Source organism: Patella vulgata, chromosome 8 (assembly GCF_932274485.2).
Source record: "Patella vulgata chromosome 8, xgPatVulg1.2, whole genome shotgun sequence".
NCBI classification, from domain to species: domain Eukaryota; kingdom Metazoa; phylum Mollusca; class Gastropoda; family Patellidae; genus Patella; species Patella vulgata.
The window spans coordinates 45170067-45231306 of NC_065886.2; the positions used below are offsets into that span (position 1 = coordinate 45170067).

At 37.0% G+C, this 61240-nt stretch overlaps 1 long non-coding RNA gene across 1 annotated transcript; it reads right to left on the reverse strand.

Moving 5' to 3' along the window:
* Nucleotides 1-446: 446 nt before the first annotated feature.
* LOC130014154 (uncharacterized) lies at nucleotides 447-47263 on the reverse strand. Its single transcript, XR_008789172.1, has 4 exons — nucleotides 46994-47263; nucleotides 3765-4036; nucleotides 2528-2650; nucleotides 447-1054 (listed from the first exon to the last, which is right to left on the reverse strand). It is a non-coding gene; the product is annotated as an uncharacterized LOC130014154 (long non-coding RNA).
* Between the last annotated feature and the right edge of the window lie 13977 nt (nucleotides 47264-61240).

The window sequence follows — 61240 nt, forward strand, 5'->3', positions numbered from 1 at the left end:
GAAAAAGCACCTTGACATTTAATCGAATATTCTTTATTAATTTTACCGGATCACCAAATTGATATTATCTTAAAATATATTCTGTGTAGGATAAAGCACGAGACCGAGGTTATGCTGGAGCAAGAACGACTGAAGAATATATCCCGAGAAAAATAAAAACCACCATGCCGATGTTTTTCTTTCGAGGGTTTTTTCTGAAGTCTTTCTTGCTTACATGTACGTCAAAATTTATGAGAATATCACAGAATTCCAGTAAGAAAAGCCTATTTCACGTTTTCTAATGGAAAATAAAAACCTGCCCTGGGAAAATAAACCGTTACAGGTTTAAAGAAAAACTTTCAGAAGAATAACCCCAGATTTCATTGTATATATTCAAAGCTGCCTCGACTTTCAGATCGCAATTATTTCGGACATAGAATATTCTGCGATAACTTTAATCATTTGACATCACGAACAATGGTAAATATCGCCAGAGCTGACGAAATCTCGCTTATTAACACCCGATATGTTTATTTAGCGCTCAGTGACTAGTAAAAATAAATATTTAGCATAACAATGTCACTTCCCTATTAAATTAGTGTGAGATCTCGTTTGTAGGATGAGCATCATGTTTTATTCCAGTAAAATTAATTCTACAATTAGTCTTTTAATCACAACTAACATGTCGTACAGATCATCGGATTTAGCTCCTGGGCAATCCACTGCACCAATGGAGTATTTAATCGTTCCCCGTTACATTCAAGATACACAATTCAGTATTCTGTAGAAAAATTTCCAATACTAACTTTACACCATTTATCATCAGCGGGAATTGGGTTCATAGCAAATATTTACAATGAAATGACAAATAATTCTGGTTCCGTGATCAGGAAGTCGTGTGAGCAGATTGTTGGATCTATCTGTCGTACTGCACTTGTGCATAATGACTGATGATAATCCCTATAACGGTATACAATATGACACCACACACTATTGCGGCAATACAAAAGTTTTTAGCCATCTGACCATTTGATCTGGCTTTAGAGATATTCATATTATCTGAAGCATTGGTCGACTGAAACGATAAGAAATGAAAAATATCAAAACGTGTTTAAGAAATGATTCAATACAATATGAATGCAAGAGTTCAACAAAAAAAGATTGATGTGGTCTATTTGAATACATGAGAAGTGGGATCAGGCACTGTAACAGAGCAAACAAGCCATCTCTCGTACACAAAATATATCCATGACCACGAGCAGTTATATATGTTATCTAAATCCAGCATGTATTATTTGATATACATTATGAACTTGCAAAATTAGTGGGAAGCGTTATTTGGTGTCTCAGGGACATCAAATGCGAATAAATTTGTTGTTAAGTCTGTTATGTTTTATTCGGGCTTTGATAAAGCTTTAGTACCAAGTTACTGGTATTTGCTTGCAACCTTTCACCTCTTTAGTAAATTGATCTTATTCAAATTGAGCTTAAGTATGTAAGTCACGTTCTGTTAATCCAAAGATCAATTCCAGGTACGACAGGGTCAGGTTGTGTAGTCAGTTTAATTATATTTATACCATACTTTTTTCTTTTTCTTTTTGAATGTAACAGATGTAACCATTCTTCTAAAGGTACAGATTTGGACTGACTGTTCATCAAGTTAACGAATAGAAAGTTCTGACTTGCGGTTTTAAATAATTTTGTCAATCATAATACGTACAATCAGACGTCAAAGAAGTTGTTAGATCTTTGATTCACCAGATCTACATGTAATATGGACCAACCGCTAGAAATAACATCTAGTTTCTTCAGTAAATATAGACTGTACACTGTCTTACAAATCTGATAAAACCCTAGTCGGTTATCCATAGATAAACCTAAGTATATAGTATATTGAGATGTTTATATACCCTTGTCATAAATGGTCAACAACAGTATTAGTAAATGACACTTAAGATATACATCATCCGTATAATTACAGTTTGGGAGTTCAGTTATCAAAGTTTGTTTAATACAAATAAATCTTAATGAAATGCGTTTTTATCCATGTCTTAATTCAGATATTGAAACCAGATTTTATTGCTTATTTCCTTAAGAAAATAATGGTCGTGTAATTGTAATTTGATATTTCTGTTGCTGTGTAAATCAATGGAAAGATCTTAAGAAAGAACCCGTAACTAATAATGTTCCGAACGGAATCTTTGGCAGATCTCGCGTCGATTAATTCTCTGTAAGATACTCTTCAGGTTTTTAATAATCACTCACGGAAAGTGGTGACCAGACGCTTATTATTAAATAGGAACCCCTTTATATAAACACACGGCTAAGCCAAGCTATGCCCAAGGAGAGGGGGCTGCAGCCGGTAAATCTCCCCGGTGCCCATTAAGCCCCAGGGGCCCATTGATTACTATTTTGCCCCGGCACAATTCTGTCGGTGTTCCTGGCCCTAAGATTATAATTACATCACATGTTTGGATTATGTTGCCCATGCTTAAAACTTAAATGAATATAGAACGACTGTAGCCCGAACTAAAACTAAACTACTCACCCCGATAGCATAGATAATGGCTACCAGACCAAAGGGCCAGAAACAACATAATGTAAGTATAGACAATCCCAAATAATTTGGTGGTCTTATAAAAACTACACTGCTTGATACTGGTTCCTCTACCTGAAATATAAGTTAATGCAAGTCAGTATAATAATAAATATCAAGACCATAATACTTCAAAACAATACTTAGTTTATGTACAAATTGTGTGGAGCACCCTTATATTATATAATAAGGCCCTGGTGTTTTCCTATTAAAGCCTATAAGTCTCGAAATGATTGAGTGGACTTTAAACCCCTTTAAACTAAACATGCATTATACAAGAAGGAGAGAGAGGGGAGAGAGAGAGAGAGAGAGAGAGAGAGAGAGAGAGAGAGGGCGTCCAATCGACACAAACTAGGTCATTTCTGGACTAACACATGGTTCAATTTTATTTCAATACTTCGCTTGTGCGTAGGGGTCTTTACCAGTTGGAGAAAACCGGAGGACCCGGGGAAACCCCACGAGGTTGGACAGGCAAAGAGAGAGAGAGATGGGTTTAACGGCCTCTCGACACAAACTAGGTCATTTCGGGACTAACACAAGGTTCATTATCATTTCAATAATTCGCTTGCGCGTAGGGGTCTTTAGCAGTGGAGGGAAACCGGAGAAGCCGAAGAAAACCCACGAGGTTCAATGGCTAATATCTCTGCTCAGAGTCAAGCAATTTGAGTGAAATTTTCAGCATATTTCTGCGTTCATTATCTATTCATCTAGTTCTCAGTTATTCTATAGCGAGAACTATCAGCTCTTTATCTAATCTTATCCAATCTTACCTAATGGCCCTTTAAACGATTAAAATTTATGTTCATGGATATTCATGAGTAGAAATGCAATATCGTTCGTAAAACAATATGGCGGTCAGTTTAGATAGCGATAATTTCCATTAGGATTGCTCTATATGAATAATTCGCAGACCAGTGTGTTCTTTAATACGACATTCGTTATTATTGTGTATATAAGTTTACGTTTGCTTTTAATAACAGACATTAATTTGTAGACTAAATTTATTTTATTTGTGTCTCTGTCCAGTCGAGTTTCTCCATAGCATTACTCATATTTTAAATAAAAGAATACATGTTTTGTGCTATATTAGGTGTGTAGCAGTGCTTTCCCATCTGAACGTATAGAAGAAAACAGATAAAAGTTACTTCATAGGATCACACCGAAATTAGAAACCTAAACATTTACTTACAACAACATTTGTATTACGACCAACGTTACCATACATTGGTCTGGCACCTGTTACTGGCAGCGACAAGCTGCGAACGTTATTTCTTGCAGGAACACAAATGGGTTGTTTTTTTAAAAGTGAAGTATCAGCATTGTCGGATGTTTGCTTAAAACACCCGTAATCTGTGGTAGGTACCCTAGCTGTAGATTGGTCGTAACCGCCGGTTAGTTTGTCTGTGTCGCCTTCTTGATTGTAGCCATAGTCATCGGTGTATTGGTTGGGTAAATTACTTTCTGAAAGCAAAGTGAGGTAAAAATTGAAATAAAATAAGATAAAATAAAACGATCAAAAAGTAAGTAGTCGTCTCTGCCGAAAAACAGATTGACATTTTGAATTAGCCATTGGCTATGCATTTTTTTAGGGATAATACTCGGGTGCAATCGTACTTAAAACCAAAGAGAATGCTTTTAATGATTTAGAACCGAGGGCATATTTATTTATTTAATGGAAATAATATTGTAAATTTGGAAATGTATTTTACGCATTAAAACGTAGACTGTTATCTGTTGTTTTGAACGGATATTCTAAAACAAAGTAAGTGCTGGAGAACCGAGGTCCATAAACGGATTAGAAGTATTAGATTTGATAGAAGTGACACAATACAAGTAAAAAAACGGACGTTTTTGAGAGAGAGAGAGAGAGAGAGAGAGGGGGGGTCCTATCTTGCCTTTAAAATATTGGTTTCAAATATCCAATATTTATGACACTGAGCTTTTTATAATCAGTACACGAATCGTGTATTCTATGGTTTCGGGCGTCATTTATCATGAAAAATATCCTACAAGACAATGTGAAAGTAATTACCGGTAGTAATGGCCTATTCACAAACGACAAAATAATAACATAACGCGAAGAATGGACTAAGTAGGCGTAAACGACTGTCGTTCAATTTGGACTGTTCACGTATTTGACAGAACAGAACATAATTGACTAGAAATTACAGGATTTATTTTACAAATCACTTTATATATATTCATGTTACAATACTTCTGCCTTTAGACAACCCGGGGAGTTCTTGCCATTCCCCATTCCTATCAATGCGTCAAGCTGTGCAGTTCAAGACATTCAAATATAGCACTACAGATGCCTCCTATGTTTCATCAATCCTCGAAAGAGAATGACCAGGACTGCCCGTGGGGAAGCAGCCACTATAGTACTGCCCGAAGATCCCACGCGCCAGCTCCTCTGAAGGCCAGCTAGATCAGGTCCAAGATGCTGAGCTTCCTGGACCTGTCCCAAGACCCTGTAGATCTCCATAATGGAGAGCAGCAGAAGTCCCCGAAGAAAACCAAGACCCGCACGCATCTCACCCTGAGCAAATATAGGGCATAGTGGAATGGTTCAAGGTCAACAAAGTCCTCTAAGTATAACAAACTTCAAAAACACGCACTGCTAATTGATGCTCGACCACGTCACGTTGTAATACGTCCCTAGTAGGCTTGAAGTATGACAATTCCGTTCATAGTAGGGCAAGTTCGTTCGTAGTTCGTCCATCGAGTTTTAATTACGTTGCCACCCCGTCTAATTACAGGACGAGTAACATTTTGAACAGACTCGAAGTTCTAGAAAACCCCTCCCGTTCAAGCCAGTCCATGAAGTTCTTAAACAAATCAATCGTAAACAGTTATTACTACGTTCACTCTGACCGCACATAGTTTGGCAACATTTTCTAGAAAGTAGTGCGAACTAGTTTCATGTGATCGGGAGCTTTACGGACGTGCAGTTTGGCTTGTTTTAAATTTTTGTTATTTTGAACGAAGACTGAAATTCAACTAACTACTCTATCAAATTACTAGGCCCATTTCGGGACTAACACATGGTTCAATTTTATTTTAATAAATCGCTTGAGCGAGGGGGTCTTTAGCAGTGGGAGGAAACCGGAGGACCCGGAGAAACGCTACCAGGTAGGACAGGCATCAAATAATTTAAAGAAGTGATTCAATTTTTGCCCGAGAAGCATCGCTACGCCCTACTCTTATTCTGATTTTTCAACTGTCAAATGATCTTTAATGGCGAACACGGTATATAGTCCCATACGAGCGATTAGTGGGTTCGAACCCGGAAACCCCTAGTTAGATGGTCAATGCCCTAACCAAAGAGCAACCGTACCGTCATAAACATTTTAGTAGTAATACAGACAAAATGTAAAGTTTTCCAGAAGAATATGTGTGATGAAACACATATAAAGAAACTCAATACGCCCCGGTGCCAAATTGGATGCAGAACAACATACATTTTCATGGAGCAGATTAGATTTCCATTAACCCATAAATATTGAAAGTACTTCTTTTGACAACATAAGTGTTCTATAACAAAATTAATCCCAGAGACGAGACAGTTAAACGATGCGAATGCTAGAGGAACCTTGATTAGGTTCAATTTGTTTAATTTAAAGCTTTTCTATTACAGATATGTCCATTTGTATAAACTGTTATTCTGTTCAATCACATAATATTTCCGATAGCCCTTGCTAGCTAAAGAGATGTTTTGTTGAGCAGTTTTTGATTATGTCTAGTACGCAATGCTGAGAATGACTAATGGCAAAACATTACAAAAGTACAAAAAAGTGTGTAAGCTGCGTGACCTCTTTGGCAAGAGAAGTGGTACTTACTAGGTGTTCTTAATGTCTATGCATACACTGCCTCATGCATTACATTACTTACAGAAAAAGTGTGCAACTCTTAGGGTTACAGTCAAGGTATGGTGCTAAGGATATGAACATTTAACCGGTAAATTCGGAGATATCGTTGGTAGCAACTCCAACGGAACTCTGGTCAACGGAATAGTATTAATTAAAACGAATAACTTGTGTTCACATTGGCGTGTACATTAAAGATTCCATGAAAACCTGAAGACGTTGCTTACCCACCAAACTTTTACTCCCTTCCACTGCACAAGTAAACATAATAAATACAAATAAATGCATTTTAGTCTCAAAATAATATGTCGACGAGACACGAAACCCCGCCTTGGATATGTATCTTCGGATATTAAATAAGTTTAAAAGGCCGATTCCTTACTTTACGTTGTTTTCATTTGGCTGAATGTTTTTGTTCACGATTTGGGACAAATATGAATTACGTTAGGAAATTATTAGAACAAAAATCTTCCCTAAAGTAGCAAAAAGAATGATTAACAATCTACCCTTTAATAGAAACTATTTATTATAAAAAGAAACTAAACGCATTCGCAATTTCCGTGTCATAAAATCGTATTTTCTGCAACGCTATTATCGAAATAAAAACTCGATAATAATTCAATTTAAGTCTTATTTAGTTACATCACATAGAGCTGTACTGGTTTAAAAACAGCAACCTAACACATTCTTAATGGTTCATGCAATCTGCAAAGCTTTTTGTTCGAGGCTATATATAACTCCATTTTCTTGCTTAACATAGTTTGTAAGTTGCAAACAATATGTCTTAAATTGTTTCAAAGAACGAAACAAAATAGAATTTTCAACATTGCATCTAACTGTGATTGCGATAATTTTGTCCATAATTATAGTTCCTATATTACAATACTATGAAGAAAATTGAATATAAAACTGATAATTGCACGTTTGGTCCTCTCCCAACAGTATTTCTACAGATAATTATACCATTATACCAGGAAAATATTCTATAGACGTTAGGTCACCGTCTCTAATTTGGTCCTCTCCCAACAGTATTTCTACAGATAATTATACCATTATACAGGAAAATATTCTATAGACGTTAGGTCACCGTCTCTAATATGGGATTTGCTGTACATATATATATATATATATATATATATATATATATATATATCGGTACACCACAGTAAGTTCAAGCAAAGGTTTATTATCCATTTGCAGTGCGGCAATGTGCATCATGGCAATTATATTATGGCGCCAACAGTTTCAACAATACTGACAATAATACAAAGCAGACAATGACATCAGAATAACAGACACATAAGCATCGGCTGTGGTCAGTTTGAACTACAGATGGGTTTAAAAAAAAACACAATTATTTAAACGCTGCCTAGCGATTTCAATGTGAAACCAAGTTAATATTTTGTCTAAAATTGTCAACAACATGGCCATCTCATTTTGAACAAAGGAAACGACCCCCCCCCCCCCCCCGCCACCAAATTTAGACTGCATGTTCAGATTTTAATTAAAATGAACACGGTACTGTAACTTTGGGTTCATAATAATAATTTAGACCACTTTTTGTGTTTTGGCCATGGCAGAAACATTCGTGTTTTAAGTTAGTATGAAGATGGAAGGATTCCAATTGAAGCTAGCAAACTAAAGACATAATACAACTTTTAACAAGGAAATAAAAGTAATTATTACTATATTAAACATATACCCACTCGGCTAATTATCAAATATTCAAGACCTGATCTATCTAAACAACAAGTACCATACCGATATGGACCAGGCATAGGAGACCGTGGGCTGCCCCCCTCCACCCCGATTCGGTGTCCCGTCCATTTTTGGGGCAATTAATGTATTTTCGTTTTTCGGGCACAAACATCAGAGAATGAGACCTTAATTGTAATTGTACAATTGTATATCTGTAAAATGAAAACGCTCGTGGTTTACGATTTGAATACTCAATAATACCTAAGAAAATTTGTGGAAAACTCGTATTCTGAAAATTTGGGTGACAAAAAAAATGTTCGTGCAGAGATGTCACGTTATAAAAATTCGAAGCCCATCAATCGATGCACAGCACAGAGTCTCAAGAACAACGCATACTGCCCATCGTACATGACCAAATACAACAGCAATAACAACAAGATGAGTATATCTCGGTGATGGAGGAACAGGTATATGGCTCAAAGTATATACAATTTAATTTGTATAGTAAATACGGTCGGCGAAGATCTCTAGAGTTCTAATGTCCCTACAGCCACTCTGATAAATTTTACATAATACTGACGACTATAGAACTCACAACAAAACTTGTTTCAGACCAGCTATTTTACTCAATTTTCTATTGCATTATTAAAGACTGAAGAAATCGTTTTCTTTGTTAAGACCCTGTAGCCTTCCTAAAATTATTGCATCGTAAAAGGCTGTAAGCTATATGAGCCTGTATTCTATTTACAATTAGTTGAAAAAAAAATATCCATCCATTAAAGGTTATTGACTAATAAAGAATAAGTTGATTAGAATGTCACTCTAGTTCATTACCAGTAGCTTCTCTGCGATTTCTCTAAGAGTTTTGCCTAAATTAAGATAAATGCTTCCACATTAAGTATCTGAAAGGGCATTGAGAGTAACATATGCTACTAGAAATCTATAAAGTATAATATATGGATGTAATAATAATAAATGTACCATTTATTGTTTTATGTAACATTAAATGTTCTCAATTGTTTCAAATGACTATTGCCATACAAGAGATGAACGAGAGGGGGTGAGGGGATGGGAGAGATGTTCATAACTGTCACTCAACACCCACTAAAGTCATTTAGGAATACCTCGTGGACTTTCTCCATGTCCTCTCTCAATTGGGGACAAACATATGGTACAAGTTTATTTCAAGAGATCGTGAAGTTAGAAGCGACATTTATTGGTTACAACATAAAATGATTATATTTCTTTTCTTCCCGTTCTTTCAACATTTTGTAGATTCGATAGTCTAGTTCTTGCTTAGTATAACATGTGTGACTTGGGTGATCTATTTGAAATAAATGTTCTGCGTGCAATGTTAATTATCAATGTTCTTAATGTAATGGAGCGGTTAAAAACAAAATCACCATTCTAAACACGCAACACTTCCAAGATGCTCACTAATAATATCGACTTAAATGCTCTCTGTCGATACTTAATGCCGTGTTTTCTTACAACATTGTAATCTAGGTGGCATAATAAGTGACATTTAAAAATAGCTATTAAAAAAAGTCTTAAGCTGCCAATTGCAACGAAGTATCATCCTGACAGAGGTTTAGTAGGGATTTCATGAGACATCCGCACACTGTTTTCCTCATTTCTCTGTGAGATTCCCTATTTACAGATCTGCCACATACACCACAAAGAGTTACATCGTAGATTATACCGATGTAAAAAAAACAACACGATCATTCCGGAACTTGGGACAGAATACAAGCGGACTATAGTAACTTGGACTTTCTTGCTACATCATTTCTTGATTCCTGGCACATTATATTGACTTGATATAATCTGTTACAGTATATAACATTAAGCGGGACAAACACTTTATATTGGCTTGCTAAAATGTGTTACATAATAAAATTTTAGAGATCAAATCAGATTAAACATACATTATGCAAGAATTAAATCTGACAATTGCAGGTCTTTCCTTAGGCTTGAAATGTTATATAAACTATTAATGAGACATTTATTAACATGACAAGATCAGAATCAACTCTCGATGCCATCTGATGGGTCCAATTTACATTAGATTTGAATCCGATCTGCCGTTCAACAGTCGTTAATGATTAAACGTAAAAATGAACGAGACGTTGTATATTATCGTAGCAATGACAATCGGGGCTACAGAGTTATTAAAATGAGTATTTCACGGCTCAGAGTGAAGTAATTTGACCCAAATTTTCAGCATATTCCCGTTGCATTATCTATTTGTTTAACTATTATAGCGAGAATGGCCAGCTCTTTATTAAATCTTCCATATTGGCACCTTATTTGTAAATACACATGTCCAGCTCTGACTAAGCAAGACATACATTGCAGGTTCCTAATCAGATGATTTGTGCAGAGTATAATCGTCATATTTTATGCAAATCGTCGTCTGAACCTGTTTTGTCATCTGGGGTTCCCCAAGGTTCTGTTCTTGGTCCGATTTTATTTACCCTTTATACGTCTCCATTAGGTGATATTGTGCAGAAAATATGGTCTCAGCTTTCATTTGTATGCCGATGCTACTCAATTATATATTTCATTTACACCTAATTGTCCATCCTCTTTCAATTTATCAAAATTGCAACTTGAAAACTGTATTAGTGAAATTAGAAAATGGATGTCAAAGAACTTTCTAAAATTGAATGATGATAAAACCGAATATTTGTTATTTGTAAACTTGCACATGATAACCCCCTGTTGTAATTGGTAATTGTGATATATTTTCATCTTATTCTGCTCGTAATATTGGCGTAATCTTTGATAGTTTTATGCTTATGTGAGCTCAAGTAAATAATATTTGTAAATTGTGCTATTTAAATATCCGAAATATAGGTAAAATACGTAAATGTGTAACTGTAGAGGCCACTAAGTCACTTGTTAATTCTCTGGTCACTTCTCGATTAGATAACTGTAATTCACTTTTAGTTGGTTTACCTTTAAAGCTTATAGATAAATTACAAAAAGTACAGAATACTGCGGCTAGACTTGTTACTTTAACTGAGAAATGTGACCACATAACTCCTGTTTTATATAATTTACAATGGTTACCTGTCAAATATCGAATTGATTTTAAGATTTTATTACTTACTTTTAAATGTTTAAATAATTTAGCTCCTGTCTACCTCTCAGATCTTTTAGAACTTTATACACCTGGCCGAACATTACATTACGTACATCAGATAAACTACTTTTAAAGCCCCAAACTTCCAACTAGTCTCTTATGGTCAGTGCTCTTTTAGTTACCAAGCACCTGTTTTATGGAATAATCTACCATTTAGTTTAAGATGTTGTACATCTCTATATTCTTTTAAAAAACAACCTAAAACACATTTATTTAATCAGGCTTTTAACTGACTCTGTATACAATTGTTAACATGCCCATAATCTTGTTGTTTATGTATGATTTACATTATCACTTTGTACAGTGCCCCTGAAGAATGTGTTACAGAACAGGACACGTCTACAAAGATCTTGGTTTGTTAGATAAGTGAACTCTTCAGAACGAGGAGTGGTACTACGTGTTTTAGATGTATAAGCATAAGGTTGGTTCGTGTACTACATTTATGGCGAAAAACGTAAGGTCATGGTGTGTGACACTGCATATAAACAACAGACCAGAAGGTTCGGAGGTCGGGAATAACGTCTGCTGTGCTGACAATTAATGTGTGGATAGTCGTTGATTTGCCAAATATTCGCTGCCAACTGGGCACTAGAACTAAATATAAATGTTTGTTAGCCCCAAATAATCACGTATCTAATATTTTGACTGTGCATGATGTGCATCGTTTTTGTGACATTGCAAAGATTTAAAGATGAATACCACGAATGTATATGTTGGACAAATATTTCAAATTTGGTATATATGAAAATTAGAGAAAGTACTAGAAAAATACTGGATTCCCTGAAAATCACCCATGGGTAGAACATGACAAACATATGCTGGTATCACTAATTGGCAACCTTTTTGCTCGAGGGACGTAGGGGGTGCTTGGTACGTTTTAATCGAATGGATAGCGCTTGTGAGAACACATTACTAGCACACAAATCCTCCTAAATGGCAAAACTAAGCGAAACTAAATCCATTCGCCATTACCGTGTCATAAACCGGATTCTGTTCAACGTTACTGTCGACGAAAATTAGACAATAATTCAATTTAAGTGTTATTTAGTTACATCACATAGAACTGTACTGGTTTAAAAAAGGCAACCTAACATATCCTTAAAGGTTCATGCAAAGATTTCTGTTTGGGGTTATTTATAGCCACATCTTCTTGTAAGCTGAAAATAATATCTCAGAATTTTCAATATTGAATGTAACAGTAATTGGGATAATTTTACCCAGCATTATAGGTCATATTATAATACTACAAATAGATTTTCTAGTAAAAACTGATAATTGCACGCTTGTTCATATAATAACAGTATATCTATAGAAAATTATATCAGAAACAAGTTCGAGCGTACTATGGACCAGGAACTGACCTAGTTAGAACAGAAGCGGGAAAGAGCGGTATTTTCATATTACAGCTATATTGTGGTTGATAGGAACGGTCCACGGACATCGTCCTGTCAGAAACAGTTTCTGAAGGAACTAGAACTGACCATGATGTTTGAATGGTACATAGATTTCCCCCTCATTCGGGTACATATAGTTTTAACATACAGGTATTGTTCTCTGCATATACAATTATCACTCTGTAAAGACAGAATTCGAAAAGCTTTTTTTAACGAAGGTTGAATCAGTTACTTCACCAAATTAGATGCAGAATTGGTAAAAGAAAAACCATGCCAATTTTCATGTCGATCGGACTTGAAAAAACGGCTTTTTTTCGAAGAGTGTCACCCTAAGAAGAACAAGCCAAAATAAATAGATGACACATATTAATTAATCGCATATTTATTTTTTTCAAAAGTATCGAGCAATCAAACTATACACTAAGTTTCATCGCTCTCTATCAAATAGAATCAAGATTATCTTGTCCCAAAGCATCGACCAATGAAATTGATTAGCTTAGCTTCAGCTCGAAATGTTAATCATTGAACTCAGTCAAGACATTCACCTTATGAACATCAAGTTTAAACATTCTACCTCAATTAAAACCAGAATTGTTATGTTCCAAAGTCTCGACCAATCAAACTGCTTATCGCTCCTTAGCCTAAGCAGAAAATTCTCACCATCGAACTTAATCAAGTTAATGATATAATGCATCTATATTTGGAGTTTCATCGCTCTCACTTCATTATAACCAAAGTTATCGTGCCCCAAAGTATCAACCAATCAGATTGCTTATCTCTGCTTACCGTAAGCAGACACTGTTTATCATCGATCTCCGTCAAGGCATTCACCTAATCAACGCCTACACCAAGTTTGAACATTCTACCTCAATTAGAAGGAGAGTTATTGTGTTCCAAACTCTCGGCCAATCAAATTGCTTATCGCTCTGCTTACCCTCGGCAGAAAATGTTCATTATCGAACTTGGTCAAGGTATTGATGTAATAAAGCTATGCACCAAGTGTCCTCACTCTCACTTAATTAGAACTAAAGCATCAACCAGCATCAAATTGCTTATCTCTGCTTACCCTAAGCAGAAAATGCTCATCTTCGAACTTCATCAAGGCATTGATCTAATAAACACCTACGCCAATTTTGAACATTCTTGCTCAATTAGAAATAATGTTTTTGTTTCCCAACAAGTGTGACGGACAGGCAGACGGACGGATAAACACACAATCCATTTTAATAATCCCTAACAACAAGACGATTAGCGGTTAGCGACCAGTTCCTGGTCCAAAAAATTTGGCTTTGGCCGAAGCACTTTTCATTTAAAGGGTATTGCTTGTCATCTCCGGCGAACGCCGATCATCACCAATGCAAGTGGTGGCATTACCTGGGGTGGGGTTGGGAGTGGGGGGCTCCCTTAGAAAGGTTTTGAATATTCCCGGCGAAATACGCAATTTAGAGTATGTCCTGAATACAATCAACAGAAATACTGACATCTTAGCATCGGTCACGGAAAGTGGAGCTTGGATATGTCCTGCTTCAAATATAAAGTGCATATTATGTTAATCTTTAATTAATTTTAATATAAAGAATACCTTACTTTTACTTTCGTTCTATCTATCAGATCTTGGATCTCAACAAGGTGTTACATTTAAAGCGAACCTATTTTTTCGGTCTTAGGTTAACCGATAAATTCAGACATAATAATTTGTACACCTGCCTAATTATATACTATTCAAAAAAAGTAGGGGATATTTGATTTTGGGGGCATAATACTAAAATATGCAAATGACTACGAAAAAAGTCACTATAGAACCTAACAGAAGAAACATTTCCAGTTACATGTGACGCCCAAACGCACCAATAGCTACCGCATGGAATGCAGGTGATGCTTGGGATCATCATGGGGGTCCAACCCAAGATTTGCACGACTCTGACTTTGAATGTTACAGTCATTGTGGCATTGAATTCCAGGGTGGAAACATCAGTTTAATTGTTTTAGTGACCAGAAAACAAATTTTGATATGCGTCGGCTTACCCAAAATGAAAGGTTACGTGCCCTTGGCATGCTACAGATCGGCACAACACAGGCGGTTGTGGCGCGGACGATGAATGTTTCTCAGTCTGTCATAAGCAGGCTATGGTCCAGATACCGTGATACACAATCTGTACAGGACAGACCACGCTCAGGTCGACCAAGGGCGACAACTCAAGCCCAGGATCGATTTATCCGTACCTTGGCCTTGAGAAATCGTGTCATCACAGCAAATCAGATCAGCGCTCGTCTTCAAACAGACACTGGTGTGAGAGTGAGTGGCCAGACGATTCGGAATCGACTGCATAGGGGTCACCTTCGCGCCCGACGTCCTCGCGTGATCCCTTGTTTGAGAGATCATCACATTCAGGCGAGACGTCGTTGGTGTAGGGATCGTCAACACTGGGATAATCGACGCTGGAGCAATGTGATGTTTTCAGATGAGTCAAGGTTCACTGTTGATTTTTTGGACAGACGTAGGACGGTGTGGCGTCGTCGAAACGAGCGCTTCCAAGACGTTAACGTCATCAGACATGATCGATTTGGGGGTGGTTCTGTTATGGTGTGGGGAGGCATCACTGTTGCTGGAAGAACGGCTTTACATGTTGTTGCAGGGCGTGTTACAGGCCAGTACTACCGAGACAACATCTTGGCAGTCCATGTTGTGCCGTTCGCACGACGTCATGGCCGCCGTTTCATCTTCCAGGATGACAACGCAAGATGTCACAGGGCCAGGATCGTTACAGGTTACCTCCAACAACAGAACATCACCACATTATCTTGGCCAGCACTGAGTCCCGACCTCTCCCCCATCGAGCATGTCTGGGACATGCTTGGACAGAGGTTACGTCAACGTCAACAACGTCCTGCCAATGTCCAAGAACTTGCTGCTGCGTTGCAACAGGAATGGGACAATCTGGACCAAAATGACCTTAGACGTCTCATTAGGAGTATGTCACGTCAGATCAATGCTTGTTTGGCAAACAGAGGAGGATTTACCCGTTACTGACTTGGTTGTGATGCTGTGGTAACTTTGCTGTTTGACCCCGGGTATCATTTTACCCTTATAATGTTCAGTCTGTGCCTTACTTAGTCTAACGATCATTTGGAATAAATCGATGAATGTGAACTTCATTTCATTTTGTCATTTGTTTCTTCGTCAGTTTCATTAGGTGACTTTAATAACACTTAAAAATCAAATATCCCCTACTTTTTTTTGAATAGTATATTATCAATACCAACCGCGTTGTCATATAACCGTGTTTTAGTATGGGATATTAACCTACCCGAGGTTGATATAATGGTGAACACGCGGGCGAAGTCCAAGTGTTCTCTATCATATCAATCCGAGGGAGAGTAGGTTTATATCCGACATATATAACGCCATTTCACCCTTAAATTTAATGGGCTCTTCTATTAAAAGGCAACAATGATTGGATAATTGCTCGATAGTTTCCGCCAAATAGCGAAAATTACCGAAGTAATCACATGAATGTACGTGCATGTTTTTGTTTATACGTCGCCATTTTGGAGTAATTGAATTGAAAGCAAAAACAAAATGGATAGTAATACGAAGTCAGAGGAATAATCAATCCTTTTTAGCCAACATATTGACGATGGAATAGATGTTAATGCAAATATCGATGAGGATCTATGCAAAGCCTGAAGAACATTTGGATCAAAGGCAATCTTCTCCGATAATTCTGACAGTGAACCGTGATTGAAGGTTTTCGGTATGTTCAGAGAAGGATTTGACCGACTGTTTTAAGTGGACTGTAGCCAAATATACTTTACAAAGGAAATCTTGGGCGATAAATACTTTCAAATATGGAAAAATAATCGAAATGTGGACGGAAAGAAAATTCTGAAAGATATCTTAGACATGGAGTATGGATAACCGATTTAAATATGCCGATAAGTACGCCGTCTATTTCGGTCCTGAATGCTACAAACTGTACCATAACAATTTTAATTGTCAAAAGAATACAAATTTATTTTTGTGTTCTTTGTATTATTTCGATCATTTACTTCATCAGCGGTTGATATGAACCGAATATATCATATATGATGACGTCATGACAGGTTGTTATGAGATATAACTGCTATGGACATCAAAGAAAAAAACTACCGCCAGCTGTATACATGCATATGACATTCCATTTCATCAGCTGCCTCACCTCGACCATTAAAACGATCAGCTTTACACATTGCATAACAAGTGAATCTTTTATACTGTTATTTAGTGGATCCACCACGGATGACAAATTTGTAGTTACTCCTTGAAGCGAAATTAAAAAAAAAATAAACCCAATGTATTTACAACTCAACTAAAAATAAAATGTGTTTTATGTCATATATCAATTTTCTCCGGCTACTTTTATCCCAGTATTTCTTCCAACCGATCGCAAATTTATACTACTGGAATTAAACAGTTTATTGACGCAAGTCTTGGTGAAGAATAATAACTCCTTTTTAATGATATCTCGGAAAGAACCATAATTGTCACATCTTTTTATTACATATAATCATGTGGTTGCATGCATGAACCTCATCAAGATCAAGATGCCATTTCATTTAATGAAGTTCATCTTAAATTTCTTTAAAATGTCACCTGGCAATTTGTCTTAAGTTATAAAAGCATCACGAGAAACTGAATAATAATGAAAACGAGTTGTATTCTGTGCATGAATCTGGCAGCAATTACTACAAAATAAACCCCTGAATGAACAAAGGGAAGTTATGACTCCGTCGTGGCCATTATGTTAGCGATAGCAAGTAATACAGTCTTCTTTTGAGTGACCAAGTGGTCTAAGGTGTCGCTGTAGTTAATAAGGCCTATGATATATGCAAGTCGTAGATTCGATCACTAAGTGACCTGTTTAGTGTCGAATGGGACGCTAGAGTATATATACCCACCTCCTCTAATCCCAGGTGGGTGCCACGCTAACCATCCTGGTATTGGCTGAGAATGTTCATCGGGATTTCCGACGTGGTTCCCATAGTCAATGGTGCAGGATGGAGGGCCTGTCAGGGAACTGTGTATAATAGTTCGGATGGGACGAAAAACAAAACAATTGCCAGTTGGAATTCGAAATAAGAGTAGGCCATATTGCCGCTGTCAGGGCAAAATATTCCTTATTGCACACTGTATGACGTATATATATATATAACACTATAGGGTTATTTTAGGTCTAAGAAAAGTGTTCTGTTTAATATAGAAATCTTTACCTACATGATGTGTGACAAAAACTAGAGTAATGATGTAGCTTGCATTACTCTGCTACTATCTTAGTCTAACTAACAGACACTTATGTCAGTACCCATTTCTGGAAAGTAGGGTACTATCGTCCAGTCATCTCGTGCACGGATTAGTCCAATTAAATAGAATAATGTTGACGTTAAACGGTTCCTATATGAAACACTTACCCAAAAATGGTAATTGTCCCGCACTAATAGATGACGCATTACATTTTCTAAATAGGAAAGAGCAGGTTTGATTTACCCTCAGACAATCATTCGGAGCCCGGGTGATCACCATACCCTCCTCTTGCCACGTTTAAGTCGTTCTGGTCTGAGTTAGAAAGGATATTAAACTCAGACCGTGGATAATTTAATAACTCAAAAAGTAACTATCATAGATATTGTAGTTTCGGGTATGTAACCTTTGTAGTTTGCTGTATTCGTTAGATAAACTTAGTAACAACATAAACGGTGTTCCAGAGAGTCAATTAATTGATGATTGAAATAATTGATCCAACAACGTGAAGTCCAAGCAGGTCCTAGACCATCATCTGTCCCCATAGTGTCACACTAATATACCATCTTCATTATCCCAGTCGGAGCAGATTCGTAGGACGTTAAACTCCATTCCATTACATTTTCTAATCCCAAGCATAAAGACGCTTATTTCTGGCTAGTAGAAACTCTCTATCCATCGATTTTTTTATCTGAACAAAATAAACCCTCGTTTAGCTGTCGGGAAGCGCCATCAATAATTTAATTCAAACCAGTACAGTTTCTCATATGCTGTCGTAATTTGTTATAACAATAAACAATCATGGAGGCAATGAGAAAGTCTGATGCATAATAATTCAAGATATCGCGCTCGTATCAAATTGGTACGGTGTGCCTTGGATGTTTTACCTTACAGATTGTAGCGGACGAAACATCTTGCGACAAATAATTTGGTGAGAGCAGGCCTTTATGAATTACTTAGATTTATAACATATTTATATGGACTACACTGCGTTTATGCAGTATGTCAAAGTGAAATTATTGATATACTTTATGTATGGTTATTAATTTATAAGCACAAACCAGATCCATATATTGCACGGAGTCAAAACAGAAATAAAATTTTGGCATATAACACTATTTTAGTGATAACAGATATCAGTTTAGTAAATATATCATTTATTAACATCAGGGGCCTGTTTCACGAAATTTTAACTAAGATAAAATCCAAATTTTAGTAATTTGATTGGATGATATTAGATTGATTTTAGTGCTTAGCCAATCAAAACTGAAGAATCTACAAAAATTTGGATTTTATCTTTAGTTAAGATTTCGTGAAACAGGGCCCAGGTATATAAAACAGCTTCATAAATACAACAGGAACTAAAACTACACCAGGATCATAATAAGCGATAAGATTATAAAACATGGTACGTTAAGACAACCATTCCGTCCTGCTGCCAAGGCCCGTCTCTCTCCTCATCCCTGGTCGTCTGTTTTTCAGCAAACTCCTGGTTATATAGCATCCGACAATAGGGAAAATAGATAAGACTTACGATTGTCTATTTATCATGTCATGGTATGCTTACTGACCAGTGCGTATTCCTTTGGGTCATGCGGATCTTGTACACAGATCATAATGTAGTTTGTAAATGACATATGAGATTGATTACATGTTTAATTAGATCATAGCCAGTTCGTGCCTTAACGGAAGTATATAAAAAGTTGAATATTCGATATCATCTATTATCAAAACAAGCTGGGTCAATAAGATCAAAGAATCTAAATACTAGTTCGTATTTTCTAAAATAGAAAATTAAGCCCTTTGTCACACATATACAAATTTACTGAATCTTACAAATCTTCATCAGCTAATAAACAACATTTGAAAACTCTAATTTGTATATATTAGTCTCCAACCAAATAATATGTGTTATGTGCATTTAAAGAACATTTACACCACCCAAGTTCTTATACAAATCTGAAAAAATATTTGATCAGAACCAATAATTAACTTATAAATATGTATAACATTGGCATTAAACTGCCATTTATTTTATATTGACCTTTTGTAAAACGTGTGTCATTTCTTTTGTTTTTCAATATATCTTACATCTGACCTTTAGCGAACAAGCGATTGATATTTGAGTATTAAATTAACAAAGCAAAAAAAAGATATATTCATGTGTTTTAGTGCAGCTAATCAGATAAAGTTCGTTAAAAGGTTTTGAAAAATAAAAAAAAGGAATGAAATGCTACAAAGGCAATACTCAATTATATAATGCTTTGAGAGAAAATACCAGGTTAAAACCCGGTTTTCTTTTGAATTTATTATATCTTAAAGACAGCAGGTGTCTGTCATGTATTTCGTTTGTAATTCCAAGAGAAAATTGAAATATTCATCTTTGTTTATTGACTAATCAAATGGCTGATCAAACTGTCAGTCCAGATAGTTTACAGAGTTGTTTTTTTTTTCTGATATCTTTAAGACGGAAAACCATTGCTTGTATTGAGATAATTTCTTGAGCGTGCTGCTAAGATTATGTTACTTCCAGGTGATTAACTTTTGCATTAATAGGCCATTTTTTGTAGTATGTTTATTTGAATGAAACCATGTTATCATTTAGACGGAACACCATTGCTTGAATTGAGATAAATACTTTCTGGAGCGTGTTGTTAAGAAGTACATGTAGTTGTGAATAAACTGTTATTATTATTATTATTATATGCAGCACGTCATATATTTGGCCGTAAATTTTATTTGATTAAAACCATGTTTTCGTGAAAATAATGAGTTTGGATGAAGCATGCACTGATAAAATTGATCGGTTTTTGATCACTATTATTATCTGGCAGTGCCTTACGTCAAGGACTAGCGAAACCCCAAAAATATCATAAAATGAATGTGATAAGTTATGACCATGATACTGTCATCATGCAATAATGTGCAATTGCGGCCAGCATAATGCGCTTTGACCTTAGCAACAGCACTGAGTGTAATGTACTCTTCGGCGATTCGACAATACTGCTCATCGAAACAGCTAAGACTCCACCAATTCACATACAATTGACATGGAACTTGAGATATTGGTTCCTGGGGTAATTGTGCATCGATTGACTCACGTGGCGTAATGGTCGACAGTAGGTTCGTACTTGTTGTGTGTAATCGAGTCCTGGTCAGCTTAATTTCAGTCATGAAAGATGTTCCTCCTAGGAAGGCCGGGTTATTGATATACCGGGAATAAACAGAGATTTAATTCCCAACAGTGACAGTTTCGTGATCGAATTTTCAAATACAGCCTGAGCACTTGCTTTAAAGGACATTCTGTTTTCGAAATGATCATTACACGTCGACAATCGACGGATATGGAATATATTTTCAATAGAATTATTTGTGTATTTTTTTCAATTTTATCTCGTATTCTCCGAGTTCACTGCCTTAATTTACCATACATTCATATTTCTTATAACATATAGCAGATCATGACTCATGCTGGCATTACACAATGTTTTCTCTGGGTTATATTCCTGATTGTTTTTAAAATTTGAGTTAAGTCTGAATCACTACAGGCCCGTAACTGTACAGTGCAGTGGACGCTTACGGCTAGCCCCCGGATCCATTCACTTAATTTGATATGTTCGTTTGTTTTTTATTTCTGCGTGTTATGTCTTGCCCCTATAATTGTTTTTGTGTAAATTATGTGTGGTGGTAGTCCCCCTGCACTTTCTATTAGAGATTGCAGGAAAAAACAGTATCATTTACATGACAATTGCGCTTGAACCGTTTTACCAGTACTTGACATCGGAGAAAAACCCTCATTCGTGATTAACCATTTTAAGAGAAAACGCATTTATTGCTATAAAAATTTACTTGCCTCCAAGCTAGCAACGCGTCTAAAGTACGGATGATCGCTCATAAACCAACAGCGAAAGTATCACAAAACTAGAAAATAATTCCCCTTAAGGCAAAGTAGATTAAATTACGTTAAAAATGTTATAAAGCTGCAGATATTTATCAGCAATGAAAAGTTTCATAATCTTAAAATTAAGATATTTTTTGCAGCTATTTATCAGCGAAAGAAATATTTTTAAATCTTTAGAAATCAGTATAAAGAATCAAAACACAGATTGCCATTCCAGCGATGAGAAAGATATAGCAATATAAAGAATTACACACAAACAGTAACAAAATTGATGTATGAGCTCAATTTAGCCAATCCATTTATCTTTCAGTGTAGGAAACATGTCGGTAAGTGGCACCTCAAATATGCCACACCCCCTTTTCAAACACTGATGACACTGTGACAAAACCGGTAAATTTCAAAGTTAAATATTACAGAAATTGTAAACATGTATAGGGCATAAAATGGGTAAAGAAAGATAAGCCATAAGCTGAGCTGAAATAGAGGTCACAATATCTCTGAGGGTTGTTTTGTTACGGCATACGTTTACAAAATGTGATCGGATGATAATTATATCAAAAGGTATCACACTCAAACTTCTAAGGCTATTTCCAGGATATCCATTAGTTAATAAAACCAAACTTACAATATCTCTGGGGGTTTTATTATGGCATACGTATACAAAATATGATCGAATGGTGTCTTTACAAATTATTGTTAGTATGTCAACAATTATCAGTAGTTTGATAACTGGAATTTATACGCATGCGTACTACATATTAATATGTGCATATTTCCGGTGATGAGCGTTTTTTTTTTTGCTGCAACCATGCTGTTGAGATGCCATGCTTTCTATAATAAATCTGCTACGTATTATAAATCTTATCGTCTTTGAAAATCCACCTAAATACCAAACATAATAAATTGTATCAAAAAAGTATCACACACAAACTTCTAAGGCTATTTCTTGGATATATATTAATGAATAAAAATAAACTCATTAACAATCCGAAACTCTGCCATACCGTTTTGAAGAAAATATTTATGTAACCTTTCTGGCGATCATTTAATTTGAATTTAAGATGATGTTAGGCTCCGGGTTGTTAAGACGGTCTTACTCCAAAGGGCCATAACCTGATCAGCAGTGAATTTTCTGATCAGCAGTGAATTTTCGCTAGGCCGCTACAATCCGTCAAATTAAATTCTAAAACATTTTTTTCATTTATTAGAAAAATAAAAACGTTTGAATTGTTTGTGGGTAAAAATCATTTCCTATTTAGTGTAAATGGGTATAAAAATAAGTAAAATTCACCATATAGCCCGAATCAGTAACGTTTTATGTAAACAATGCACGCGCTATTGAGCCAATGATTGACGCCGCGTGATGTGACGTCACGTGTCGAAACAGTCATCTGTTACAGAGATATTAGAAGATCTCTGTGAAACAGATTGGGTTGAAACTATTAAAAATCTGTAATAGGCTTTGGTTTCGTAGACATTCTACTAGAACGTAGACTGCGACATTGGCGACCGATGGCACGAGTCTTGCATTCTAGATTGTTAACAACTCTTTATGATAAAGTGAGGTCTGAAATTATTATGTAAGGAAATTTACCCGAAAATGAAAACGGGCGATGGACCGACAGTCACAGGAGTGACGGTAAACTGGGCTACTAATTTTTTCCGAAACTTTAAAGACAAATATAACATTTTTCTCAGATGCATCTAGCTAAATTGGTCACCCTCATCGCTATTTTGTTTTGCATTGGTGGCTTTAACGATAAAAGGAAGATTTAACCTTTAAAGTTTTGTTTTAAAAAATTCTAATTATTAAAAGCCACCCGATTATTACAAATGTATATCGATCACAAAACTCTAAGCTTCAAATAATCAAGTGTAAATGATTGGTTGAAATTCCACTCAAGAAAATATTGGATGTACAACGTCCATCATTCAGTTATATTATACTTATGAATAGTATAATATAACATATAAACCGTTAGGATGGCGATAAGTTTAAGCTATATATTATGCTTCCGAGTATTTTAGTAGTAATAAAGACAACGAATCAATCATAGATGACGTTGATATTTAACTGTTTTTAAAATATCCCGCTTTCGGAAGTTAGATATCCGTCAAATGGTCGCGTGAGCAGTTGTTTTCAAAAGATCAGATGTTCCAGTGCCGGATTTAGATGAAGAGAGGCCCTAGGCTATTTCAATTAATGGACCAGGGGAAGATGAAAGTATGTTTTAAAGATAAATTGAGTAAAGCCGAGGATGGTGACGGATTTTTAAGACTACCGTGCATGTAATAGGCTCTAAGTTTCAGTCGTCATGCAGTAAAATCGGGCACAGAGATCTGCAAAGGTATAACATTAGTGTAATTAGGCTTTGGATGGGATACATTTGAAATGAGTGTCTGATTAGAGTGAATGAAACGAGAGAATTCACAAGGGTTTTTTCCAGGAAAATACTCGTGGTTCTATTTCCCTTCAAGATTGTATTTTATCCGCAGAACTGTCAACCACTCATTAGGATGTAGTCATTTTACCTGGACAATCCGACATTAACACTGTTATGATACCCATTTAGTCTCCATGTATTTGTTAATCTATTAGTTATTAGGCCAGATTTTTTGTTCATTGGTTTCGCCGGAGAGGTTCATCAATTGAATAGCAAATTAAGCTTCCTGTCAAACTCTACACTATTATAATAGAAAGCTTGTGTTCATGACATCGGTAAAAAAAACCATACTAACAGTTAATTTCAACACACAAACTAAACAAATTTAACCGGTTCATGTAAAAGCATTTCTATTGACTGATCAGATACTATTGATGACCTCATTATTAGAATTATTGCATTAAAATCCAATTTATTTTATATTAACCTTTTGTAAAAAGTGCGGCATTTCCTTTGTCATTTGGTATATCGTGCATTTGACCTTTAGCGAACAAGCGACTGATATTTGAGTATTAATTTAACAAAGCAAAAATAAGATTTATGGCATTGGTCACATCCCGGGGAAGTGTTTTCAGTGCAGCTTACCAGATAAAGTTTGGAAAAAAAAGTAATAAAACACCACAAAGGCCATACTCACATTATATAATGCTTTGAGAGAAAATACCAGGCTAAAACCCGGTTTTCTTTTGAATTTATTATATCTTAAAGACATCAGATGTCTGTCATGTATTTCGTTTGTAATTCCAAGAGAAAATTGAAATATTCATCTTTGTTTATTGACTAATCAAATGGCTGATCAAACTGTCAGTCTAGATAGGTTACAGAGTTGTTTTTTTTCCTGTTATCTTTAAGACGGAACACCATTGCTTGAATTGAGATAAATAATTTCTGGAGCGTGCTGTTAAGATTATGTTACTCCCCGGTGATTAACTTATACATTGATAGGGAAAATGCAGCACGTCATTTTTTGTAGTAAGTTTATTTGAATGAAACCATGTTATCTTTAAAACGGAACACCATGGTTGTATTGAGATAAATAATTTCTGGAGCGTGCTGTTAAGATGATGTAACTCCCCAGTGATTAATTATAGGCAGAACGTCATTTTTTTTGCCGTAAATTTTATTTCATTAAAGTCATTTTTTTATCAAGATAAGAATGAGTTTGAATGAAGCATTCACTGATAAGATTGATGGGTTTTTGATTACGATTATTATCACAAAATAGGATCGAAAAAATACACTTACAAATGTGATAAGTTACTGACCATGTTATTACTTGACAAAGTAAAATGAAATGGGGTTTCGTCCAACTGTTCTGACCCGACTGGGCTAATTGAAGACGGTCTATACGCCATACAGTGTGCTGAGGGAAATTTTCCAGGGACAGCGGCACTATGGCCTACTCTTATATCGAATTCCAACTGACAAGGGTTCTTTTACGAGAACTCCAATGTGTACACAGGATCTCGATTTTTCGTCCATCCGAACGACTAGACAGCTGTTCTTGTCCTGCACCACAAAGGGACCCCCCCCCCCTCCCCGGAAAATCTTGAACAACCCGCGACCCTCAGGCTAACGAGAAAGCCACCGTGGCTCCTGATATTACATGACTTTCACTGTCATCATGTAAAAATGCATAATTACGGCCAGCACAATGTGCTCTGACCTTAGCAACAACACTGAGTGTAATGCATTCTCTGACAGTTCTGAACCAGGAACTGCGTCGCAAATGGTACTAATCATTGAAAAAAGCCAAGAAGCCGCCAATTCAGATACAATTGACATGGAACAAGCTATACTTGTTCCTAGGGTAACTGCGCATCGATGGATGAGCTAGGCGTCATGGTCGACAGTAGGTTCGTACATGTTGTATGTAGTCGTGTCCTGGTCAGCTTAATTTCAGTCAACAAAGATGTACCTCCAAGGCCCGGTTATTGATATACCAAGAATAAACAGAGATTTAATTCCCCACGAACAGTGACAGTTTCGTGATCGAATTTTTAAAATAGAATCTCATGAGTAATTGCTGTCAACTATCATTTAAAGATACATTATGTAAGATTTAGAGAGAGAGAAATGGGGTTTAACGTCCACTCGACACAAACTAGGTCATTTCGGGACTAACATATGGTTTAATTGTATTTCAATAATGCGCTTGCGTATAGGGGTCTTTAGCAGTGGGAGGAAACCGGAGGACACGGAGAAAACCCACGAGGTTGGACAGGCGACCCTACTCCTTGTCACGTACTGTAAGATTTAGATAAAGAGCTAGCCATTCTTGCTATAATAGTTCGCAAATATATAATGTAAAAGGAATAATTGGAAAATTGCATTCAGATTACTCTATTGCGTGCGAAGATATTAGCCTTTGAAGGTTTGACAAGACGTGTGCAATAATGTCAACCGCCGTACTGGTTGTTCGAAGCTAAGTCTCGCTCCTCCATTTTTAGCTTAAATCAAAATATGGCTGAACTGTTCTAATCTATTTAATATCGGAGAAATCCGATGCCATCGAGAGTTGATTATGGCCTGGATAAGTTAATTAACGTCTAATTAATAATTTAGAAAATATTTCAGGCCTAAAGCAAGACCTGCAATAGGCAGATTTAGCTCTTGCATAATGTATGTTTAAGAAGACAACATTCAATGTTAAGCTTAAATGGACAAATTAAACACATACTAAACAGCATAAGAAAACTTCGGTACGATTTCAAAATCAGAGAGGCACTTTAATCAAATCATTCTAGAAAACGACTTACTAAATGGATCAAAGCAATTTTTTGTGAATAGTATGTAGAGACATTAGTGGTCAATTCATCACAATTCCAAGACATTACGAGAAGGTTTAGAGTCTGTACACAGTCTATACATCAGTATCTGGTGTGTCCACGGCGAGTGTCAATAACAGCAGCGCACCGTCAGTACATGGAGTGGACCAGACGATTGATGACATCATTGACACCTGGAACTACACTCTCAGAAAAGCCTGACGCAATCCATCGACTGTGTTTAGTCTCGGTACGACGTTATTAAGTCTATCCACTGAATTTCACCCCAAAGATGTTCAATCGGGTTTAAGTCCGGACTAAGGACTGGCCAGTGCATAAAGTTGACACCGTTCTGCTGTAGAAAGTCCCGAGTAACTCTGGCGGTGTGGCCCGGACGTTGTCATGCTGGAAAACGTGTTTTCGATGACGTGCTAAATGTTGTTTGACGTAGGGTCTGAGAGCTTGATCAATGTAGCGCACTGCTGTGATGCCGCCTCCTCTTCATAGACCAAGATTTTGGAACACCACAGAACCCACTCTCTGGTTCAGACCGATTCCACCCCAAACCATTATGCTTGGACCTCTCTATGAGTCTCGTTCCATGACACATTGGTCAAAATAACACTGGCCACGTCGACGCCATAGTCTGGTCCTGCCATCTGCAGTTGATACGCAATACCGTCTCTCATCTGTGAACAGAACAGTTCTATATTGCCTGTGTCGCCAGTTCTGGTGTTGTTCACGTTCACGTCGATGGCGAGGGATAAGGATCGGTCCACGGTAAGGTCTACGGCAATGGATGTCCTCGCTGGTGAGACGTCGGCGAACTGTATCGGTACTGATGGGTCTTCCGTGTGTTCCCACTGTCTGACGTGCTGTCTCAGATGCCTGCTTAAAGGAAATCTGCACGTGCTGTCGCACAACATGGCGGTCTTGTCGCTTTGTGGTAACCCTTGGTCTACCAGTGTGGAGGCGATCAGCGTTGCTGAAGCCTGTAGATTGTCCAAACATTGACTTGGAAGTGACTGGCAACGGTTTGGGCAGTGTGGCTAGCCTTCGATATTTTCTGGATTAAAACCCGATCTGCTGCTCAACGCTCATTGATAATTAATTATATCAAAAAATGGATAATCATGACTATGTTTTTTTATCGTACCGACTTTAGTTATGCTGATCGAGACCAGGCCCAAATTCAATCACTAAATTCTCGGGTCAGAGTTGATCAATTTGACTGTAATTATCAGCAAATTCCCTTTACATTATCTAGTATTATAGTGAGAACTGTCAGCTTTTTATCTTATAATCCATAATGTATCTTTAAGAAGACAATCTTACAATGTTAGACTCATGGACAAATTATTTTCGAAATAATCGACGTATTAGTATATAGGATGTGCAATATAATTATTTATGCATTTTATTTATATTCATACTATAAAAAAACTATCTAGACTGTTTAGAGTTCACAACATAATAAACTCCGGGAATAGTTAAATTCATTCAAGTTTAGATATATATAAAGCAAAGAGGCAAATTTCCTTCAAATCTAATTAAAGATATATATTCGAGTTTTTATTTAATTTTAAAATATGTCATAAAACTGTAAATAGCTTCAAACGGAAAAAAAAACCATTGAATTATTGCAATCAAAAATAACAATAACAATGGACGAATTCATCAAGACCTAGGGCTAAAGTTATTATTTTTACTTTGGAGATGGAAAACGCGTCATGCTTTACCCTGACAACCAGAGGTACAAAACTTGTGGAAAATTCAAGATTGTCCAGTTATGTCACGATATCATGAGTGTGATATCATACGTTTATTTGCCGGAACAAATGTATTATTTACATGACAATTGTACTTAGAGAGAGCATGAACCGTTTTACCAGTGCTTGACATCGGAGAAAAATCCTCATTTATGATTAACCATTTTAAGAAGAAACGCACTTTTTGCTATAAAAATTTACTTACCTTAAAGCTAGTAACTTATCTGAAATACGGATGATCTTTCAAAAAATTATTAGCGAAAATATCACAAAAATAGAAAATAAATTCCCTTGGGCAAAGTGGATTAAATTACGTTGTTATTTCTAAGATTAAGAATATCCACAATCTAAAATGTAATAAAGCCGCAGATCTTTATCAGCAATGAAAGGCTACAGGTGTTTGCAACGTTTTATCAGTTAAAGAAATACCACTGACAAAAGTATGACAAAAAAAACCGATAGCCTACTTTTCACAGCTAAATAATTAAACAAGTTACAGCCTATGTTATTTAGCTATTCCGTCATACTTTGTGCTTAAATATCTGTGACACTACGGGGTCGTTAAATAGATGAATTATGAATTACTTTCCACGTTGTGTATACGGCCCGTGACACTGGGTGACACTTATTTAGGCAGGACGTGCACGTTGTGCATATGATCAATTAACTCTGGAACACTTTTTACGTTAACTAAATGGTTTTATATCTTTATAATATCCAAAATACAACGGTTATATACAGGAAACTACACACACAGCTATTATACAGGAACCTACACACAGCTATGACATTAAATATAAGCTAAATATTAGTTCTCTATCCCCAAGCTTGTGTTTACAAACATAGATTACCATTAACATCATTCTCTCTACCTCTCGACCCCACCATTTCGTAGGACAGGTTTACTGACGGAACCCCCACACCATCATATGGCTCTCCTACGACTTAACGGGGTAGTCTAATCCAAGTGGTGTCTTAATGATGTCCGAATGGTGTCTATTTCCCAGCCTCTCAGCCGAGGAGGCTGTGGGTATAATGTTCCCCTGGGAACTCCGAATGATATCTTCTCTAGGATCTCCTAATGATGTCTGAAGGAAAACTTAACCCCGATCTTCTTATACAAAGAAGATACGTGCAGGAGTCATGTATTGAGCCCCGGGAAATTGACCAGGTACTTTTTTATCGAATTGGTCAGCTGTACAGACGCTGTACTTATATGGGCACCCAGGAGGGCGGCTAACCATGTTTCTAACGCATGGGGTTGACATATTTGGATTATCAGACTATGATGACATTGCCCGATTTTAAACTACCAGACTCATCCTTGTTAACCTAGTTTTCGTTGTCGGAGGTACTAGCTAACGACTTCAATACATTAACCAGAGCATCTTTTACAGAACTTAGGAAATATCTACAGTTATAGACCCCATCGTATTACATATCGACTTAGACTCTTGTTTTATTTCTGGTGTCCTGTAAAATCTGGAACGCTTCCTTTAACGTAGAAAACACCAAAATTAATATCCTAATATAATCATATTTACAACGTATAGAATGATAAAAAAAAAGGGCTTCGGGTGGTTTTAAGGTCTTACTACCAAGGGGCATAACTCTAATTAAAATCAACAATAGGTTTCTGTTCTGTATTTAGCTAGACACTCTATTACAACGTAGAATTCGACATTAAAGTTTGAAATTATAATGTACGGCAATTTACCAGAAATAGTGAAAGAGTGATGGACCGACAAACAGGGGTGACGGCAATAATCGACAACATAATTATTTTTTGAGCAGGGCTAATTACTCGTTTTACTGAAACTTAAATGACGAATAATATATCATTTTTCTCCAGTAGATCCAGCTGGATTTGTCAAAACCATCGTTATTTTATTTTCTATTAAGTAGATAAATGGCTTTAACGACAGGAGAAAGATTTAATCTTTAAAGTTTTTAAATTCTAATTATTGATTATCGAAATCCACCCGATTATTACTTTAAACAAATGTATATCGATCACAAAACTCCAAGCTTCAAATAATCAAGTGTAAATGATTGGATGAAATTCCACCCGAGAAAATGTCTGTCTCTATGGCAGCTTAAGAAGCGATTAATCTTTCTTATCTCTCCCCAGCACTTAGATGTAAAGCGTCCATCATTCAATTGCCTTGGTTTCGTCTTTTAATCATTTATTTAAGAACACTATAATATATATTTTAAGTTATAACCCGTTGGGATGGTGATAAGTTTAAGCTATATATATATATATATATATCTTTATTAGCCCAGTCGGAGCAGAACAGTAGGTCGTTAAACCCCATTTCATTTCATTTATATATTATGCTTCCAAGTGTTTTAGTAGTAATAAAGCGAATTGATCAATCATAGATGACGTTCATATTACAATCTTTAATATCCCGCTTTCGGATGTTAGATATCCGTTAGATGGTTGGCCGATCAGACGTCCCAGAGTCTCTATCTATTTCACTCTCAATTCCCCACCCTTGCGACTTGATTAAGATTTAAGTCTGTTTTAAAACAATTGAGGATGATGGCTGGTGTTTAAGACAACGGTGCGTGCAATTAAAGGCTTACGACAGTGTCAAAATTATTATAACCTTTAAGCTAGTATTTTATCCGCATAACTGTCAATGTTTGGAATACGGACCTGGAAACGACCCATTAACATGTTGTCCTTAAAGGGCGTATGACTCTATTTTTTTAACCTTGAAATAGACAAAAGCGGTTCTAAAAGCACATATTAATGTAATATGAATGTATGTAGTGATTTATATTCAATTTTTGAAAAATATATTGTAATATCTAATCAATTATGTTCGGTGAAATACGCGAACAGCTCAAATTGAACGGCAGTCGTTTACGCCTGCTTAGTGCATTGTACACGTTTTTAAAATTATTATTTTGGCGTTTGTGAATTAAGCCATTACTAATTACTTCCACATTGTGTTGTAGGATATGTTTTTATTTGTTAATTACAAAATGGCACCCGAAACCATAGAGTACACGACTCGTGTATGGATTATAAAATGTTAATTGTGTCTTAAATGCCCAGTTCGGAGTAGGACATTAAACCCCATATTGGATATTAGGATCCTATAGCTTTACAGCAAGATAACATCAATATTGGTTGAAACTGATCAATATTGAATTCTATTTTGTGTTTTTAATTTCCAATATTATGGAAAATATTCAATTTTAAGCCTGGACAATCCGATATCAACACTTGTTATGATACCTTCTTGGTTTTCATATAAATCCGTGAATCTGTTGGCTATTAGACCAGACTTTTTGTGGTTATTGGTTTGTCCTGATAATGGCATGTTGATTTAAAACTGAATAGCAAATTAAGCTTCCTTTCAAACTAAACTATATATTATATAAAGATAGTGTTCATGGCGTCGGTAAAAACAAACTAGCAGTTAATTTCAATAGCCTACACAAAATAAACAATTGATTTTACCGATTCAGTAAAAGCATTTCCATTTTAAGCTTGAAAACGCATATTAAATGATCAGACAGTATGGCTGATCTCATTAAGTAGTCTAAAAGTTGATCCGATTAGCTACCATCATTGTCCATTCTTCGTTAGGATCTCCTTTTAGATAATAGTGTATAGATATGCCACCCATGCATAACTCTTGCTGATATATGCATATTATGTAAATCTAATGATTACATGTTTTGGAGAATCGTGTTTATATTTGTAATTGAGATAAAATATTGATCTAGCATTATCCCAGAGACCAAAAATAGACGCGTATTAGATCATTGAAGATAAACGAGAACAGGAAGACTCCCAATAAAAAAAATTTGTTGTTTTATTAAAATAATTTTACCAATCGGATTAAAATAAAGATCTTATTTCGTTTTTTAATAGTTGAAAGTCTCAATAAAATAAATTTGTTAAGAATTTGTTGTTGATTAAAACACAGATCCTATTTCGTTTCGGGTTTATTAATAGATCAAAGTTTCGAAAGTATAACATAAACGAAACGAATGTTAATATCTTGTTCAAGTTAGGTATAAAAGCTTCGTTATGGATTTAAGTCTCTATACTATCAAATGTAAAAATGTAATGCAGACTTGTAAAATATCCGTAAAACCAAACATCATGTATCGCTATCTCCATACGTAAATCGACATGATCAATTCAAAGGCACCATAAAAATGATTTAGTCAATAAACCCTGTACCCTAAACGACATTAGCAAACCTTTCTATCCATCAGTATTCTGTAATTTGAACCTACAATGTACCAAATCATGAGAGTTGCCTATTATCCAGTTTTAAATCTTAATGGGAAATAGCCTCTCCAATTTTCCGGTTTTAGACTTCTGCATGCAAATTACAGAAATTTGTCGAGGAATGGCGATTGGTAGACTGATTTATCTATGTATCACGTAGAAATGTACCAATCGAGCATAAGTGTTTCGACGTGGCTGTACTTTTTGTGCAATACGCCTGTATGTCCGTCACCGTTTTGGCACATAATGTTTGTTTATTAGGCAAATTCTTTGATGGAGTGCGAAGATGGAAATCAAATCAAATGAAATGAAATGGAGGGTGATGGCACGTCAGCTCCAACCGGGCTATATGGTGCCAAACACATGGTGGTTTTGACGAGACAAATTAAACCAATATCACATAAAAATATTTATATACATAAATAAAAACAAGTATCACAGACAATAATGTTATTCAAAATAAATTTAAGCCCTTTATGTATATAATTAGTTAAAAACAAAAATACGGGATATATACATGTATATATACAATTAAAATTTGTCTATTTTAAAAAGTTTAACAATTTTCCATACAGCTCCGATTAAGCAAAAAATTGATGTAGTGACTGGCAACGGTAATAGTTTGATCTTACATCTTGAGATGACTGCGCTCAATCAAAATGTGCTAAACTGTCAAAGGAACATGGCAGTGAAAACATTCTGGTTGAGCCTCTCGCTTCAAAAAGTTTAAAAAGTATGAACAATACGAGAGCGACACAAAACAACTCCATGGGCATTTTCTGCTAAGGCTAAGCAGAGATATGCAATAACTTTGGTTCTATTTAAGTGAGAGTGATTAAACTTGGTGTATAATTTCATTACATCAATACCTAGACTAAGTTTGATAATGAGTATTTTCTGCTCTTGGTAAGCAGAGCGATACACAATTTGAGTTGTCGATAATTTGGTGCTTGATAACTTTGACTCTAATTGAGTGAGAGTGGTGTATAATTTCATTACATCAATACCTGATGTGATGAGCATTTTTCGGCTTAGGATAAATAGTGACTTTGATCTGATTGGTCGAGATTTTGGAACACAATAACTCTCCTTCTAATTGAGGAAGAATGTTCAAGCCTGGTGTAGGCGTTTATTAGTTGAATGCCTTGACAGAATTAGATTATGCGCTTTTTCCACTAAGGCTAAGCAGGTATAAGCAATTTGATTGGTTGAGACTTTGGAAAGCGATAATTTTAGTTCTAATTGGGCGAAAGTGATGAGTGCAAGCTTCATTATATCAATACTTTGAATATGTTCAATGATGCGAATTTTCTTCTTTGGCTAAGTAGCGATAAGTAATTTGATTGGTCAAGACTTTTTTTTTAATTGAGGTATAATGTTTAAACTTGGTGAATGTTCAATGATTAACATTTTCCGCTAAAGCTAAAAGATAAATGTACAGTTAAATAATATGTGCCATCTATGTATTTGGGGATCTATTTATTCTGCCTTGCATAAAATAAAAGTAAAGGTAGAAACAACGGAATGCACCTGGGGATAATTCCATCCAGTTGCAATTTTAAGTTGGTTTGATTGTTGTCACACAATACCTTGCGTCATATGACGTGTGTGGCTGGTGGCGTGTGTGATTTAAATATGTTTTCGGCATATTTCCGAACTGTGCATTGACTCTTTAAGTTATTTCAAGCCCTGAACACTGGACAATCATCTAAGTCACTATAATATCCAGTATGTATCATATACTATTAAAAAAAAGTAGGGGATATTTGATTTTTAAGTGTTATTAAAGTCACCTAATGAAACTGACGAAGAAACAAATGACAAAATGAAATGAAGTTCACATTCATCGATTTATTCCAAATGATCGTTAGACTAAGTACGGCACAGACTGACCATTATAAGGGTAAAATGATACCCGGGGTCAAACAGCAAAGTTACCACAGCATCACAACCAAGTCAGTAACGGGTAAATCCTCCTCTGTTTGCCAAACAAGCATTGATCCGACGTGGCATACTCCTAATGAGACGTCTAAGGTCATTTTGGTCCAGATTGTCCCATTCCTGTTGCAACGCAGCAGCAAGTTTTTGGACATTGGCAGGACGTTGTTGACGTTGACGTAACCTCTGTCCAAGCATGTCCCAGACATGCTCGATGGGGGAGAGGTCGGGACTCAGTGCTGGCCAAGGTAATGTGGTGATGTTCTGTTGTTGGAGGTAACCTGTAACGATCCTGGCCCTGTCTGATGACGTTAACGTCTTGGAAGCGCTCGTTTCGACGACGCCACACCCTCCTACGTCTGTCCAAAAAATCAACAGTGAACCTTGACTCATCTGAAAACATCACATTGCTCCAGCGTCGATTATCCCAGTGTTGTCGATCTCTACACCAACGACGTCTTGCCTGAATGTGATGATCTCTCAAACAAGGGATCACGCGAGGACGTCGGGCGCGAAGGTGACCCCTATGCAGTCGATTCCGAATCGTCTGGCCACACACTCTCACACCAGTGTCTGTTTGAAGACGAGCGCTGATCTGATTTGCTGTGATGACACGATTTCTCAAGGCCAAGGTACGGATAAATCGATCCTGGGCTTGAGTTTTCGCCCTTGGTCGACCTGAGCGTGGTCTGTCCTGTACAGATTGTGTATCACGGTATCTGGACCATAGCCTGCTTATGACAGACTGAGAAACATTCATCGTCCGCGCCACAACCGCCTGTGTTGTGCCGATCTGTAGCATGCCAAGGGCACGTAACCTTTCATTTTGGGTAAGCCGACGCATATCAAAATTTGTTTTCTGGTCACTAAAACAATTAAACTGATGTTTCCACCCTGGAATTCAATGCCACAATGACTGTAACATTCAAAGTCAGAGTCTTGCAAATCTTGGGTTGGACCCCCATGATGATCCCAAGCATCACCTGCATTCCATGCGGTAGCTATTGGTGCGTTTGGGCGTCACATGTAACTGGAAATGTTTCTTCTGTTAGGTTCTATAGTGACTTTTTTCGTAGTCATTCGCATATTTTAGTATTATGCCCCCAAAATCAAATATCCCCTACTTTTTGTGAATAGTATATATGCTCTATATTTATGCATAGCCTGTTCCCCAATCCAAATTCAGATTTAATGAATAAAAATATTGTTAAAAAAACCCCCAAAACTGTGCATTCACAGTTCCGTACCTATTGCCACATTAACAGTACCATAACTGCTACATTAAAAGATGTCAATGATGAGCGGTTTTTTCATTGGTCTATTATGTTTACCTGTCCACTAACCAAAACTGCCGAGACATTTCGTAACACCATAATCCGAAATATCCATTTACGACACCCATGGTTATGATTTGATTATATTTATAATTATCATTTTTGTACCATGAAATTTGGATACAACGATTTTAAAAAATATATTATTTGACGGGTAGGCTACATCATCAACTACAACAATCTGATCAAAATACAGATCTATAGTCAGTTTCCCTTTAGTACGCGCCATGGCCGCCTCCACTCCATTTTGATCAGACCGTTTGACTGATTTCTACCACTTTTTTGTTCTGTTCTCGACCAATCTGGGGGTGTCCCCCAGAATCTAACGCACACCTCAGCTCGGCTGAACATGCCACTTCAATGACTAATCCCCAACAGAAAGCGGTGTATTCAAAAACCCTCCCAGAACCAAGTGCAGTGAAAACTGAAAAACATAATTTGAACGATAACGAAACGAAATGATCTAGTTTTAAAGGAGAGAGAGAGAAATGGGGTTTAACGTCCACTCGACACAAACTAGGTCAATTCATGACTAACATATGGTTCCATTTTATTTCCATAATTCGCTTGCGCGTAGGGGTCTTTAGCAGCGTTAGGAAACCGAAGGACCCGGAGAAAACCGACGAGGTTGGATAGGCGACCCTACTCCTTGACACGTACAACCGGGGAATCGAAACCACGCCAGTTGACTCAATGACAGACTTTATGATACAGCGCGCACGTGCTAACCATTCACGTGCTAACCATTTTGTACAAAACTCATCTTAGTTGCAAATGTTGAACTTTCGGAATGACTGCACAGAGTGTATGGCTCACCGGATATTTCTTCCATGCTAAGACGCAATAGACCTTTTTGTCATTATATTGCCCTCTGTAGAATTAAGATCATTTTTACAAACAGTTCTCAACATAACATTATTGAAAGTTTATTTGGCATGCACTACTCTGTAAGAGGTCTTAGACAGAGTTTTTTTAGTAACGACCCTCGACGGACTGTTCGGAAAATATAATGGCTTTACAGAATGTAGCTGCAGCTAGTCTATAAAAATCGCATTGGTTGTTCTAGGAGGCTACAGAAAAAAACACGTATTTCTCATTAGGCAACGTAAATGTTGCAATTGTCCATACCATTTTTTCTCTCTCTTAGAGTTGGAAAAATTCAACACCAGGCCATTAGTGAGAAGAACAGATTATATATCTGTGATTGACCATTCTCTACGGGAGTGATTCCATTGATTAGCATGGTTAACGACAGAAAATTCGGTAATTCTATCATAAAGGATGGTTCTTGTGGCACGTAGTAATCTAATAGGCACCTTAAATTATTCTGATATAGGAAAGTACGGAGTCATTATGTCGCTTTAAAGCAGCATACTCACATGCCTGTATAAGAGCACAAGTAAATTAATATGTCATTCGAGTCGCTATTTAACAAGAGGGCGGCCATCTTGTTATGTCAATGATGATTCTGGTAATTTGTCGTCTGGTGTTAAAGATGACAGACTGACTTCTGATAAGATTCTCAATGTCTACTGGTCGTACCGAAACCAATTACAGTTCTTACTGTCCGTTATAATGAGCGGTATGATTCCATCGATTTGCGTTTCTATTACAACTCCGGTATCACCCCAGAGGTGGTTTGTACTCAGACGGCGGAAATAATAAATGGTGTTATTGGCATTATTAGTTTTCCTTCTTTAAATTATTATATAGCGTGGCCTACTTATTTGAAGGACGTCTAAGATATTCCCTCTGAGTCCTGTTTCACTTAAATCTCCTTAAAATCGTCTTAAACAAAAAATTTATCCAAACTTAAGATAAATGAGTTTCACGAAACGATTGTAAGCAATTTAAATAAAATCCACTAAAATTTTATCTCAACTTGAAATAGTGGCGTTTTACAATTATTTTAGGATCAATTTTAACTAAAATCAATTTTAACTTAGGACAGCTTAAAATCTTAAAATCACGACATTAACAAACATTGATTAGGGCTACGTTGTTAGTTATTTTGCGACATATTGATAGATGTCTAATAATGAATATTTCCAATGGCCCGGGTCACATAAATTTAACATGCCATTTGGCGATTTTAATATCGATTTTATGACTTCAACTCAATCATTTTTACACAATGCAATGATACTTTTTGATTTTTCCCAAGTAATTAATACTCCAACGCGATTCGGAAATCATAATAACTCACTTATAGATTTAATTTTAACTAACTGTTCTAACTATATAAAAGAATCAGGCTGTCTAGATAATTTTTGTAGTGATCATTGTCCTGTGTACTGTCGACTTTCATTTCAGAATCCAAAATTAACATGCTACAGACGAGTTGTTTGGCACTTTAACAATATTAATACAGAGGAAATGCGACGGGACGCTACTGACACGGACTGGGAAAGCCTAATTAACACAGATTCGATTAATACAGCTTGTGTTAACTTCACAAGTGAGCTGACAAGGCTAGCAAAGAAACACATTCCGAATAAAACAGTAACTATTAGACCAAATGACCAACCATGGATGAATAATGCGATTCGAAAATTGAGTAGAAAAAAAAATAAAATACATAAAAAGGCAGTTCAAAGAAATTTAGAATCAGATTGGCATAAGTTCAGAACTATTAGAAATGAATATATAAACCTAATCAGAAATTGTAAAAAGGAATATTTTGACAAAATCGACAACAAAATCAACAATTGCAATAATTTTGGAAGTAAAAATTGGTGGGGCCTTGTCAACTCATTTAAGAAAAATAAACGTGCTGGCACTAGCAATGAACTGCCGCCTCTATCAGTGAACGACACCACATATTACACACCTTCCGACAAATGTAACTGCCTTAACGATTTCTTTATTGGCCAACCTAACATTGATAGCGATAATGCACAACTTCCTGCACTAGAAAGAATACCCAACTCATTAACTACTATTACCCTCAACCAGAAGGAAGTTGAAGACATAATTACTACTATTGATCCCTCGAAAGCCAATGGTCCCGATAACATCAGTGGAAAACTAATAAAACTAATATCCAGCGAAATTTCTGAACCTCTATCTAAATTATTTAACTACTCTCTTTCGACGAAAACAGTACCGAACATCTGGAAATTTGCCAATGTTACTGCCATATTAAAAAAAGGTGACCCATCAAATTGTGGAAATTATAGACCCATATCTCTACTTAGTATCCTAGTTAAAATATTCGAAAAATGCATCTACAAAAATGTCTTCAACTTCCTAAGGGAGAATTCTGTTCTAACTAACCTCCAGAGTGGCTTTTTGCATGGTGATTCATGTGTTTACCAACTTACAGATATTGCACACTACTTTTGTCAGGCCATTGATCAGGGATTCTATACGAGAGCAGTGTTCCGTGACATCAGTAAAGCTTTTGACAGGGTCTGGCATGCTGGACTCTGTCACAAGCTTGAAGCTGCGGGGATAAGGGGAGACATCCTTCAATGGTTTCACAACTATTTAGAGGGAAGACAACAATCAGTTGTTGCTGGGGGTGTCTCTTCCACCGCAAAAACCATTCCCTCGGGCGTGCCACAGGGCTCTGTTCTCGGTCCCCTCCTTTTTCTCATTTATATCAATGACGTTGTGAATGATATTTCATCAAATGTTCGACTCTTTGCTGATGATACTTCCCTCTATCTGAAAATTGACGCGTGGGCTAAAACATGGCTGGTATCCTTCAACCCACTGAAGACCGAAACACTAGCACTGACAACCAAACAAAATCCCATTTTACCTACCCTGACTCTAAATAATGTTCCCATCAAGGAAGTCCCCCATCATAAACATTTAGGCTTGACATTTCAACAAAATTGTAAATGGAACCGACACATTAATGACGTTATAGAAAAAACCAGCAAATCTGTCAATTGTTTAAGATCCCTTAAATACAGACTTAACCGGAAATCGTTACAAACTATCTATACCTCTTTCATCTTACCCCATTTTGATTATTGCGACGTCATCTGGGACAACTGCACAGACCAACTAGCTAACAAATTAGAGCACCTACAACTGAATGCACTTAGGTCCATATGTGGTGCTGTAAAGGGTACCAGCCATAGACTGTTATATAAAGAAACCGGTTTTATTACGCTAAAAGAGAGACGCAGAAGACATAAACGGCCTGTCTCCATGATTTAATCTTGACAAAGAGCGCACACTATAATCTCCGAAAAACAAGCCTACCTGAATATAAATGCAAAACAAATATCTTCTATAATTCTTTCATACCATCGTCAATAAGAGAATGTAACAAATTGAGTTGGGAGACAAAAAATTCAACATCTCTAAATATTTTCAATTCGAAACTCATGGCTCAAGATCTGATACCACCTAAAACATTCTCTTTTGGAACCCGTGTAAACCAAATCATACATTCTAAACTGCGTCTCTCTTGCAGCAATCTAAACGGACATAAATTTTTACGCCATATTTCTGATAACCCATCCTGCAGATGTGGTCATCAATTTGAAGACACTGAACATTTTTTATTGAATTGCTCCTTATATTCAGATGCCCGAAATAATACAATAAATAATTTACCTACTATTCACCGAAATACTACAACCCTATTGTATGGAATTGACAGCATAGAAAACTCATTCATTATTTTTAAAACTGTTCACTCGTTTTTTGAAATCACCAGACGATTCGAGGGACAATTGTAACCATTCATTGTAAATATATTTTCACTTGTACATTATTTGCCTATTACTAAACTGTAAATCCATTCCAGAGACAACTATAACACACTCACTGTAAAATAACTGCACTTGTACATTGTATGTTTCTTTATGTAAATACATGTATCTATATCTGACAGGGGGAAGGGTTTAATATAGGCTATGCCTGTTCCCCAATCCCTATTCAGATAGAAATCTGAATAAAAATATTGCTTATAAAAAAAAAACATGCCATCATTCACCAAAAAATAATTCTCATTCAAATTCTTGTTATTGCCTGGGAAATACGGTTACGGTCCAGCCGTTTATTTTATTGTAAGGCTATTCAAGCAATTAGATGACTCTCCAAATTAGAACCCCCAAGAACAAAAAGCCTATTTGAAATTAAATTTTAATAACATAAATGTATAATTGTTTCTTAATTAAGGCTTACTAATAACACAACGTAAATCAGAGGAGTTTTAGGAGCCAAAAGTACTTTATCATGGGAAAAAAATCATTTTAATTGAGTAATTAAAGATAGTTTGTAGATAGGCATCATCCAATAAGGAGTGCGGCACTTTGGCATTTAAAAAGTATCATCGGAAGGGTCTGTGGGGCTGATATTTCAAGGCATCGGAACATTGGCTATTTGGTGTATTAGTTTAAAAGTTGTTACACCCTAAGTGCCCGCACCGAAAATGTGCACTGCGCGAGCGCAGGCAATTTTAACTAAAACTATTAAAATTGAAATTGAAGCCACAGTCTTCATTAATCTCATAAAATTTAAAATTTCATTTAGATTTTAGTTAAAATTTACTTTAATGATTTTATTTTAAGTTTTTGTGAAATAGGGTCCTGATTAGCATTTGAGGGTTTAGTTCCTGTACTCGTTAATACCAATTCATAAAATGAAATATTTGTCATAGTTAGAAATATAATGGAACACATGATTAATGTAATACAAATGACTTCCGTATATCCATATTAGTTTCCTTTTTAAATTCTTGCTACGAAAATTGCTAAATTATTGGGAATAAAATAACGATTCAATAGCTGATTCAACTTTTCGTTAAGTTCTGTAAAGGTTTACGCGACAGGATTATCGAAATGAAAGCCCCGTCGTTCAGTTTAGCTACGGATGTGCTTGCTCTTTCTACAACTATCAAAAGAATTGTAAGACATTCATTTTCCATGAGATACATAGCACCAACTTTAACTGGACCACACTGGTGTAAAAAGTAGAAATTGAGTTGTGTCTGATCTTGTTGATCTGTAATTTTATTTCATATACGTGACAATGAACATTTTAACCGAATATGTGTAGCTAATTCAGATTTAGCTAATGCAATTGTTACAAAGTTCTGACTTGACAACCTGATGACATAGAAATCCAAAACTTGTCTACTAACCATAACCTTAGAGTCTTACAAGGTGTTTCTATTTTCAGGTAATGTATGTATTATGGTTTTATATTTTAGTATGACATCCGAAAACGGATTCTATGGTTTCTTCCACAATTCAAATACTATGTATTTACAAACGTAAACAATATAAGACAACGCCGGGTTTAGTTTTGTTAATCGATTTTTGCATGACGTTGCATAAGACAATTCATTTCTACTGGAGTTGTTTTTATTAAATCATGACATATCGTAAAATATTTTTGTTCAGGACATCTTAATGGGATTGGGAAACAAGCTTAGTCTGTTAAATTTACTACAATTTGGGGGATCATGGTGGCTAAGTGGTTAAAACGCTGGCTCGCTAGCCGGGAGGTCGGGTGTTCGGATGCCTACATTGGCCGAGAAAGTTCATCCAGATTTTCCGGCGTGGTTCTCTCTTGTCTGTGATGTAGGACGGAGGGCCCGACAAGGACAGCTGTCTAGTCGTTCGGATGGGACGGAAAACCGAGGTCTCGTGTGCTCATTGGCGTGCACGTAAAAGATCCCTTGACAGTTGGAATTCGATATAAGAGTAGGCCATAGTGCCGCTGTCCGGGCAAAATTTCCCTCATAGCACACTGTATGGCGTATGCGGGACTTCAGAAGCCCAGTTCTGAGCAAAACAGTAGGACGTTAAACCCCATTTTATTTCATTTACTACAATTTATGCCTAAAACATGATCGTAGACTGTGTAACTACAAAGAGCCTTATATATCACAATCATCTGAGCAAAATATTGAAGGGTTAACTATCTAAAAATAATTTATGTGCATATTGGTGCCGTTTTCGCGAATGTTTTCCCTATTGCGCGTCTGTTTACTACCTGACCCTTCCAGGGGATCACGGTGGCTAAGTGGGCAAGACGCTGGCTCACTAGCCTGGAGGTCAGGTGTTCGATCCCTGCATTGGCCGAGAAAGTTCATTTAGATTTTCCGGCGTGGTTCCCCCTTGTCAGTGATGCAGGACGGAAGGCCTGACAACGACAGCTGTCTAGTTTTTCTGATTGGACGAAAAACCGAGGTAACGTGTACACATTGGCGCACACGTAAAATATCCCTTGACAGTTGGAATTCGATATAAGAGTAGGCCGCAGTGTCGCTGCCCGGGCAAAATTTCCCTCACAGCATACTCTATGGCGTATGCCCGTCTTCATTAGCCAAGTCGGAGCAAAACAGTAGGACGTTAAACCCTGACCCTTCCGCACCCAGATTAAGAATATTAACCAAATCTGTCAGAAAGTATACATTTTAAGGCGAGAAATGGTTATAGCAAAATACTGCTGACCATAACATTTTAAATAATTAAAACTACTGCTGGAGACACATCCCAAACTTAGTCTGCCTGTCTACAGCTAGCTCCGCCTGTGAACAGGTCTTAAGCTAATTAACCGACATTTTAATTCCTACATCGACGATTTTAGTCGAAAACACTGAGTATGCTTTTAGAAATTTTTAGAGGTATTTTTTTCTCTTCTGTTGTCATATTAAATGAAATTAAAAATGTTTATTTAGCCGTTGTGTGAATGAAAGGTGTCGAACTAATTAGAGCCTTATTTTTACTCTGTTGTGTATACAAAGCAGTAGTCCAGTGGATAAGTCCCGCCCCAAAATGATCACTTGAGCGTTTTAAATGGACGGCATTTAGTGCAGTGATCTATTCTCGAAGTATGACGTAGATGGATCGCTGCGTGCAGTATGCTGGAGAAAGTGTTGAATTCGATTATACAGAAAGTCGTTTAATTATCATTCGGTAATGGTACGTCGTAAATGAATTCTACGTTGATGTGCGGGTTCTGTGTTAATAATTTGTTGTCACGGATTAACATTAACACTTTAAGAGTCCAATTTTACAGCAAATATTTATTACTAAGATATTGTTTACTTTTTAGAACGCCCAATGACACTTCTCATTAGAGCAGTTCTGGTGCCTGATACATTTTATATCACAGAAGCATTATTAAGAAAATAAAACTCATTTCGATATCCATGCAAGTATTTTGAACGCACCTATATCAAACAGATATGTCCCAAATGTTGCACTAATTCATGTACAATAGACATGAAATGTGGCATTCTTGTTTGATTGACCCCCCGGTTGTACGTGACAAGGAGTAGGGTCGCCTGTCCAACCTCGTGGGTTTTCTCCGGGTCCTCCGGTTTCCTCCCACTGTTAAAGACCCCTACGCGCAAGCGAATTATTGAAATAAAATTTTAAAAACCATATGTTAGTCCCGAAATGACCTAGTTTGTGTCGAGTGGACGTTAAACCCCATTTCTCTCTCTCTTTTGTTTGATTGACGGACTTCGATTTTTATATATCACCCTACAATTCCAAGATGGTTGCGATGACGTCATACTCAGTTCCTGGTCCATAGTACACGGTGGTGCTTGTTTATACTAAAAACTATTTGTGTGGGAAAAGATGGTTAGTGCTAAATGATAAGGCCAGCTCAATTTTTCATTAGTCACGAGATGTAAACAGGGCTAGCGCTATTCCCAACCCTAACCCTGGACCTAGCCCCCATGCTTACTCTAAACCTAACCTACAATCACGTGTCCTAACCTTATTTACATCTCAACGACCGTGACAAAAATTGAGCTGGCCTTAACAAATAGATTTGACCGAGAAAAGACAGTTCCAGCTTAATTAGCATATATCTCTATAATATACTGTAGTAAAAAAATCATCGTTTTTATATGCTTTGTCAAATGGCTAATTTACCTACTACGGTGTCGGAAATTGTAACTATCTGTCTTGAACTAAGCAAATCATGTCTACATCCAAGTGAGAAATAAGTTATAACAGCCTCGATATTAATTATAAATGGAACAAAAACGAACTGGATCTGAATTATATACTAATACAATCCTGCAATTTACTGGGTATTCATATCTCATTTGGATTCCATTCGCCATTACTAGGTATTGATTTTAGAGATGTTTTACTATGACAGGGAGTATGCTGCTGTTACAGCGACTGTCATTCAATAAAAAATACAAAATTCAGACCGAAGGTCACAGATTGAAAATACAACTTACAGGTATTAGGTTAATCTGGCGTATTTTTTTATTACTGGGAAAGCGAGCTGGGTATATGATTACATTTTAAAAGGGAACATGGATTGTTTACTAATGTATGTTTCATTTTAGGCTTACTGTATCGACAGTAAAACAAAATTGGTAATATTTCAACACAGGTTATTTTTTATAACATCTATAAATGTAACATTTTCAGTGACAACAGACTATCTCAGCACAGGTTATTTTTTTATAACATCTATAAATGTAACATTTTCAGTGACAACAGACTGTCATCACACAAATCAACATCTAAAATTAGATGTTTCAGTGTTACGATACAACCGACAAAGTTTAAACTAACATTAGTAAACATTAGTAAATAACGATTTTCCCAGCTTATTCTTTATGTAGGGCCTATGGAAAGAAAATCTTATGATATAGAGCGTGTCCCACAACTAATGGAAATAACACACCAGATCAACACAATCCATTACTTTACCCGTCTTCATTAGCCTGTTTGTTGCGGAAAGGAAGGAAGTTGAACTCTATTTCATTCATTCATTCAATACTTTATTTTGTCCCAATTAATTATACAAGAGCTAAATCTGCCTATTACAGGGTTTTATTTTCGCTTCAAATGATATATAGATTAATAATTCGACATTTATGCACATGGCAAGCCTATAATCAACCCCCTAGACCATCGGATGACGTAGATGTGAACAGATTAAAATAGTATCGCCATTTAATTTACAAAAGGCCGAGTCTCAATAAGTAGCGTTGCTGCGATAATAAAAAATCTAAGTCAACACTTCAAACAGTGATAACGTCGCTCAGAATAAAGTAATTAAGAATGAAATTTTCAATTAATCAATTTTTAATTATCTATTTTGGAACTATTATAGCAAGAACGACCAGTTCTTTATCTAAATCTTACATAATGCACCTTTAATAAAGGTTTCACTATTTTAAGCTCAAATATAAGTTAATTGATAGCACAACCTTGAACATGTACAAAGCAAATTATAAATCTTTAAATTATTCTACATTTTGTAAGTAATAGACTATCAAGGATATCTTCGGGTCGCTCCCGGTGTTGGCCGAGAAAGTTCCTTGGCATTTTACGGCGGGTTTGCCCTTGTCAATGGTTCAGGACGGATGGTCTGGCAAAGAATGACGTCTAGGTATTTACCGAGTTATCTTGGACACATAAAAATATCTCTCAACAGTTGGGATTTGAAATAAGAATAGGCCATAGCGTTCCTAATAACCGTTTTCATTAGCCTAATCGGCTAATTCACAGTCATCATTTTTACATAAAAGTTTTGTACTGTCGAAAGCAGCTATGTTATCTACAAAACTTGATCGATCAAAAGAACTTGAAAAAAAACAAAACCCCGCGTCACATTGGTGTTTATAATAATTAAGGCATTTAAACAAATTCTAATATTTAACTTACCTTTAGGCATATCTTTAGGTTTACTTTTCTAATTTAAAAAATATCCTTTAATACTACAAATCTCTTTACGCCATCTACATCCTTGCAGTGTGAACACCAGAGCGTATCCTGGACTGTTGTAAAGAAATGACGGCCTGGTAATACGAGGATCGAATAGGAAAGTTGCCAATACCAATAGCTTTAATTTATAACAACCACACAAATTGACTGACAGTTTTCTTTCCGTTCAGCTACTGTGATTTATTTCCTTGCTCTCGATCGTTAAAATGGACGGCCGTTTAAGTATGCAGTGTAATCCATTTTTATTTATTACGTAAGAATCACATTATCGTGACGTTTTACGACATCACAGGTACTTTTTCATGATTTGCTCCAAAATCGGAAATCGACATTCTCACTGGATCAAAAGAGTTGGTACAGCGCTGAATAACGAGAAAGGTCATAGTCTGGCTTTACTCTTGTCAGTGGTACAGAGCGGAGGATCGGGCAAGGAACATCGTCTAGTCTTTCGTATGGGACGTTAAGATGAAGTCCCATGTAGTCCCACATAAAGACCATTTGACAGTGGGAACGTATTCCGACTGTATAGAAATATTTGGACAGTTTACCTTTATTCCAGGACGAAACATTTCCATGTGGGCCGCCTGACAATTTACATTTAAATTTCATTAGAAATATACCTTTCACGTATATATGACGGCCTATAATGTGCATAATTCCGTTAAATTGCACAATTCGTACACAAATTCAAAATCCAATTTAATGGGTGCGAGGGCAATATGCCAGATACTAATGGATGAGTTTGACCTGGCTGATACCGGTCGTGCACCATGATACGGTTCCTTTCATGTCCAGTTAGGTGTATAGACTATTATTTCCACCGAACCCATCTTTTATTCCTTGTCCACCTGTCACTTCTTTCTGGATAAAAAAAATATTAAAGTTAATATCCATTACTTGCCAGACATATTTGGCACTTTATCATCGTTATCTGATCAGTTTTCAAAGAATTGTAATTAGGTTTAATCTATTGGTTGTCTTTGTAAAGGAGAGACTTGTTATTCAGAAGCTTTATATTTAAAACAACAGACCACTCTTCTTTGATTGCGTAGAAGCGAGATGGAGTAGGATTTAAGGTCTGGTTAACGCAGTACTTGGTCATGTTGAGAAAATGTACATGTGCAATACGTGGGAAGGGGAACTTGCCCGGATTTCGTTGCAATGAAACGCACAACTGACCTGACTGATAGTGTTGATGAGACGTAATGTAGCTGAAATGTGATATTTGGAATGATTGTTGGCTGAATATTATCAAAGGAAATCAACAACAGTTCCCGGAAGCCAGGACAACGTTATAGTAAAACGTTTCAGTAAAACGAAGGCACGCCCACCTCTGGCAACCAAATACGCCATGCACCATTTTCTTGTAGAACCCGGTGTGTGTGTGGAGGGGGGGGGGCACGTATCATTGAGTCAACTGGCATGGTTTTGAGATTCCCCGATTGTACGTGACAAGGAGTAGGGTCGTCTGTCCAACCACATGGCTCTCCGGATCCTTCGGTTTTCTCCCACAGCTAAACCCCCCTACTCGCAAGCGAATTATTGAAATAAAATTGAACCATGTGTTAGTCCCGAAAAAATCTAGTTTGTGTTGAGTTAAAGTTAAACCCCATTTCTTCCTCTGGCTCTGGTGCCCATGCACCTTGAATTAATGGAATGGCGCGTTTTCCACGGAACTGGGGGAGTTATAAAAGCCTTAAAACGGACCTGTTCTGCGTTCAAGCGGTCGCGAAAGCATCATTCTGAAATGCTAGTGTCGTGATTAAATTATTTCTCCAAGACGTGATGTGATGTACAATCATTCATTAGTTTAACGCAACAAGTGGCGTAGATTCGATTCCCACCTTGTACATTGCAGAGGATTTTCCGTTTCCGGAAGCGAATTATTGAAATAAAATTGAACCATGTGTTAGCCTCGAAATGACCAAGTTTATGTCTATTTGACATAAAATTGGGGGGTTGGATGGCCGAATGGTTAGCAAGTGCGCGCTGTATCATAAGGTCTGCCATAGAGTCAACTGGCGTGGTTTCAATTCCCTGGTTGTACGTGGCAAGGAGTAGGATCGACTGTCCAACCACGTGGGTTTTCTTAGGGTCCTCCGGTTTCCCCCCAACTATGTGCTAGTCCCGAAATGACCAAGTTTGTGTCGAGTGGAGTTCAACCCCATTTCTCTCTAACTCTCTCTGTGTTTTGAAAATGTACAGGTCATTTCAAAGCCGTCGCTGAGATATACATGTACACATTTAACCTACTAATTTACGAGCCGTACATATTTCGGTGAGTTTAAACAGTGCTGGTCGATCTGTGGCTTTTTTGTGAAAGGCGCGTCTTTTCTTTTAAATATCCTAACCTTTAAACATAAACAATATGGCTCTGGACATATATTGCATGTGCGTGTATATACATGTAGCTAGCTCGAAATATGGACGAGAAAGCGTTAACATTGATGCCCTGGCTTTTCGTCTTTAAAAAAAGCAACCTTACTAAGGTAATATACATACAGTTTACACCACATTGCATACCAAAAATATATGTTGTTAGCGTCCAGCACTTATTAAGATAATGAAATAGCTGAACCTGTAAATTTGAAAACAGTTCTGGAAAGTGAGATAAATCATGAGTAAGCTATACATCTTATGAAGAGATCGATGGTTATGTTATGGATACAACGAGTAGGGGACGGTCTAATGCTTACCCAATCTTGGGAATATCCGTTAATCTGATCGTAAATATAGAAACTTGTCGAACGCGTTCGTACAGATTCTATAGAGCATCCTCTAACACGCAATTGGCTCATTACTGTCGAACATAAATAACATCAAATCGAGCAAATTGGATGAAGAATCTCATAAGCCCTGGCGTATTTCAGTGATGCTCAAAAATCCGAAAAAAATATTCTTTTTAAATGAATGACATTTATATGTAATCGTGAGAAAAGAATATAAATGATACGGCAATAAGTTAGCCATACATTGTCCACGATGCATTAAAACAACTTTTACGGGTTTGATTTTGCGCTAAAAATCGGTATGGGTTATTATTCCCAAGATACTAATGAATAAATTTATACAATTCTTTACTAAAACTGTATGAAACATTCCCTCGTAGATTTTATATTATTTTAACGTTTATAATCTATTATTGTCATCACTATAAACAGCTATCGATATTGAGTTTAAAGATACCACAATCAATATTAGCTATTACTAAATAGACTACCATTATTAACTGTCATTTATATCAATGTTATACAAACTATCATCTATATCATCATTACCAATGATATATTCATCTATATTACTATTACCAATGCTACATAACTACCATCTATATCACCTAATCCTTAAGTGGCATTTAGTAATTGGAAATATAACAAAAACTGGTACAGTTATATGCGGCAACAATCACTGGTTTATTATAAACACGCACAACGTTTCCATAAGTATAATCTTATCGTTATCAAGCACAATGGCATTTAGTAAAGTTATTGTTGTTGTTTATTACAAATTTAACGCTCAATACATTAAATATATATTATGAACAGGTTGATTTAATTAAGTTATTTTCATATGCCGGCAAAAGATATACATAAAAATAAGAAAATGGGTAAAAACAAAAACAAAAATGTTCCGAACCTACTCTGTCCTAGGGTGTGAGATTGGTTTCCAAGATGTTATAATTCGACCCAAGAGGTACATGAAGACTGTTCTACTCTGAGACGGATGGGATCCATAAGTGATCATCCAGAGGGCTATAGCTAGTCGGACATACCTACGTGAAGGGATGTCGTGCCTGTGTATAATAAACTAGTGATTGTTGTCCCATAAAACTGTGTCAGTTATTTCTATCTATATTACTATTAGGGAGCCACGGTGGATAAGACGCTGGCTCGCTAGCCTGGAGGTCGCGGGTTCGCTCCCGGTGTTGGCCGAGAAAGTTCATCAGGATTTTCCGGCGTGGCTCCCCCTTGTCAGTGGTGTATGACGGAGGACCTGACAAGGACAGCTGTTCAGTCGTTCGGGTGGTACGAAAACCCGAGGTCCCGTGTACTCATTGGCGAGCACCTAAAGGATACCTTGGCAGTTGGAATTCGATGCAAGAGTATGCCATAGCGTTGCTGTACGAGCCAAATGTCCCCCATAGCACGCTGTATGGCGTATATCCGTCTTCATTAGCCCAGTCGGAGCAGAACAGTGGGGGGTTAAATTCCCCATTTCAATTCATCTTATATCACCATTAGCGATGCTATATAAACTTCCATCTATATCACCATTATCAAGTCTATACAAAATATCATCAATGCTATATAAAATATCATCTATATCATCATTAGCAATACGATATAAACTACTATCTATATCAGCATTTCATTTCATTTCTTCTTACATTATATACAAAAAGTCAACTTGAAATATAGGAAATATAGGTCTATCTCCTAGAGATTTCGGTTCCTTTCGATATTGGCATGTATCGGTGCATAACCTTATGGATTATGGCCCCAGATTGTACGAAAAATCACGTTTTTAGCTTGTGAACACTCTAGAGGTCACAATTTTAACCCGATTACCATGCAAAAGTCGAATCCCAACTGTTTATGTTTATTTTACGTGCAAACCAACATGTATTTCGGATCTATGTTTTTCGTCCCATTGAAGAACTAGTAATGTGGAAACTAGGCTAAAAATCCAGAGAAAATTTCTTGGTAAACACCAGATCAAACCCGGCACTGGAAGAAAATGTCACCGAAATAAAATAACTAAATCAGTATCTATGTACTCGAGTTACGACTGGATTATATGTTCAGGCGTCGCTCAATAATTGATTTACCGATCGTGAAGCCTCAGCTAGATTGAAAATCACTTAAGATAATTTTTGTCGGCAAATCCACTACCAGCGTTGAAAAATATCTGTAGATTACAAGTAACAATTTCAATCTAGTCCCTGATAAACTCGAGAAAACTGACGAACACGCTCCAGATTTAGATTATTTCACGAGGATTCTTACTGCTGTCACGTAACCGAAAGGAACTCGGTAATTGGACATCAATTCGTATTACACGACATTTCACGAGATTAAACACAACCTTACTGGAACCTAAACAGGTTGAAAAGACTTGACCTATTTGATTTGGATGAGGAGTGTCGATTTAAGGCAATGCGTATGCATGGATGATTTTTTTAACATTTAAAGTAACACATCCGCGACACTGTGATCCCAAGTATATAAACATCCATTGGAAAACTACCGTGCAAAATATTTTTCGTAAAACAATATCTTTCCTTCTATATTATTTTAGGGAAACAGTTTTGGAAATCTACAAACTTAAACTTAGCCACCATTTATTACACTTTAGAAATGAATGGACTAGGGCAGACACAGTGATTCGCGCTCTATAATAATTAACTTGTTTAAATTGTGGGTAATTGAGTATGTAATCTGATTATTCTTGGTACTTTCAGACAATTCAGTCAGTCAGACGACCCAATTATGATGAGAATAACCTTGAGATGTTACTCGTGTAAGTAGACTAACCAATTTCCGCAATTTTAACATTAGGGAAGTTGCTTCATTATAACTGGAAATGACACAGGCAGTGTCTTATACCATTGACAACATACCGCGCTCATTGTAATCACTGAGTGGTAGCTCAGTAACTAAGGCGATAGTTCCCTAACCAGAAGGTCACGGATTCGATTCTAGTGGGGGATCACGTGGCTAAGTGGGTAAGACGCTAGCTCGCTAGCCTGGAGGTCGGGTGTTCGATCCCTGCATTGGCCGAGAAAGTTCATCCAGATTTTCCGGCGTGGTTCTCCCTTGTTAGTGATGCAGGACGGAGGGCCTGACAAGGAAAGCTGTCTAGTCGTTCGGATGGGACGAAAAACCGAGGTCCCGTGTACACATTGGCGTGCACGTAAAAGATCCCTTGGCAGTTGGAATTCGATATAAGAGTAGGCCGTAGTGCCGCTGTCCGGGCAAAATTTCCCTCATTGCACACTGTATGGCGTCTGCCCGTCTTCATTAGCCCAGGTTAGGAGCAGAACAGTAGGACGTTAAACCCCATTTCATTTCATTTCATTTCGATTCTAGTGTTGGCTAAGAAAGTTCCAAGGGATTTTCCACCCTGCTTTCCCTCGACAGCAGGCCTGTCGAAGAAATGCGTATAGTCAAGTCACAGTTTCCGTAATAGCACACAAGTTGTTCACTTCATAGTGACCTGCTAATGGTTGAATTTATTAGCCCAACGATTTCCATAAGTATTTTATGAATTTCAACAATTTGTTGCGTCATCAGAGGGAATGTGTGCATTCCTAATATGTTTCATAGCTGGCACAGTATAGTATCTTATCCGTAGGACCATAATCAATGTCGCTATTAGAATTACAAAAAATGTTAGCATGTTACAAAAAAACTTTAATGTGGGCTGTTTGACAGGAGAATGACGTGTAAAGGACTGTATCCATTCTCGATCTACTGTGATGATGCATCAAACAGTCGTTTCTATTGATAAGTTGTCAAGATATTCTATATTCATTACGTGATATGTTCTCCCGGCTTCAATCAGCAAAGATAATATTGTTTATCGATCCTTTTGCTAACTAGAAAAATTGCTGCAAGAAAGCTGATTATACGAGACAGAATTAAGGGCCTAGAATGTTCGCTTTGGTTGATTGAGAACTGTCACAGTTTTTCACCTGCACGTAAAGCTTAAAAAGATCAACAATAACTACATCAACCATATATAAAAATTGTCACCCTGCATCCATGTCATGTATCACCAAAAAGAGCCACTAACGAGGCTCACCCGCTTTAGAAATCGTCGATTATTGGTAAACAAGATTTAATTATATAATCACATTGGAAATGTTCCAATTGGATTGTGCAAAACCGCAAGCAAGATATTTGTGGGTGACAAGACCAGCACGGGCATTGTGCACGCGTTTACGGAGAGAGTGGGGGGGGCAGATGCACATTCTCTCTACTAACCAGATGATTTCAGGACCAACAGTACATCTTTATTTCAATAACTCCCTTGTACTCGGAGATTTTTGTACTGTGAAGAAACTGGCGAAAATTGCGTTCTAAAACGCACTTGTTAAACCACCTCCACTGTTGAAAGTAAATGGTATATTAACATTAAAGTTAAAGAGGCATTATCAAAGCCTAGATCACTTTCGAATAATGTTTAATGTGCACAGCAGCGTTCGTTTAACTCCTAGAGACCATCAAAAAGGTGTACGAAGCTTCACACCTATTTCTTATATCTTGGCCAATTCAATTAAGTTAATTATAATGAACTTCTGAATTTATTGGTTTATAGATGCAGAACAAAGGGGGGAAACGTATAGTCGGGCATTTGGTACGAAAAACCGAGGTCCCGTCTAGACATGGGCGTGTACGCAAGAGAACCATTGACAGTTAGAATTCGATATACGAGTAGACCACAGCGCCGCTGTCCGGGAAACATTTACCTCATTAGCCCGTCTTCGTTAGCCCAGCAGGAGCAGAACAATAGGAAGTAAAACCTATTTCAGATTTTCACTTTCCGTAAGGTATTTACCTCAAAGCACTATTCAGTTGAGAATGTTAAAGAACCTTTAAAAATCTGTCCTTACTTTAGTTGATATAGACATTCTTCAAGAACTGGCTACATTTTATTTTCTTTACCTTACCGCTAGTGTAAAGCAAACAATTACTGTTATCTGCTACCGCCTCCGTAATTCTGTGTACATTTTCTCAAATTGTAGAAAGTGGAATTAAATACCATATGGTTTTGAAAAGTTGATGACATTCATTTTAAAGTTTGTATATAACAGGTGTTTGTGTAAACGATACATAATTGGTTAAAAACTTGTTAAATTTTTATTTTAATGTAGATATCTTTGTTGCGATTGATCTGTAACAACGATTAAATGGTGTATGTTTGTATTCTTTGGAACCTTAATAAGCACACATTATTAATGTAATATGAATGTATATAAATTGAACAACAGTCCATTTCGCTTTCTTAGTCCATTCTACACGTATTTTCTCAGTCATTTGCTTATCAGATATTACTAATTATATTAATTCCGCATTGTCTTGTAGGATATGTTTTCTTTGTTCATTACAAATGACACACGAAGCCATAGAATACACGACCCGTGTACTGATTAAAGAGTGTTCTGTTCATTGTGTGCTAAATATGTGTATATTGATTGAAATTGACCAATATTGAATTCTAATTCGTGTTTTTAACTTCTAATATTATTGGAAATATTCAGTAAGAGGTTGAGCTCTTTAAAAGATCCCTGGGGTGATACCAAACAGAAACTCACTTTTTGTATTAATGCAGCTGAGAACGATAAAAACAACAAGTTTAAAATCGACCATGTTATGGTTGTTACTGCTATCTGCTTCAGTCGGTAACAATTCGGTGTTGTTGTTACGGGATAACCATGTTAGAATCTACTTCATCATTTCTACATGTACAATTTGTGGACGAAAAACATTGAACTTTCAAGTTAAGTTTCCCCGAGGTGCTTGCTTAAATTTGAATACCATTTTAAGGTATACACCTGAAAATGGTAATGTGTGGAAGCAAGCTTCTGTAAACCTTGCACTCTTGTCCTCAAAGGAGGTATACCTCTTTGACTTTGATAAAAGAATAGGTTGATCTGATGCTGGTATGAAAGCTCTGTCCGGCTAAAGTTTTGTTTCGAAATGTCAGAAGTCAGTTTGTTCACAAATTTTCAAGGAAGACCGATTGTCACCCTTTTAAACAAATTAATATACAATATAATAGCTTAGTTAATATTGTAAAGGGGGTCTCAAAAGTCCAATCAATCCAGATTATGGACACAGCACACCAATTATTCCTACGCCGTCACCTACAAGTAAAGGTCTAAAAGAATTAAGTGTGTCAATCTTTAGTTGCAAGAGTAAGGATAGGACATTTATAGTTGGCGTATTCGTTAACTAGAATCTTTCTTTCACCTGGTTTACTAATGGCGATGGGAAGAACGGACAAGGACACGCGCCTCGGCCACTCATATATTTTGGTTTACATTGGTAAATTATTGAAAAATCTATAAAAATGTTCCCTTTGGACCCCATACGTAAGCCAAGTCGTGGGGAGGTTATGCCTAAAAATAGAGAATTTGAGGCGTTTAGGGTTCAAATATCGGAGATGGTTGTTAAGAAATCAAGTGAAAACAGGGCTAACCTATTTCGTCCATGTAACGATTACAGGTGAGATAATGAGGGGTAGGGGTGGCAACCGTAGGCCCATGGCAGGGAATTCTATTCCCAGAGATGAATGGAACCGGAATGGAAATTTTCCATCTCAGGATGTTAAGAATGGGATGCAAACCTGATAGACAGCCGCGCTGCTTTCATTGTCAGGAACCTGGGCATTATAGGCCTAAGTGTCCAATGCTAGATCGTCCTCGAAATTCGGGTGAAGGTTTTTTTAAAACAAGTAAGGACTGATGATCTATCTGCACCATCAGTCCGCAGTACTCCTCGGCAGGCTGAAAATATATAGAAAATACCCCATTAAAGTGATAAGGATTTGGAAAGCATAACAGAAATAAAACGTAGTATTAGTCACGGTAAGGCGGATTGTAACGACATTTGGGTTAGTACTAAAAATAAATAGGGAAAATCAGTCTGAGATCAATGGGGAAAAGTACCACCTTTTGCGCATTTGTCTTGATGAGTGTTCCTTAAATACGACTGCAGAAAATGCTACTTGATACAGGATCAGCTATTTCTTTAATATCCGTTGCAGGGTACAATATGCTGAGTCTGCACCCACCTGCATCGTCGAATTGGGTATGGAAGGCACTTTAGGTATGGATTTTATCTTGAAGCATACATATGATATTGGTTTTGATCAAATGAGGCTCTCCACTAGTCAAGCCAAATCGTTAGTCGTAGATTCAGATAAATGTAATAACTGTGTGTATCCTAAATATGAAAAATAAACCCATTGATTTGGAAGGAGGATGTTTGCTGGGGCGGGCAGGCAGAAGAGATTTAAGAGGTAAAATCTGTGGTTAGAGATTAATTTGATACGCAAATAGTGCCGGAACATTTCAAAAACTTAAAAATCTTCTAACAATTTAGCCACGGTTGTGTTGGAACAATTGGAGCAATTAATTATTGAATTTCAGAACATGTTTATGGGGGCGAATGGGAAATTGGGTCAAACGAGTCTAACAGAACACACACTGGAGGGACTCGCCCGATTAAGTTGCCTCCTAGGAGAGAGAGTCCCTTGTTCAGTTGGTCGGGTGATTGAAAAGAAAATAGAGAAAATGTTGGAAAATAATATCATTAAGGATAGCGGTGGGCATTTATCGAGTCCAATTTGTTTGGTAAAAAAGAGGATGGCACATATAGGTTTGTGTTGATTTCGCAAAGCAAATGAGGTTACCAGTATAGATTCATATCCTTTGCCTTAAATTAGACAAACTTTTGAAAGTATTGTCGGGTTCAAATTGTTCAGTACATTGGATTTTGCTACTGGATAATGGAAGGTAAAGCTGACGGAGTCGATCACGCAAAAACGGAATTCACCACTCGTTGTGGGTTGTACGAGTTTAATGCGATGCCATTTGGTTTGACCAATGCGCCATACCATTCCAAAAAATGATGGAATTAGTGTTAAAAGGGTTACGATGGAAGCAATGTTTATGTTATATTGATAACATAATTATATTTGGGCCTAACTTTCAGATTGATTTGCAAAACTTGAAAATGGTCTTCCTTAGATTAAAGGATGCAAATCTGAAATTGAAACCCTCTAAAGGTGCCCTTTTTCAGAATCAGGTCACTGTTCTAAAACATAAGTTATTCGCCATGGGCATTGAATGTGATAACGATTGTAAACCGGCATTTAATACTTAATAAAAAACATTAATAACTCAGCCTTTACTCACCTTTCCCAATGAAACTGATGAATTTATATTGGATACATATGCTAGTGGACTAGCTCCGGGGCTGTGCTATGTCAAAAACAGGGGAGGTAAGGAAAAGATTATTATTTATGCTAGTCATACTCTCAGACACAAGTCAACGCGAATCGGATGGATGCTCGCCGCTTAGTCCGATTTCGGTACTTGGGTGAAAATAATGGCTTACAGGACACCACTGGTCCTAATTGGCTACTTCCTTACACTATTGTGGAATTCAGGAGATGCAAATAAATGACCCATTTATCATTTTAGGGTAAAACAACTTGAAAGACCGGCTAGAGGTCGAATTAAATCCCTAAATAATGAGTTTAGGATTATATGGTCGCAATGGATCATCTTGTTATAAAACACAACCTAATGTATCGCAAGAATTGTTCTAATCAGAATAGTATTCACCTACAACTTGTAGCTCCCCAGGAAATAAGAAATGAGTTATTTGCTTAATGTCATACTCAAAAGATAGCCGGACATTTTGGTAGGAATCGCACTCTAGACAGTATTAAGAGACGATTCTACTGGCCTGGGATAACAAAATCCATAAAACGCGGGTGTGTGCAAGGTGTAAACCTGGACCAGGGTTAGAGAATGCGCCTCTTGCACAGATTCACTATATTGGTTGTATACAATGTATAGCAATAGATATTTTCGGTCCTCTTCCTGTAACTGGGAATGACAAGTACTATATAATGACAGCGGGTAGAATCCTTCGCTATTCCCAATCATACTGGTCTTGTGGTTGCTGATAAGTTGGTTACTGAAGTAGTTTGTAGGTTTGGTTGCCCGAGTCAGATACATACTTATCAACTTATAAGTATAAGTTAGATTCATAGATTCATATCCTTTGCCTTAAATTAGTCAAACTTTTGAAAGTATTGATGAATATCTGGGTAGTGCTGCTATAAGACAAAAACAAAACTATAATAAAAATTTTAAATTTTGAGGTATGAACTTGGATTATATAATTTCAGTCATAATCATGGAAATACGGGTGGATACTAGGACGCGACAGCAATTTCAGGGGGAACTCAGGGAGCCCTTCTTAGAGGGTGGAATGGTGTGCCCGGTATCTGAGTGTAATAACTATAAATACCCAACACTGGCTATGTTTTGTCAACATTGGAAACTCACTCATCATCAGACTTACAGGGTTGAGAGATGTAGAATATTTATGGACTCCGTCTAAGGGAGAAAGACATAATCTTACACACCATGACGGCAAGGCCTCGCTGCAAAATAGGGAGGTACTCAACAAGAAGTTTATAAATCCGGGGGACTATCTACCTCCCGCAGGGAACCCGAGGGTAGAGGCGGCACTGACGCGTGGGATATTGGTCTCAAACCCTTCCCTGAAGTTAGGGTCCAACACTAATCCCAGGAACTAAGAATGGTACGGAATGGAAATGGGTATCTCCAGTTGCAAGAGGAAGCTGGGAAACCTGACTCGTCTTGTGAATGAGCTGGAACATTTGGAATGGCCAGTGATAAGCCATCAATTTACTATTTGTTGTTTATTTAATATATTTTGATTAATTACTATGAAGTCGGCACGTGCTGAATAATTTGTTCAGTGGTTTGTGTGGGCCCTGGGCTATTCTTACGCGTTGCTTTTGGTCAGGCGGGTTTGGTATGTTAGAAGCATTGCCCGATATTGCATCAATCTTGAATTACCGACTGTGGAAACCGTATAGAAACTTTGTGGGTTTGCTCCAGACGGGTAGTTCGGCTCTTTCTTTTGGATAACGTGGGATACAATCAACCAATGGGAAAGCGGGATCTAAACTAACTTAGAGTACATAGGTTATGCACGTGCATTCTCCAGTGCATAGCCTATAGGTAGGATATGTAAGGCCCGTCAGACTCAGTCATAATCCTGAAAATACGGGTGGATACTCAGGAGCTACATCAATTTCAGGGGCAACTCAGGGAGCCCTTTTTAGAGGGTGGAATGGTGTGCCCTGTCTCTGAGTGTAATAACCATAAATACCCAACACTGGCTAAGTTTCGTCAACATCTGAAACTCACTCATCATCAGACTTACAGGGTTGAGAGATGTAGCAAGTTTTGACTTTCGTTCGCGTGAGATACCGGACATCCTGAATACGACCCTGGATCTTCCGGTTTGCATAAGAGCCAGTTACCCCCGACGCTCGAGTGCAAATCGAGAACGACCCGTCCTGTTACAAGTGAAATAATTGGTGATCTGTGGCCATATTATTCCAGGGGAATATTAGAGTTACCTCCCTTGATACACAGAACGTCATTATTTATATAAAGAGTGGAATGTGGTTTGACATCTAATGAAGACAATTAGGCCGTAGCTCCGCTGGCCGGGAAAAAATTTCATAATAGCACACCGATAGCGTATGTCCTTCTTCATTAGTCCACCCGGAGCAGAATAGCAAGACGTTAAACCCCATTTCATTTCTGGTATTTGTATTTGGTTGACGCGAATTGATTGGAAACTGAGACAATGGCGGATTCTGAAATAATGGCCTTTAAAAATAGGCTCTAGGATCAATGTTAAATGTTTCCGCAATACGTTGGCAAGTGTTTTCGGAAATAGTGCACAAACCGTTGAAAGTCGAACCGCAAGCAAAAGGCTAAAATTAGATAGTCCGGTGGCTAAAGGGGGGGGGGGGGGTCGCCACCCCAGCTGTGAATTTATGAGACAAGTTTTTCTAGACCAGTTTTTTGCCTAAAATTTCGAACCTGGGTGGTGATCAGGCATTTGAGGGGGCGTTTTCAACAATCGGGGGAAAATATGATTATGTTGACATAAATAATGATCATGTTATATATTAATAAAACATAAATTTCTAGGACTCTCCATCTCTAAATAAGTGTTTATGATGCCCCTGGACAATTGTTTTGATTTGTGGCGAGGTGGGATGGGTGGTTGCAGGTGTGCGTGATTGCGGTGGGGGTCGGGAAATGAACTCACGTTGATTTAAATGATTTTCATACAACTTGATGAAATATCTCTATAAATATGTGTATAAGATTCCCATTCAGTGCTGGATTAACCATAAGGCAAATAAGGCACATGCCTTAGGACCAGCCAAAAATCCAGGCCACAAAATAATAGAGTAAAACGTTTTTGATAATTATCAGGTGGTGACAAAAATGCTTGCCTTTATTTTTATGTAAATAAATTGCATCCTTCTTCATCTACGCGTTTGTCCTTAAAAGCTTTCCATACTCTGGCAAAGGGTTGCAATGATGTTTCG